The sequence below is a fragment of the Anomaloglossus baeobatrachus genome, chromosome 12, assembly GCF_048569485.1.
Source record: "Anomaloglossus baeobatrachus isolate aAnoBae1 chromosome 12, aAnoBae1.hap1, whole genome shotgun sequence".
Taxonomy (NCBI): domain Eukaryota; kingdom Metazoa; phylum Chordata; class Amphibia; order Anura; family Aromobatidae; genus Anomaloglossus; species Anomaloglossus baeobatrachus.
The window spans coordinates 126412747-126482465 of record NC_134364.1 but is presented as its reverse complement, the minus strand read 5'-3'; the positions used below and the strand labels follow the sequence as shown (position 1 = coordinate 126482465).

General features: G+C 50.0%; 5 protein-coding genes across 6 annotated transcripts in view; 4 read left to right on the top strand and 1 right to left on the bottom strand.

Moving 5' to 3' along the window:
- Positions 1 to 2844, top strand: part of NDUFS2 (NADH:ubiquinone oxidoreductase core subunit S2) — a 3057-nt gene extending 213 nt beyond the window's left edge. The window contains exons 2-14 of the mRNA XM_075330641.1: positions 59 to 162; positions 369 to 559; positions 635 to 755; positions 825 to 937; positions 1025 to 1099; positions 1177 to 1254; positions 1482 to 1567; positions 1752 to 1871; positions 1961 to 2090; positions 2166 to 2261; positions 2361 to 2444; positions 2542 to 2599; positions 2677 to 2844. Coding sequence (XP_075186756.1) covers positions 59 to 162; positions 369 to 559; positions 635 to 755; positions 825 to 937; positions 1025 to 1099; positions 1177 to 1254; positions 1482 to 1567; positions 1752 to 1871; positions 1961 to 2090; positions 2166 to 2261; positions 2361 to 2444; positions 2542 to 2599; positions 2677 to 2714 — 1294 coding nt within the window. The 3' untranslated portion in view covers positions 2715 to 2844. The remainder of the gene's footprint in view (positions 1 to 58; positions 163 to 368; positions 560 to 634; positions 756 to 824; positions 938 to 1024; positions 1100 to 1176; positions 1255 to 1481; positions 1568 to 1751; positions 1872 to 1960; positions 2091 to 2165; positions 2262 to 2360; positions 2445 to 2541; positions 2600 to 2676) is intronic.
- Positions 2845 to 3423: 579 nt separating this feature from the next.
- On the top strand, positions 3424 to 8393 carry FCER1G (Fc epsilon receptor Ig). The gene is made up of 6 exons (XM_075329602.1): positions 3424 to 3528; positions 3797 to 3923; positions 4035 to 4085; positions 4158 to 4220; positions 6846 to 6866; positions 7850 to 8393. Exons 2-6 carry the CDS (start codon positions 3837 to 3839, stop codon positions 7910 to 7912), a joined length of 285 nt encoding a protein of 94 aa, XP_075185717.1. The 5' UTR covers positions 3424 to 3528; positions 3797 to 3836; the 3' UTR covers positions 7913 to 8393.
- Positions 8394 to 19987: 11594 nt separating this feature from the next.
- On the top strand, positions 19988 to 24257 carry DEDD (death effector domain containing). Its single transcript, XM_075331012.1, has 5 exons — positions 19988 to 20120; positions 21541 to 21943; positions 22221 to 22328; positions 22407 to 22553; positions 22671 to 24257. Exons 2-5 carry the CDS (start codon positions 21619 to 21621, stop codon positions 23045 to 23047), a joined length of 957 nt encoding a protein of 318 aa, XP_075187127.1. The 5' UTR covers positions 19988 to 20120; positions 21541 to 21618; the 3' UTR covers positions 23048 to 24257.
- Positions 24258 to 34061: 9804 nt separating this feature from the next.
- Positions 34062 to 42799, bottom strand: NIT1 (nitrilase 1). Of its 2 annotated transcripts, none has more exons than XM_075331013.1 (6): positions 42697 to 42799; positions 35120 to 35371; positions 34930 to 35033; positions 34681 to 34814; positions 34489 to 34614; positions 34062 to 34415 (listed from the first exon to the last, which is right to left on the bottom strand). In XM_075331013.1, the coding sequence occupies exons 1-6, from the start codon at positions 42747 to 42749 to the stop codon at positions 34146 to 34148; spliced, it is 939 nt and encodes a 312-aa protein (XP_075187128.1). In that variant the 5' UTR covers positions 42750 to 42799; the 3' UTR covers positions 34062 to 34145. The 2 variants fall into 2 exon arrangements, with proteins under 2 accessions (XP_075187128.1, XP_075187129.1); XM_075331014.1 differs by lacking the exon at positions 42697 to 42799 and adding an exon at positions 42523 to 42619.
- PFDN2 (prefoldin subunit 2) lies at positions 42708 to 60005 on the top strand. Its single transcript, XM_075331015.1, has 4 exons — positions 42708 to 42888; positions 56433 to 56521; positions 59387 to 59510; positions 59602 to 60005. The coding sequence occupies exons 1-4, from the start codon at positions 42709 to 42711 to the stop codon at positions 59779 to 59781; spliced, it is 573 nt and encodes a 190-aa protein (XP_075187130.1). The 5' UTR covers position 42708; the 3' UTR covers positions 59782 to 60005.
- The last annotated feature ends 9714 nt before the right edge of the window (positions 60006 to 69719 follow it).

The window sequence follows — 69719 nt, the reverse complement described above, 5'->3', positions numbered from 1 at the left end:
GCGGCCCCCACAGTGCAGCGGATGGGAGTTGTAGTGCTGGTTGTGTTTTCTCTTGTAGGGAGAAGCAATGGCAGCCGGACATGGAGTATGTGGAGCAGTACAGCGGAGCCGTCATGTACCCCAGCGCTGTCACCGCCAAATGGGTGCCTGCCCCGTGGCACGGTGAGGACCGGAGGGCGACAGCGCCTCATTAACCCCTCATTACCCAGCGACGTCCCAGTGAGGCTCCTTAACCCCTCAGATGCCGCGGTCTGAGTCTCCTCCGCACATCCCCAGTGCAAAGGTCACCGTATCCATGGCCATCGCCATGACGAGCGCTGGGACCCCTCCGCCTGTCGCTCAGGTTCTCATTCTCGCCCCTTGTACAGATAAAGACCCCCCGGCGCAGAAGGAAGTCTCCAACCTCACCATTAACTTCGGGCCCCAGCACCCGGCCGCTCACGGCGTCCTCCGCCTGGTGATGGAGCTGAGCGGGGAGTCGGTGAAGAAGTGCGACCCCCACGTGGGCCTCCTGCACCGCGGAACGGAGAAGCTGATCGAGTACAAGACCTACCTGCAGGTAATGGGCAGCCCCCCGGGGGCGGAGGGTGCGGGGGGCCGCAGTCCTGGTAACCGGCGGCTCCCATCCCCACAGGCGCTGCCGTACTTCGACCGTCTGGACTACGTCTCCATGATGTGCAATGAGCAGTGCTACTCCCTGGCAGTGGAGAAGCTGCTGAACATCCGGCCCCCGCCCCGGGCCCAGTGGATCAGAGGTGAGGGCTCCTGTACTGACCACAAGCCTCCACCAGAGGACGCACTAACCTTTCCTTCCATGTTTCCAGTGCTGTTCGGGGAATTGACCCGCGTGATGAACCATGTGATGGCGGTGTGCTGCCACGCTCTGGACGTGGGCGCCATGACCCCCTTCTTCTGGATGTTTGAGGAACGAGAGAAGGTGAGTGGAGAAGGGGTTATGCGATCCCTCCAGCTCCTCGCACTTCTCCGCTCACGGACAATAACCATGAATCTGACTTTCTTGCAGATGTTCGAGTTTTACGAGCGGGTGTCGGGGGCTCGGATGCACGCAGCCTATGTCCGGCCAGGGGGGGTGCACCAGGTATCATTATCCGCCCCCTCTCCCCCCTCCTGTACATATGAGGGGTCTCCGCTGAATCTTTGCCCTGTGTCTCCTAGGACATGCCGCTCGGCCTGATGGATGACATCTACGAGTTCATAAAGAACTTCTCACTGCGGATTGATGAGCTGGAGGAGGTGAGGATGGAGACGTTACTGGGGAGGGACAGACCCCCACATATGGCAGGAGGGGGTCCCTGTAGGCACCGAATTGCCATTTTGAGTATTCCTGTCCTCTCTGGTTTGGGCCCTGACTACGTCCTTCATCCCAGTGTTCATCTTCTGTGTCACTCCCCTGCTCACCCCCAGGTGGCGCCGTATGGCAGAGCAGATTAAACCTCCCATAATCCTCTCTTGCCCTCCAGATGCTAACAAACAACCGGATCTGGAAGAACCGGACTGTGGACATCGGAGTGATCTCCGCCGAGGACGCCCTGAACTACGGGTTTAGGTAACGCTCAGTCCTGAAATCCAGTAGGAATGGTTTCTGAGATGTGCTGAATTATTGATATTCTGGATTATCGGACGGTTTAGTTGTGTCTGATAATCCAGAAATTCTATTATCCTCTGGAGTCTCAAGTAATCAGCACATCCACAGGTGACCGCTTGCTCTGATCCTTGTTGTGTCCCCGCAGTGGGGTGATGCTCCGAGGATCGGGGATCCAGTGGGACCTCCGGAAATCGCAGCCGTACGATGTGTATGACCAGGTGGAGTTTGACATCCCCATCGGATCTAAAGGAGACTGTTATGACAGGTGAGCAGGCGGAGCTGCTTAATATTACCCCCCCCCCCCCCCCCCCCCATCGCAGAGTCTGACCCCAGGGCCCTCCATCTGTCCCCCAGGTACCTGTGTCGTGTGGAGGAGATGCGCCAGTCCCTGCGGATTATCCTCGAGTGTCTCAATAAGATGCCAGAGGGTGAGATCAAGGTGGATGACGCCAAGATCTCTCCTCCCAAGAGGTCGGAGATGAAGGTAGGACAGGTGGGGACCGCACGCAGCGCCCCTCAGTGGCCGGCAATGGAGACTAACTTATGGCTTCTCCTCCAGCGCTCCATGGAGTCCCTGATCCATCACTTCAAGCTGTACACAGAGGGCTACCAAGTTCCCCCCGGAGCCACCTACACCGCCATCGAGGCCCCAAAGGTGCAGCGGTCGGGGGAGGGGAATCTGGGGCTGTTTTTGTGTGTGTTGTTTTTGTGCCAAATCCTGGTGACGTTTCTGATTCCATCTTCTTCTGTCCAGGGCGAGTTTGGCGTCTACCTGGTGTCTGACGGATCGAGCCGCCCGTATCGCTGTAAGATAAAGGCCCCCGGATTCGCCCACCTGGTAAGCCCCCTCTCCCCCCCCCCCCCCCCCTCCCCCCAATCTTCCGGAGCTTTGCGTCGGCCATAGTTAACTCCTGAACTCTCCTTCCCTGTTCCAGGCCGGCTTAGACAAGATGTCTCAGGGTCACATGCTCGCGGACGTGGTCGCCATCATCGGTGAGTGCCGCAGCCGGGGTTGGGGGGTGTGTAGTGGGTGTTCCTTCTGGATAATGACGCAGCTTCTCCTCTCGTAGGGACTCAGGATATCGTGTTTGGAGAAGTGGACCGATAATGGGCTCGGGTCTGATGGTGCGGAGGTCGCCCCTCACCCGCTCCGCCGCCTCTCCTCCATCCTGACCTTATTTAACATTGTGCTTGTAAAAGTCTGAAAATAATAAAGTCTCTGGTTTCTTAATGGATAACGTCTGCGTGGTCATGGCCGCCGCTGATGTGTGTCGGGGGGAGTTGTCTGAGCTGGAGGCTCATGTACGGGGGGGGGGGGGGGGTGGGCTGGTAATGTACGGGGGGGGGGGGCTGGTAATGTACGGGGGGGGGGCTGGTAATGTACGGGGGAGGCTGGTAATGTACGGGGGGGGCTGGTAATGTACGGGGGGGGGGCTGGTAATGTACGGGGGGGGGCTGGTAATGTACGGGGGGGGGCTGGTAATGTATGGGGGGGGGGGGCTGGTAATGTACGGGGGGGGGCTGGTAATGTATGGGGGGGTGGCTGGTAATGTACGGGGGGGGGGGGGTAACATTGGATGGATGTGGCTTCAGCCGGCGGCCCTTCCTCCGGGGTGCTATATGTTGGATCTGCAGTGAGACCCCCCCTGACGGGACGAGGCAGCTCACACCAGTGTCAGTCGGGGGCAGTAGAGCTGCCGCTTTCCTGTATTCAGAGCAAAATAAGGAACCTCCAATTTCCTTAAAATGTTCTTCTTACGAAACCTAAAATAGACCCCCCCCTCCCCCCCCTCTGTGTTTCTCTGCGGCGGCACTGGGCGGAGAGTCACTTCCTGCATTGGTCTGGACACGGAGCCTTCCGCCCTGCAGAGCTCGGACTGCGCACAAACCACGCTCTGCTGCCGGACTGCGAGTACAGGAAGGTAACGGCTCCGTCGCCCATCACTTATTTCTTAGGATTCTCCTCTTGGGTATTCTGTGGTGGTCCCCTCGTCCGGGGGATGAGGGTCTTACATTCCTGCTGCCTTCATGATGGCTCCACTTCCTATCGATATCGGACCACATTGAGATTTGATGTCGGAGACCCCCCCCCCCTCTATAGTTGGCGCAGTCCACACATCCTGCGCTCAGTGTCAGGCAGCTGCAGGTAAAGCTATCACAGTTTTTCGGACCTCTGGATTTTTCTCGCAGTATCTTCGGAGCGAGCGGCGTTACTCCATCACCTGCGGGAATGCAAGAGCCGGAGATCTGCTACATCCTGGACGGCATCCTCTTCCTCTACGGGATCGTCCTCACTGCTCTCTACTGCCACCTGAAGGTAAGGGCGGTTCTGCGTGTCCCTGACCATTTACGTGGCTGCCGATAGGAGTTGTATTATTCACAGCCCCCATTGCCTCGGTCTTTTTTTTTTTTTTTTTCTTTCCTACAGGTGAAGACGGCCAGAGCCAAGAAGGCGGAGCCAGGGGCAGGGCTTTACGAGGTGATTGATATGGCGTCCTGGGAGGACTGCACAGCGTCCGTGTCCTGACACTAACGACTCTTGTCCCCGCAGCATCTGCACCACCCTGAGAAGCAGATCTACAGCGAGATCGGGAAGGCCGAGATAGAGATGAAGGTAAGGAGGCTGCGCAGCCACCGAACCACGGAGCTGACGCTCTACCGCTGCCACCCTTCCCCCGCAGTCGTATTATGTAGAGCCACCTCATAGTGAAAGCAGAATCTGCTGTCCGCGGCTGCTGACCACTTCCCGTACCCCACGCTGTCTGCTGCAGACCCCTCCCCCGCTGCTTCCTGTACAAGGTAGAGTGCGAGCTCCTCTGACCAGAGAGGACAGAGCCGGGGAAAGCTGGGTGATGGTGGATATGGGGCAAAGCGGGGTGACGGCGGATATGGGGCAAAGCGGGGTGACGGCGGATATGGGGCAAAGCGGGGTGACGGCGGATATGGGGCAAAGCGGGGTGACGGCGGATATGGGGCAAAGCGGGGTGACGGCGGATATGGGGCAAAGCGAGGTGACGGCGGATATGGGGCAAAGCGGGGTGACGGCGGATGTGGGGAAATGGGGGAAAGGTGGGAGATGGCAGATATTGTTGCTAGACAGTGCTGTTATATAGAGATAGTAAGACTGATGGCTGTCAGTGAACGCTGCTTAGAGATATGTGGTTGCCAGCAGGAGCGAGACCCCGCCAAGAATCACACACTGCAAGGTCACATCCATAATACCAGTGTCGCACCTGTGTGACCGATTGCCACCTGCGTGTGGAACAATGTCACCACCCAACCCTGCAGCAGTGCCCGGCAGTGTGGACCTATCACCCCCCCATGTCCAGTCCCTCTCCAGTGCCCTCTGCTGCATCTTCTATATAGTCTCACAGTATTTTACTTTTGGGAAGTTCAGTAATGTCTATTACACGCAGTGTGTGCCCTACGAGGGATTGCTCCCCACATTGTATCTATTACACGCAGTGTGTGCCCTACGAGGGATCCGCTCCCCATATTGTGTCTATTACACGCAGTGTGTGCCCTACGAGGGATCGCTCCCCATATTGTGTCTATTACACGCAGTGTGTTCCCTACGAGGGATCGCTCCCCACATTGTGTCTATTACACGCAGTGTGTTCCCTACGAGGGATCGCTCCCCACATTGTGTTTATTAGACTCAGTGTGTGCCCTACAAGGGGGCACTCCCCACATTGTGTCTATTACACGCAGTGTGTGCCCTACAAGGGGGCGCTCCCCACATTGTCTATTGTATCGCCCCCGTGGAAGCAGCCGAGCAGCTCGTATCCGGGTTCGCTGTGACTCGAGGCTCTCTGGACCCGGGGTCGTGCAGCAACTCAAATGAAGGGGAAGTATGTACAGGGGAATTTAGATATAGTTCGTGATGCCACCCGTGGTGTATGGTAATTGGGAGTACCGCCGTTGCCATTGGGAGCACCCGGGGTGATGAAGTAGGGCAGCAAGGTGTCGTAGCCCTCCACGGGTAGGGGGAATGCCCCGGGACTGGGTGTGGGATGCAGAGGTCGCTCTCTTACTCAGGCCATAAGCAGACGCTGACAACCGGGCAAACAAAGTCCCTGGGTGTCGCTGCCGCTGAGGAGAGCTCTTCCGGGTCCCGTCCCCTATGGTGCTGTCTGGTGATCCGGGACCTGCCTCCTGGCACTAAGTTTCACTTCAACTTGATGGCCCAGTAGTCTGAAACTTGCCGGGCCCCGCTCCCCACTGTGTCTAAGTGTGGGAGCTTGCTCTCAGGAGCTCACGCTTGGGATTTTCTGGACCGTTTTGGGTTGGAAAGTCCTAACCCCTATTGCGCTAATGCCCCGATTCCACGTACCCCGCTGTGCCTTCGGTCCCGGACCGGTGACAGTGCTAAGCTGCTGGTTGTCCTCCTCAACAGGTCCTGACACCTAGCCGCAATCCCCTGCGATCAGGGGTCCGACTCCTCTAGGCCCAGACCACCGTCTGCAACCTAGACAGCATCTCTTGGTAGCCATTGCTCCTGACCTCCTCTCACCATCCTGACTACTCACACTCAGACTGCCTACACTACACCCCCCCCCCCCCCCCCAGGTGGGCGACTCTATTCCACTCAAGCCGTCCACTGGTGTGTCAGGTGTGTCTGGTGCAGGGTGCATCTAGGATTTGATTTGCTGTTGGAGGCAGCACCATTAGGTTAGGGACCCAGAACCATGAGGGAGGTGGATACTGCACGGAAGGATAGGTTGTGCCAATACCCTGTGACAACCTGATAGTCCAGCGGCGTCACACTATTACACGCAGTGTGTGCCCTACAAGGGATCGCTCCCCACATTGTGTGCCCTACAAGGGGGCGCTCCCCACATTGTGTCTGTTACACGCAGTGTGTGCCCTACAAGGGGGTGCTCCCCACATTGTCTGTTACACGCAGTGTGTGCCCTACAAGGGATCGCTCCCCACATTGTGTCTATTACACGCAGTGTGTGCCCTACAAGGGGGCGCTCCCCACATTGTGTCTATTACATGCAGTGTGTGCCCTACAAGGGGGCACTCCCCACATTGTGTCTATTACACGCAGTGTGTGCCCTACGAGGGATCGGTCCCCACATTGTGTCTATTACACGCAGTGTGTTCCCTACGAGGGATCGGTCCCCACATTGTGTCTATTACACGCAGTGTGTTCCCTACGAGGGGGCGCTCCCCACATTGTGTCTGTTACACGCAGTGTGTGTACTAATCTGTGTATATCTGTGTTTTATTACAGGGGGCTGAAGGAGTCTACACTGTAAGTATCACATATTCCTCGGCAGTCTGTACCGCAGGGCGGGGGATTAGGTACATTGTTGGGCAGATTGTAATCCTCCTTTGTGCAGTACTTACACTGATTGGAAGACTGTGTACCGCATGGTGAAGGATTAGATTCCCTGGCAGACTCTACTTCACAGAGGAGGATTGGATGCACTGTTAGGCAGACGGTACAGCACGGTGAGGATTAGATACTGTTAGACAGATGGTACCGCACCAGGGAGGATTGGATGCACTGTTAAGCAGACTGTACCTCACGGTGTAGGATTAGATGCAGTGTTAGGCGGGGAGGATTAGATACACAGGCAGACAGTACCACACCGGGGAGGATTAGATGCACTGTTAGGCAGACTACTGCAGGAGTGAGGATTAGATGCATTGTTAGGCAGACCGTACCGCACTAGGGAGGAATAGATACACAGGCAGACAGTACCACCCCGGGGAGGATTAGATGCATTGTTAAGTAGACTGTACACGCATCAGGGAGGATTAGATGCACTGTTGGGGAGATGGTACTGCACTAGGGGAAGATTGGATACTGTTAGGCAGATGGTACCACACCAGGGAGGGTTAGATACACTGCACCTCATGGGGTAGGATTAGAGACTGTACCGCACGGGTAAGATTGGATGCATTGTTAGGCAGACGGTATAGCACGGTGAGGATTAGATACTGTTAGGCAGATGGTACTGCACCAGGGAGGATTGGATGCACTGTTAAGCAGACTGTACCTCATGGGGTAGGATTAGATGCACGAGTGAGGATTAGATATACCTTTTAGGCAGACTGTACCAAACCAGGGAGGATTAGATACACTGTTAGCCAGACTGTACCGCATGGGGGGAGGGAGGGAGCGGGGGGGGGAGATAGCTAATGCTGGGCATTATCATGTGCTGTTCCTGCTGGGAGTTGTAGTCCTTGATATATTTGGGAGGGTCCTATAATTACTTTTTGTGTTTTCAGGGTCTTGGACCAACAGACAAGGCCACATACGAGACTCTGAACCGTGGCCAGAAAGTGAACTGAGGACGTCAGACCTGTCTGCTCTGTATATTTATGTCCTGGTCCCCCCTCCTCATGTGTCTGTATTCTCCGCACCTCACTCCCCCCACCATCCTAAAACATTCTTGCGCCTGATCTCTGATTGTCCATGTTTTTATAAATAAAGTTTATTGAATAAGTAATGTTTTCCATAGCAACCAATCAGAAGTTAGCTTTCATGTTGAGCTGAGCAGTGATTGGTTGCTATAAGTGGCCCGGTGCCCAGGCTTCTGTGTCCCGCAGGCCCCGGCTCTGCTCTCCTGCCATTATGGGTGTAGTGACATGGCTCAGGCCGTTCTCAGATGGTTTCAATAGACTTTATTTATTGAGATCAGTACTGGGGAAGATGGTGGCCGCGCTGTGTGTGGGGGTCCGCCGCCGCGCTGTGTGTGGGGGTCCGCCGCCGCGCTGTGTGTGGGGGTCCGCCGCCGCGCTGTGTGTGGGGGTCCGCCGCCGCGCTGTGTGTGGGGGTGTGTGTGGGGGGGGGGGGGGGGGCGCGCGCTTGCTTCGGCCGGGCGGACAGTTTGTACTTTTTGTTCTGTTCTATTAAATGCCTTTGGTGAATGGTGTGCAGTGTGCAGTTACTGACGAGCGGGGGCTGGAGAACTACCACTCCCAGAAATACAGATGTTGTGTGCTGGTTGTTGTAGTCCCTCTTCACAGAGACACTTCTACATGCTTCTGCTGTCGCCTCCAGGAAGCGCTCCTTCCTTCCGGCCTGAGGTTCTGTATCTGCGGCCGCGGGGAGAGGACGGCGCTCTCTTAAAGCGACAGTCCTGCTGGTGTTACCCCAGCGTGTGCGCAGAGCTGGCGCTGATGGAGCCGCAGCCACCCGCACGGGTCTCTTCCCCTTTCTGTTCCCCCTCGCGGGGATTTTCCAAGTGGGTGATTCGGAAAAGAAAAGAGGAACCTGGCAGAGCAGTACTGCAGGCTGCCACCAGAGGGCAATAGCGTAACACCAGTCTGAAGCCAAGCGCTGACTGCAGAGCATCGCTCCTACCGCCTGATAGTAATATACTGAAGAGCATCGCTCCTACTTCCTCATAGTAATATACTGCAGAATATTACACTGCTGACCCCTCTGAAAAGCATTGCTCCTACCAACATTTAGTAATATACTGCAGAGCATCACTCCTACCGCCTGATAGTAATATACTGTAGAATATTACACCTCTGACCCTTTTGCAGAGCATCGCTCCTATTAACTGATAGTAGCATACTGCAGAGCATTACACCACTGACCCCTCTGCAGAGTATTGCTCCAACCTCATAGTAATACCGGTATATTGCAGAGCATCACTCCTACCTTCTGATAGTAATATACTGCAGAGTATTACACCACTGACCCCTGTGCAGAGCATTGCACCTCCACCTCACACAGGGATATATCCTGAAGATTATTACACCATCGACCTCTCCGCAGAACATCGCTCCTCCACCTCTTATACACGGTGATATACCCTGCAGATTATAACACCACTGACCTTTCTGCAGAGCATCACTTCTACACTTCCTAAGTTTATAATGTGACAGAAGATGAGGGGACAGTATATAATGTGACACAGGAGATGAGGGGACAGTATATAATGTGACACAGGAGATGAGGGGATGGTATATAATGTGGCACAGGGTAGATGAGGGGACAGAATATAATGTGACACAGGAGATGAGGGGACAGTATATAATGTGACACAGGAGATGAGGGGACAATATATAATGTGACACAGGGTAGATGAGGGGACAGCATATAATGTGACACAGGGTAGATGAGGGGACAGTATATAATGTGACACCCAGGAGGTGAGGGGACAGTATATAATGCGACACAGGGTAGAGGAGGGGACAGTATATAATGTGACACAGGGTAGATGAGAGGAGGACGGTATATAATGTGACACAGGAGATGAGGGGACGGTATATAATGTGACACAGGAGATGAGGGGACAGTATATATTGTGACACCCAGGAGAGGAGGGGACAGTATATAATGTGACACACAGGAGATGAGGGGACAGTATATAATGTGACACCCAGGAGATGAGGGGACTATATAACAGGAGATGAGGGGACAGTATATAATGTGACACCCAGGAGATGAGGGGACAGTATATAATGTGACACAGGAGATGAGGGGACAGTATATAATGTGACACCCAGGAGGTGAGGGGACAGTATATAATGTGACACAGGAGATGAGGGGACAGTATATAATATGACACCCAAGAGATGAGAGGACAGTATATAATGTGACACAGGGTAGATGAGAGGACAGTATATAATGTGACACCCAGGAGATGAGGGGACAGTATATAATGTGACACCCAGGAGGTGAGGGGACAGTATATAATGTGACACAGGAGATGAGGGGACAGTATATAATATGACACCCAAGAGATGAGAGGACAGTATATAATGTGACACAGGGTAGATGAGAGGACAGTATATAATGTGACAGGAGATGAGGGGACAGTATATAATGTGACACAGGAGATGAGGGGACAGTATATAAATGTGACAGGAGGTGAGGGGACAGTATATAATGTGGCACCCAGGAGATGAGGGGACAGTATATAATGTGACACCTGTGGAGACACGGGGCGCAGTGGGTGCTCTTGTCCACTGAACCAGCCGCCTTTAGAAAGACAGCGTGGCTCAGGGCTCATCCCAACTGAACGCCGGCCTCCTTAACCGTGGGCGTAACACTACTCAGACAACACAGGGTGAGGGAACCACAATAATTACACTTTATTGGATCCCCAAACAATTACCGGCACATAACACATAACCAGCAACACACAAATGTAACAGGCAACAGAGTCTCACCCTTCCGCTGCTCACCAGGGATTTAGAATGTCCATGCCTCAGAGGTTCCAGGGCTATTTACTCCAATCAAGCAGCACCCCGCTTTTGGCGGGCACCCACCGAGAAAGGAATAATGCCAGATTTAGGAAGCTGGCTGAGGTCCGCAAAGTCTGTAGCCAGGTGACTGAACTGTCCCAACCTGAGTGTCCTCCTTAGGTAGTCCTGGTATGATGTTACAATCCTGGCAGCCGGAGTCGAAATCCCTAGGCTGTGGATATGGTCTCCAACCGGAACCGGAGTCCCTAGATTGAAGCCACAAGGTATTCTGATCCTCTAGTCAGCTCCTAAGAGCTTAGACTGGATCATACACATCAATCAACAACCACCTGGTGGCTTAAATAAATCCCTTTTATAGCCACAGCCTTCCACTTGGATACACTGCGTCCTCATCGATTGGTTGGACAAGATCGCCTCTCCCATTGGATGAATCTCAAGCTGCATGGACAATGTTCATCCAAATGATGTCTACAGAAAGACTGAGGGTATACATGTAGTCTGGAATGCACAGACTAGACAATGGCTACTAAGGTAATTACATCAGCAATACACAACTACAATACAATGATTACTGGAAGGGTCTGGAGAAACAATAGCTAAGCAAACATGAGTTAGCACAGATAAGAACAATACGTCTGGCTGAATGTTAAGAAACTTTAACCCATTAGACGCATTGGGTGTCCATATTATCACAACACCCAGGAGTTGAAGGGACAGTATATAATGTGACACCCAGGAGATGAGGGGACAGTATATAATGTGACACCCAGGAGGTGAGGGGACAGTATATAATGTGACACCCAGGAGGTGAGGGGACAGTATATAATGTGACACCCAGGAGGTGAGGGGACGGTATATAATGTGACACCCAGGAGGTGAGGGGACAGTATATATAATGTGACACAGGGTAGAGGAGGAGACAGTATATAATGTGACACAGGGTAGATGAGGGGACAGTATATAATGTGACAGGAGATGAGGGGACAGTATATAATGTGACACAGGAGAGGAGGGGACAGTACATAATGTGACACAGGAGATGAGGGGACAGTATATAATGTGACACAGGAGATGAGGGAACAGTATATAATGTGACACCCAGGAGATGACAGGACGGTATATAATGTGACACAGGGTAGATGAGAGGACAGTATATAATGTGACAGGAGATGAGGGGACAGTATTGTGATGACATGGACACCCAATGCCTCTCATGGGTTAAAGTTTCTTAACATTCAGCCAGACGTATTGTTCTATTGTGTATTACCTCATGTTTGCTTAGCTATTGTTTCTCCAGACCCTTCCAGTAACCATTGTAATGTAGTTGTGTATTGCTAATGTGATTACCTTAGTAGCCATTGTCGAGTATGTGACTTGCAGACTTCATGTAGCTACCCTCAGTCTTTCTATGCACACCATTTAAATGAAATTATCCATGCAGCTTGAAATTTATCCAATGGGAGAAGCAATCTTGTCCAACCAATCCGATAAGGACGCAGTGTATCCAAGTGGAAGGCTGTGGCTATAAAAAGGACTTCTTTAAGCCACCAGGTGGTTGATGGATGCTGATGGATCCAGTCTAAGCTCTTAGGAGCTGACTAGAGGATCAGGATACCTTATGGCTTCAATCTAGGGACTCCGGTTCCGGTTGGAGACCATATCCACAGTCTAGGGATTTTCACTCCGGCTGCCAGGATTGTATCATCAAACCAAGGACTACTTAAGGAAGAAACCCAGGTTGGGACAATTTGGTCACCTGGCTACAGACTTTGCAGACCTCAGCCAGCTTCCTAAATCTGGCGTTATTCCTTTCTCGGTGGGTGCCCGCCGAAAGCGGGGTGCTGCTGGATTGGAGTAAGTGGCCCTGGAAGCTCTGAGGCAAGGACATTCTAAATCCCTGGTGAGCAGCGGAAGGGTGAGACTCTGTTGCCTGTTACATTTGTGTGTTTTGCTGGTTATGTGTTATGTGCCATTAATTGTTTGGGGATCCAATAAAGTCTAATTATTGTGGTTCCCTCACCCTGTGTTGTCTGAGTAGTGTTACACCCACGGTTAAGGATGTCAGGCCTTCAGTTGGGATGAGCCCTGAGCCACGCTGTTTTTCTAAAGGCGGCGGGTTTTATTGGACGAGAGCACCCACTGAGCCCCGTGTCTCCACAATTGGTGGCAGCGGTGGGATACTACTCAGGGGAGCTGCAGAGGACTGGTGTTCGTGGACACCGTCCAGGGCTCAACAACCAGAGAGGCACATAAGCATACCCAGCAGGCCATAGGGGAGGCATTCAGGTTTTGGACGCTGCCATGTCCAACCCCACCAGCTCAGCCATGGGACAAGGACCAGAGAGGAGTTACGACCGCAGCAGTAAATGGATGCTACATGATCTGTGCCAGAGGCGAAAGATTGTCTACTGGAACACTGAGACTCGGTCAGACTTGATCCAGAAATTAGTCCGTTGGGATGCCCAGAATGATGCAGAGGACGATGAGGATCCCGCCGATATTGACCCAGAGGATTTAAACTATGTGCCACATCATGGATCTAGTGACAATCGGGAATCAACTTGGTCCAAAATGGCCCAAGCCACAGCGTTGTTGGATGCATTGGGGCCTAGATCCTCAAGAGAAGAGAGGGCTTGGGTTCTGGAATATGTTTATGGGATTCCAGCTGCCGTACCGCTAGCACCAGCCGCTCGAGAAGGATGGTCCCGCTACCCAGCAGAAGCTGCGCCAAAACAAAGGACTACAAACAGGGCCTGTGACTCGCCCAATCTATGGCGCTGTTATACATGTGGGCGCCATGGACATATAGATAAAGATTGTCTCCAAAACAGAGGCCGCATGCTTGGAGCCCATCTGCCAGCTCAGCCGGTCAAGAGCCAGGGACTACGAGACACTGGTTCCTCCATTACCCTGGTAAGCCCAGTTATTGTTTCCCCAGAAGACCCTGTACCAGATTCCCAATTATCCATCTCCCTGGCTGAGGGCCAGCGCTCAGATGTCCCTCTGGCATGTGTGCAGTTGGACCTAAGGACAGACCAGGGAGAGGTCGAGGTGGAGCTTGTGGATAGCCTCCCCACACCTAGTATTTTGGGGACCAACCAGGAAGTGATCGATGTGGGGATTGTGAACAACCTCCCCATACCTGACATTGTGGACACTGACCAGAGCAAGGCTGATGTGGAGCTTATGGACACCGTCCCCACACCAGTTACTTTGGGGTCTGACCAGGAAGAGGTCCATATGGAGTTTATGGACAGCCTCCCCACACCTGTTGTTTCGGGGACTAGCCAGGAGGAAGTTGAAGTGGGGTTCATAGATGGCCCCAACAAGCCTGTTGTTTCGGATACCACTCAGAGGGAAGTGAAAGAGGGGCTTGCGGATTACCTGCTCACACCAGTCATTTTGGAGAATGACCTAGGACAAGGACTATCCAGTCAGTTTGAAGCAGCCATCACCCACTGCCAAGCCAAACACCATCCTTGTGCAGATGTTTCTACCAACCCATCCGAGGGGAACCCTCCTCCTCAATCTTCAGCCTCCTCCTCAGATGCAACGAATGTGAGTAAGCCTAACCACACTGTGGCTATTGACTGTGGAAAGATTGATAGTGAGAGGTGTGTGCGGGCCCAACTCGTGGACCCCACCTTAGTGCTTGCCGGCAATATGGCTGCTCAACTTGGGGGAGGTAATCAGGGGGAAGTATATAGATGCGAGCCACTGTTGCTGACCTCACCATTAAAAAGGACAGTGCCGTCAAGAGGAGAAGGATGATCGGAAGCCTATCATGTCTGGCTAATATTAAGAAGGGGGAGGAATGTGACGACATGGACACCCAATGCCTCTCATGGGTTAAAGTTTCTTAACATTCAGCCAGACGTATTGTTCTATTGTGTATTACCTCATTTTTGCTTAGCTATTGTTTCTCCAGACTCTTCCAGTAACCATTGTATTGTAGTTGTGTATTGCTAATGTGATTACCTTAGTAGCCATTGTCAAGTCTGTGACTTGCAGACTTCATGTAGATACCCTCAGTCTTTCTATGCACACCATTTAAATGAAATTATCCATGCAGCTTGAAATTCATCCAATGGGAGAGGCTATCTTGTCCAACCAATCCAATGAGGACGCAGTGTATCCAAGTGGAAGGCTGTGGCTATAAAAGGACTTCTTTAAGCCACCAGGTTGTTGATGGATGCTGATGGATCCAGTCTAAGCTCTTAGGAGCTGACTAGAGAATCAGGATACCTTATGGCTTCAATCTAGGGACTCCGGTTCCGGTTGGAGACCATATCCACAGCCTAGGGATTTCGACTCCGGCTGCCAGGATTGTATCATCAAACCAAGGACTACTTAAGGAAGAAACCCAGGTTGGGACAATTTGGTCACCTGGCTACAGGCTTTGCAGACCTCAGCCAGCTTCCTAAATCTGGCATTATTCCTTTCTCGGTGGGTGCCTGCCGAAAGCGGGGTGCTGCTGGATTGGAGTAAGTGGCCCTGGAAGCTCTGAGGCATGGACATTCTAAATCCCTGGTGAGCCAGCGGAAGGGGGAGACTCTGTTGCCTGTTATATTTGTGTTTTGCTGGTTATGTGTTATGTGCTGTTAATTGTTTGGGGATCCAATAAAGTCTAATTATTGTGATTCCCTCACCCTGTGTTGTCTGAGTAGTGTTACGCCCACAGTTGAGGAGGCCGGCGTTCAGTTGGGATGAGCCCTGAGCCACGCTGTCTTTCTAAAGGCAGCGGGTTTTAGTGGACAAGAGCACCCACTGTGCCCCGTGTCTCCACAAGTATATAATGTGACACAGGAGATGAGGGGACAGTATATGTGACACCCAGGAGGTGAGGGGACAGTATATAATGTGACACAGGGTAGAGGAGGGGACAGTATATAATGTGACACAGGGTAGATGGGAGGACGGTATATAATGTGACACCCAGGAGATGAGAGGACGGTATATAATGTGACACAGGGTAGATGAGAGGACAGTATATAATGTGACACCCAGGAGGTGATGGGACAGTATATAATGTGACACAGGGTAGAGGAGGGGACAGTATATAATGTGACACAGGGTAGATGAGAGGATGGTATATAATGGGACACAGGAGATGAAGGGACAGTATATAATGTAACACCCAGATGAGGGGATAGTATTATAATGTAACACCCAGATGAGGGGATAGTATATAATGTGACACCCAGGAGACCAATATTCAAAAAAGGGTGTAAAAGGGAACCTGGAAACTATAGGCCGGTAAGCTTAACATCTGTTGTGGGTAAAATGTTTGAAGGGTTTTTAAGGGATACTATTATGGAATGTCTCAATGTTAATAATTGTTTAACTCCATATCAACATGGATTTATGAAGGGTCGCTCCTGTCACACTAACCTGATCAGCTTCTATGAGGATGTAAGCTCTCACATGGACCGAGGAGAATCATTGGATGTCATTTATCTCCACTTCGGTAAAGCATTTGACACTGTCCCACATAAAAGACTGCTAAGTAAAATGAGAAAGCTTGGGCTCGGGGAAAATGTGTGTAGATGGGTAGGTAGCTGGCTTAGTGGTAGAAAACAAAGAGTGGTTATTAATGGCGCATACTCAGATTGGGCCAGGGTTACTAGTGGGGTGCCACAGGGGTCTGTATTGGGCCCCTACTATTTAATATATTTATTAATGATCTGGTGGATGGTTTACAGAGTAAAATATCAGTATTTGCAGATGATACAAAACTATGTAAGGTAGTTAACACAAAGGAGGACAGTTTGCAACTACAGATGGATTTGAGTAAATTGGAGAATTGGGCTGAAAAATGGCAGCTGAGGTGTAACACAGATAAGTGTAAGGTTATGCACATGGGAAGGAGAAACAGATGCTACGATTACTTACTAAATGGGAAACCACTGGGGAAATCAGACATGGAAAATGACTTAGGCATCTTAGTCAATAAGAAGCTAAATTGGAGTGCCCAGTGTCAGGCAGCAGCCACCAAAGCAAATAGGGTGATGGGATGCATTAGAAGAGGTCTGGGGGCACGAGATGAAGACATCATTCTCCCTCTGTACAAATCACTCGTCAGACCACACTTGGAGTATTGTGTGCAATTTTGGGCGCCTGTGCTCAATAAAGACATTACTGAACTTGAAAGGGTTCAGAGGCGGGCTACTAAAATAATAAATGGAGTGGGTGCATTACAATACACGGAAAGGTTATCAAAATTAGGTCTATTTACTCTAGAAAAGAGAAGACTTAGGGTACCTTCACACTTAGCGATGCAGCAGCGATCCGACCAGCGATCTGACCTGGTCAGGATCGCTGCTGCATCGCTACATGGTCGCTGGTGAGCTGTCAAACAGGCAGATCTCACCAGCGACCAGTGAACAGCCCCCAGCCAGCAGCGACGTGCAAGCGACGCTGCGCTTGCACGGAGCCGCCGTCTGGAAGCTGCGGAGACTGGTAACTAAGGTAAACATCGGGTATGGTTACCCGATGTTTACATTAGTTACCAGCGCACACCGCTTAGCTGTGTGTGCAGGGAGCAGGGAGCCGCGCACACTGAGCGCTGGCTCCTTGCTCTCTTAGCTACAGTACACATCGGGTTAATTAACCCGATGTGTAATGCAGCTACATGTGCAGAGAGCAGGGAGCCGCGCACACTGCTTAGCGCTGGCTCCTTGCTCTCCTAGCTGCTGTAGACATCGGGTTAATTAACCCGATCTGTACTGCAGCTGCATGTGCAGAGAGCCGGAGCCGGCAGCACAGGAAGCGTCAGAGCTGCAGAGGCTGGTAACTAAGGTAAATATCGGGTAACCACCTTGGTTACCCAATGTTTATCTTGGTTACAAGCTTACCTCAGCTGTCAGACGCCGGCTCCTGCTCCCTGCTCGCTTCATTTGTCGCTCTCTCGCTGTCACACACAGCGATCTGTGTGTCACAGTGGGAGAGCGCCTTTGAAGAAAACGAACCAGGGCTGTGTGTAACGAGCAGCGATCTCGCAGCAGGGGCCAGATCGCTGCTCAGTGTCGCACACAGCGAGATCGCTAATGAGGTCACTGCTGCGTCACAAAAAGCGTGACTCAGCAGCGATCTCGGCAGTGAGCTCACTGTGTGTGAAGCACCCCTTAGGGGAGACCTAATAAATATGTACAAGTATATCAAAGGGCCATATAGAGATCTCTCCCATGATCTGTTTGTACCAAGGACTATGACAAGAACAAGGGGGCATTCTCTTCGATTGGAGGAAAGAAAATGTCTACATCAGCATAGAAGAGGGTTCTTCACGGTAAGAGCAGTGAGGCTCTGGAACTCTCTTCCTGAGGAAGTGGTGATGGCCACTCACTGAATGAATTTAAGAGAGGAATGGAGGCTTTTCTTGATAGCAAAAGTGGTTATAAATAGCATAATCTTACAGGTAGATAGAAGAGCGACCAAGATTATTAGAGGAATGGGTGGGCTGCAACACCAAGACAGGAAAAACGAAGGCTTAGGGGGGATCTAATCACAAAGTATAAACATATGAGGGGACAGTACAGAGACCTTTCCAAAGATCTCTTTACACCTAGGCCTGCGACTGGAACACGGGGGCATCCGCTACGTCTTGAGGAAAGAAGGTTTAATCATAACCACAGACGAGGATTCTTTACTGTACGAGCAGTGAGACTATGGAACTCTCTGCCGCATGGTGTTGTAATGAGTGATTCACTACTAACATTTAAGCAGAGCCTGGACGCCTTTCTTGAAAAATATAATATTACCAGTTATGTATATTAGATTTTATGACAGGGTGTTGATCCAGGGAACTAGTCTGATTGCCGGATGTGGACGAAGGAAGGAATTTTTTTCCCCATTTGAGCTTATTTGACACATTGGGTTTTTTTTGCCTTCCTCTGGATCAACATGTTAGGCTACGGGTTGAACTAGATGGACTTAGAGTCTCCCTTCAACCTTAAAAACTATGAAACCATGAAACTATGAGGGGACAGTATATAATGTGACACCCAGGAGGTGAGGGGACAGTATATAATGTGACACAGGGTAGAGGAGGGGACAGTATATAATGTGACACAGGAGATGAGGGGACAGTATATAATGTAACACAGGAGATGAGGGGACAGTATATAATGGGACACCCAGGAGATAAGTGGACAGTATATAATGTGACACAAGAGATGAGGGGACAGTATATAATGTGACACCCAGGAGGTGAGGGGACAGTATATAATGTGACACAGGGTAGAGGAGGGGACAGTATATAATGTGACACAGGAGATGAGGGGACAGTATATAATGTAACACAGGAGATGAGGGGACAGTATATAATGGGACACAGGAGATGAGGGGACAGTATATAATGTAACACAGGAGATGAGGGGACAGTATATAATGGGACACCCAGGAGATAAGTGGACAGTATATAATGTGACACAAGAGATGAGGGGACAGTATATAATGTGACACAGGAGATGAGAGGACGGTATATAATGTGACACAGGAGATGAGGGGATGGTATATAATGTGACACCCAGGAGATGAGGGGACAGTATATAATGTGACACCCAGGAGATGAGGGGACAGTATATAATGTGACACAGGAGATGAGGGGACAGTATATAATGTGACACAGGAGATGAGGGGACAGTATATAATGTGACACAAGAGATGAGGGGACAGTATATAATGTGACACAGGAGATGAGAGGACGGTATATAATGTGACACAAGAGATGAGGGGACAGTATATAATGTGACACAGGAGATGAGAGGACGGTATATAATGTGACACAGGAGATGAGGGGATGGTATATAATGTGACACAGGAGATGAAGGGACAGTATATAATGTGACACCCAGGAGGTGAGGGGACAGTATATAATGTGACACCCAGGAGGGGAGGGGACAGTATATAATGTGGCACCCTGCAGTGGGGTTTGCTGGTTGCTAGGGGTGACAGCGCTGCCCCTAGTCAGTACGGGTGCCGGGTGAGGACATACAGCTCCTCAGACTTGCATTTCTCCCTCTGCCCACTTCCGTCATGGCCGCCTCGCCCTGCAGACCAGCGGCAGTGAAGCCGCACGCTGCCTCCCCGGACGTGCCTTGACGTCGCCCTCAGTTAAAATGTCCTCCCGGTTATCATTGTTCCCTATAGGACTGAAGCCGAGCTACGGATCGCAGAGAAGACCAATCCGCGGCCGAGCTCCGCCTCTTCCAACGGCAGCGGTGCCCGGATGTTCCCGTCCCTGAGCTGCTGCTGGTAGAGAAGCTGACGGCCCCGTCATGGCTGCTCCGTCCTGAGGCCGCGGAGAGCAGGTGTCGGTGTGAGGCAAAGCCGGCAGGTGAGACTCCGGGCCTGAGGCCTCCATGCCTGTGCCCTGCACCCCAGCATGCACTGCTGTCACCCCAACCCCTGCAGCCTGTGCCCAGCCCCCACCCGCACATACAGGGGCCTCCATTGCTTTGCCTAGTAACCCCTTATTTCCAAGATCTCTGCTTGCTGTCAGTGAGCGGGAGCCTTCCCGAGCTCTGCCCTGTGGTGACTTCCATGGGGAGGATATCACCGGGGACGTCACAGCTGAGGGTTCGTCACTATGTTTCTGCAGCGCTGGAGATATATTGTATTGATACATTGTAGCGAACCCTCAGCTGTGATAAGTGGCAGATACACGCGTTATCGACTATCAGCAAGAATGTTCCTATCCGCTGACAACCCGCGGAGGGTCTACAGAGCGGGGGCGAAGCCATAAGAAGCCCCCCGGAGGCGGGAGGACGGCCCTCGCTCAGCCCACCCCGCTATCACCCCCTGTGATGGATGGGGGGTCTGCAGAGTGGGTGAGCCCCCTGGAGGCGGGAGGTCAGCCCTCGCTCAGCCCACCCCGCTATCACCCCCTGTGATGGATGGGGGGTCTGCAGAGTGGGTGAGCCCCCTGGAGGCGGGAGGTCAGCCCTCGCTCAGCCCACCCCGCTATCACCCCCTGTGATGGATGGGGGGTCTGCAGAGTGGGTGAGCCCCCTGGAGGCGGGAGGTCAGCCCTCGCTCAGCCCACCCCGCTATCACCCCCTGTGATGGATGGGGGGTCTGCAGAGTGGGTGAGCCCCCTGGAGGCGGGAGGTCAGCCCTCGCTCAGCCCACCCTGCTATCACCCCCGTGATGGATGGGGGTCTGTAGAGTGGGTAAAGCCATAAAAAGCTTCTTGGAGGTGGGAGGTCGGCCCTGGCTCAGTCTGCCCCACTATCACCACCCCCCTTCCCGTGATTGGGCTCTGCAGAGTGGCCAAAGCCATAAAGAGCCTCCTGGACGCGGAAGGTCGGCCCCCGCTGAGGCCACTTGCTACCCCTCCTCCTGTAGTGGATGGGATGGGGGTTTGTAGATTGGGTTTAGCCGTAAGGCGCCCCCTCTGTGGGCCCTGTGGAGCGCTTGTGTGGTCTGCTGCCCGCGTCCGGTGTGGCACATGCTGTGGCTTCTTTTGGTCAGCGTCACTCCTGAGCTGATGCCTCTGCTTGACATCTGATCTTAAAGAAAGGACACGTCATGTCTTTAATCTACAGCATCAGGTTTGTGGCTGAGCCCCTGGAGTCTGCGGCCCTCTTCTTCAGACCCTGGGCGGCCCTCTTCTTCAGACCCTAGGCAGTCATCAGGCCCGGTACTGCAGGAAGCCTCCGCTATAACTGAATTCCCCCAGAGGTGGCCCTGTACATGCTGTTATACTGGGCCGCCATACAGCGATATCTGCTGACTCTCTTCTTCTCCCCCTGTAGGAGGACATTGGCATTCCCTTGTGTCGGCGGCAGTGGAGCGGAGGAGGAGGGGAGTGGCCGACCTAGGACGTTCCAGCCATGGCCCAACAGAAGAGGCGCAGTGAGGAGGCCTGGATGGAGGAGGAGTGTGAGCGGGAGCACGGACTGTACAGCCTGCACCGGATGTTTGACATTGTGGGCACTCACCTGACGCACCGCGACGTGCGGGTCCTCTCCTTCCTCTTTGTGGACGTTATTGATGACTATGAGAGGGGAATGATCCGCAGCGGCCGGGACTTTCTGCTCGCTCTGGAGAGGCAGGGCCGCTGCGACGAGACCAACTTCCGCCAGGTGCTGCAGCTATTGAGGATCATTACGAGGCACGACCTGCTCCCCTACGTAACACTGAAGAGGAGGAAGGCCGGTGAGTCCCCCTCTACATTACAATGGTGCAGTCCGTTCACTTCTGAGTACCAGAAAATTGGCCTGATCCACTTATGCAGTGGGAGTCAGGTCACGCTTCACCTCCTCCACTTTGGGTTTAACTCCTCATCCTCTGGATGTCTCTACAGGTTTTTCCTTTATTTCAGCATAAACTATTAGTTCTCAAAGAACTACTCTGCTGCTTTCTGTTGTCAGCCATATCGGAGGGTGGGTTTTCGTTGAGGCGCTGGCTTGTAACTTCTTCACATCTCTTGCAGTTTGCCCAGATCTTGTAGATAAATACCTCGAGGAGACCTCCATTCACTACGTTACGCCACGGACGCCAAGCAGCGCAGAGCCGGGCACAGAGCCGCCGCACACACCCGGTAAGATGGCAGTAGACTCTCCCGAGGTGGTCGGGTGCGGCGCTTTATACCAGTTTTGTGACTCTCCGTCTCCTGCAGGAACGCCGCACCATCCCATGGTCTGCTCCTCCCCCTCCGGACCCCAGATCTGCACAAAGAGGCCTGGCCGGGGGCGACCATCCCTCAGCAGTCAGCGGAAGAGAAGGAAATCCATCACGCCAGACCCCAAGGAGAAACAGACGTGTGGTAAGTGGAATAGTCGTCTGCTCCAGAGCTGCATTCGTAATTCTGCTGAACTTCTGGAACGAGTGCACGTTGTGATTGGTTGACTTGTGCTGACTCCGCCCCCTTCTCCCTCCTCAGACATCCGGCTGCGGGTACGGGCTGAATACTGCCAGCACGAGACGGCCCTGCAAGGAAACGTCTTCTCCAACAAGCAGGACCCTTTAGAGCGACAGTTCGAACGTTTTAACCAAGCAAACACCATCCTAAAATCCCGGGACCTGGGCTCCATCATCTGCGACATAAAGTTCTCCGAGCTCACCTACCTGGATGCCTTCTGGCGCGACTACATCAACGGCTCGCTGCTGGAAGCGCTGAAAGGCGTCTTCATCACGGACTCGCTGAAGCAGGCGGTTGGCCACGAGGCCATCAAACTACTGGTCAACGTGGACGAGGAAGACTATGAAATCGGCCGCCAGAAACTGCTACGAAATTTAATAGTGCAAACGTCCCTGTGACGAGGGAGGACAGAGGGGAAATGACAGCCCTTTCGGGTCGCAAACATGGCCGCCGCTTCTGGTGGACCCCCTCCCCCGACCTATTATGATTTTTTTTTTTATTTTCTTTTTTTGATATAAAATTTAAAAATTTATGGAAAAAAAAAAAACCCTGGAGCTGTATAACTGTATGAAGTAAGCACTGTGGCGGTGAGGCCCGAGCGTCCCGCGCCTATATCATAGCAGTATATGCTGTATATTTCTGTACATATATAGATATATATGAGAAGCGGACTGTACACGTGTGCCGGCATCGAATGCGCAATCACCACCCCCGCAGTCAGACCGCCTCCTCGTGTTTTTGGAATTTTGTCTTTTAGCAAAATTTTTTTTTTTTTTTTTTTTTTAATTTTATGCGGGGACAAAAAAAAAAAATAACCCCCTCGCCCCCCCCCCCCCCCTTTCTCCCCAAGAGGTCTTGTGTGGCTGCTGGATATACACCCCCATTTTTTTTTTTTTTACTATTTTTCCAAGTCTGTTTTTTGTAGCAATATCGCGGCCTTAATCCCCCCCCCCGTAACCATAATCACCTCGTATATAATTGTCCCCTCCCCCGCACTCTTAGCACTCCACCATCTGATGTTTGGGATTCGATGCAAAATTGTTTTTTTTTGTTTTGTTTTTTTTAATGAGGAAAAGTTTACATTTTTTGGTGTCTAGTTCTTGTGACTATAAATGTTCTTTCATCTGTTTACCTGACTCCCAAGGATGAAGAAGACGGCTGCCATCTTTTTTTTTTTTTTCCTCTACCCCTTCCCCACCCTCCACCTTTTGAAACTTTGGGCACTTGTGATTGGCAGCGTATGAAATTACGGGATTGAACCCCCAAAATCGAGGACGTCCTCGAGGAAGATCTGATTGTACCATGTGAGCGCACAATAAACTTTCCGTAGAAATGGCGCCATCCTCCCTGTATGTGCTGTTCGGTCGTGTCAGTGTTACTGTCTCTTCTCTGTCGCCCTCTCAGCTGCTTCTGGAAAAAGAAATAAGAAATTGTTCTTATATTTGCAAAAAAAGTTTTGTTTTTTTTTCCCCATCCTATAAAAAAAACTAATACCAGAACATTCATCAAAAAATTCAACTAAATTATTATTTTTCTCTGCAAAAATCTGATTATTGCTCTGAGCACCCACAAATAAACCATCACAAGAGGTGATTCCTGATCCCCGAAACCTGAACTGCTGTGTCTTCGTTTTCTCCTGTTAATAGATCTATTCTTCATAGCAATATTATAGTAGTTATATTCTTTACATAGGGGGCAGTATTATAGCAGTTTTCTTTTCTTGTACATAGGAGCAGTATTATAGTAGTTATATTCTTGTACATAAGTGGGCAGTATTATAGCAGTTATATTCTTGTACATAGGGAGCAGTATTATAGCAGTTATATTCTTGTACATAGGAGCAGTATTATAGCAGTTTTATATTCTTGTACATAGGAGCAGTATTATAGTAGTTATATTCTTGTACATAGGAGCAGTATTATAGTAGTTATATTCTTGTACATAAGTGGGCAGTATTATAGCAGTTATATTCTTGTACATAGGGAGCAGTATTATAGTAGTTATATTCTTGTACATAGGGGCAGTATTATAGCAGTTATATTCTTGTACATAGTGGTTATTCTTCTACATAGGGGAAGTATTATAGTAGTTATATTCTTGTACATAGGGGCAGTATTATAATAGGGAGCAGTATTATAGTAGTTATATTCTTGTACATAGGGGGCAGTATTATAGTAGTTATATTCTTGTACATAGGGGGCAGTATTATAGTAGTTATATTCTTGTACATAGGGGGCAGTATTATAGCAGTTTTATATTCTTGTACATAGCAACAGTATTATAGTAGTTATATTCTTGTATATAGGGGGCAGTATTATAGTAGTTATATTCTTGTACATAGGGGCAGTATTATAGTAGTTATATTCTTGTACATAGGAGCAGTATTAGGCTATGTGTGCACGTTGCGTACTAGCCCTGCAGAAATTTCTGCAGCGATCTGAAGAGCACACGTGCGCTTCAAATCGCTGCAAAAAATGTCCGTAGAAAAAAAAACAAAAAACTATTCCATGCGCTCTGCCTCCAGCTCCTGCCATAGACAGAGCAGGAGCTGCCGGCAAAGCTCACGGAAGAAGTGACATGTCACTTGAATGCAGCGCTTCGGGCAGCAGCCGAAGCGCTGCGCTCTAAGACGCCACGTGCGCACGGCCCCTGCACAATCTCCATAGATTATGCAGGGGACGCAGGACGCATGCAGTTACGCTGCGCTACAAAGCGCAGCGTAACTGCATGAATTACGCACACGTGCGCACATAGCCTTATAGTAGTTATATTCTTGTACATAGGGGCAGTATTATAGCAGTTATATTCTTGTACATAGGGGGCAGTATTATAGCAGTTATATTCTTGTACATAGGAGGCAGTATTATAGTATTTATATTCTTGTATATAGGGGGCAGTATTATAGTATTTATATTCTTGTATATAGGGGGCAGTATTATAGTATTTACAGTTAGGTCCAGAAATATTTGGACAGTGACACAAGTTTTGTTATTTTAGCTGTTTACAAAAACATGTTCAGAAATACAATTCTATATATAATATGGGCTGAAAGTGCACACTCCCAGCTGCAATATGAGAGTTTTCACATCCAAATCGGAGAAAGGGTTTAGGAATCATAGCTCTGTAATGCATAACCTCCTCTTTTTCAAGGGACCAAAAGTAATTGGACAAGGGACTCTAAGGGCTGCAATTAACTCTGAAGGCGTCTCCCTCGTTAACCTGTAATCAATGAAGTAGTTAAAAGGTCTGGGGTTGATTACAGGTGTGGGGTTTTGCATTTGGAAGCTGTTGCTGTGACCAAACAACAAAAAAGGAATTGACTGGTGAGCTTGGGAACTCAAAAAGGCCTGGGCGTCCACGGATGACAACAGTGGTGGATGATCGCCGCATACTTTCTTTGGTGAAGAAGAACCCGTTCACAACATCAACTGAAGTCCAGAACACTCTCAGTGAAGTAGGTGTATCTGTCTCTAAGTCAACAGTAAAGAGAAGACTCCATGAAAGTAAATACAAAGGGTTCACATCTAGATGCAAACCATTCATCAATTCCAAAAATAGACAGGCCAGAGTTAAATTTGCTGAAAAACACCTCATGAAGCCAGCTCAGTTCTGGAAAAGTATTCTATGGACAGATGAGACAAAGATCAACCTGTACCAGAATGATGGGAAGAAAAAAGTTTGGAGAAGAAAGGGAACGGCACATGATCCAAGGCACACCACATCCTCTGTAAAACATGGTGGAGGCAACGTGATGGCATGGGCATGCATGGCTTTCAATGGCACTGGGTCACTTGTGGTTATTGATGACATAACAGCAGACAAGAGTAGCCGGATGAATTCTGAAGTGTACCGGGATATACTTTCAGCCCAGATTCAGCCAAATGCCGCAAAGTTGATCGGACGGCGCTTCATAGTACAGATGGACAATGACCCCAAGCATACAGCCAAAGCTACCCAGGAGTTCATGAGTGCAAAAAAGTGGAACATTCTGCAATGGCCAAGTCAATCACCAGATCTTAACCCAATTGAGCATGCATTTCACTTGCTCAAATCCAGACTGAAGACGGAAAGACCCACAAACAAGCAAGACCTGAAGGCTGCGGCTGTAAAGGCCTGGCAAAGCATTAAGAAGGAGGAAACCCAGCGTTTGGTGATGTCCATGGGTTCCAGACTTAAGGCAGTGATTGCCTCCAAAGGATTCGCAACAAAATATTGAAAATAAAAATATTTTGTTTGGGTTTGGTTTATTTGTCCAATTACTTTTGACCTCCTAAAATGTGGAGTGTTTGTAAAGAAATGTGACAATTCCTACAATTTCTATCAGATATTTTTGTTCAAACCTTCAAATTAAACATTACAATCTGCACTTGAATTCTGTTGTAGAGGTTTCATTTCAAATCCAATGTGGTGGCATGCAGAGCCCAACTCGCCAAAATTGTGTCACTGTCCAAATATTTCTGGACCTAACTGTATATTCTTGTACATAGGGGGCAGTATTATAGTAGTTATATTCTTGTACATAGGGGCAGTATTATAGTAGTTATATTCTTGTACATAGGGGCAGTATTATAGTAGTTATATTCTTGTACATAGGGGCAGTATTATAGTAGTTATATTCTTGTACATAGGGGCAGTATTATAGTAGTTATATTCTTGTACATAGGGGCAGTATTATAGTAGTTATATTCTTGTACATAGGGGCAGTATTATAGTAGTTATATTCTTGTACATAGGGAGCAGTATTATAGTAGTTATATTCTTGTACATAGGGGCAGTATTATAGTAGTTATATTCTTGTACATAGGGGCAGAAGTATAGTAGTTATATTCTTGTACATAGGAGCAGTATTATAGTAGTTATATTCTTGTACATAGGGGGCAGTATTATAGTAGTTATATTCTTGTACATAGGGGCAGTATTATAGTAGTTATATTCTTGTACATAGGGGGCAGAAGTATAGTAGTTATATTCTTGTACATAGGAGCAGTATTATAGTAGTTATATTCTTGTACATAGGAGCAGTATTATAGTAGTTATATTCTTGTACATAGGAGCAGTATTATAGTAGTTATATTCTTGTACATAGGGGGCAGTATTATAGTAGTTATATTCTTGTACATAGGGGCAGTATTATAGTAGTTATATTCTTGTACATAGGGAGCAGTATTATAGTAGTTATATTTTTGTACATAGGGAGCAGTATTATAGTAGTTATATTCTTGTACATAGGAGCAGTATTATAGTAGTTATATTCTTGTACATAGGGGCAGTATTATAGTAGTTATATTCTTGTACATAGGGGCAGTATTATAGTAGTTATATTCTTGTACATAGGGGGCAGTATTATAGTGGTTATATTCTTGTACATAGGGGCAGTATTATAGTAGTTATATTCTTGTACATAGGAGCAGTATTATAGTAGTTATATTCTTGTACATAGGGGCAGTATTATAGTAGTTATATTCTTGTACACAGGGGCAGTATTATAGTAGTTATATTCTTGTACATAGGGGCAGTATTATAGTAGTTATATTCTTGTACACAGGGGCAGTATTATAGTAGTTATATTCTTGTACACAGGGGCAGTATTATAGTAGTTATATTCTTGTACATAGGGGCAGTATTATAGTAGTTATATTCCTGTACATAGGGGGCAGTATTATAGTAGTTATATTCTTGTACATAGGGGGCAGTATTATAGTGGTTATATTCCTGTACATAGGGGCAGTATTATAGTAGTTATATTCTTGTATATAGGGGCAGTATTATAGTAGTTATATTCCTGTACATAGGGGGCAGTATTATAGTAGTTATATTCTTGTACATAGGGGGCAGTATTATAGTGGTTATATTCTTGTACATAGGGGCAGTATTATAGTAGTTATATTCCTGTACATAGGGGGCAGTATTATAGTAGTTATATTCTTGTACATAGGGGGCAGTATTATAGTGGTTATATTCTTGTACATAGGGGCAGTACTAGGCTATGTGCACACTTTGCGTTTCTTTTTTTGCGTTTTGGTTGCGTTATAAACTGCACTGTGTCATTGACAAAATCCATGTGTTTTGCTTGATCAGCAAAGTCTATAAATCAGATTTTTCCATCCGCACGGTGCTTTTTATTTGGCAGTGTTTTGTTGGACAAATATGTCAATCGTTGCCTGAGAAAAAAAAAAAGAGCAGCATGTCACTTCTGTTGTGTGTTTTGTGAACGTTTTCCACCCATTGAAATGAATGAGGTGCGTCAAAACGCAACCAAAATTTTTAGCTGTGCGTTTTTGTTGCATTTGGATCTGTTCTTGTCACCACGTTTCTTCATTCTCTCCCCCTCTCAGTCACCGATCACCGGCGCGGCTGTCACTCTGCCCCCGCAACCTCTTCTTCTTCTGAAAGTACTGGCCGCTCATATTCCCCGCTTCCCCCGCCCACCGGCGCGTATGATTGGTTGCAGTCAGACACGCCCGCACGCTGGGTGACGGCTGTCCCACTGTAACCAATCACACTTGCCGATGGGCGGGCCTATATCGTACAGTAAAACAATTTTACACAGTCTCCCCCAATTTTGATACCAGTCAAGATAAAGCCTCACAGCTGGGGGCTGGTATTCTCAGACTTGAGAGATCCATGTTATTGGGAGCCCCCCAGGCTAAAAATATCAGCCAGCAGCTGCCCAGAATTGCCACATCCATTAGATGCGACAGTCCCGGGACTTTACCCAGCTCATCCTAATTGCCTTGGTGTCGTGACAATTGGGGTAATAAGGAATCCATGGCAGCCCACAGCAGCCACTAAATCCTAGATTAGTCATGGCAGGCGTCTATGAGACACCCCTCATCATTAATGTGTAAGTGAAAAAAAACATGGACACCCAAAAATCCTTTACAAAACACACTTTCACCACTTTATTAACCCCTAAACACCCCTCCAGGTCCGATGTAAGCCAAACGAGGTCCCACAACGCTTCCAGCTCTGCTACATCTGACACTGACTGGCCATAGAGCATGACTGCTCGCTGTAAACTCCATGCAGCAACTGAAGTGTCGCACTATCAGCAGTGACGTTACTCAGGTTATCCAGGGCCACAGCTGGAGTCCTCCACCTGTGACCGCAAATCAAACACAGATAGAGCCGCGCGATGAGAATGAACTCAGGTAAACGCCTGGTGTCACAGCTGCGGTCCCCGCACTACTGCCTGTGTCGCGGCACTGATGTCAGAGGTTCACTCCAGTTCATTCTGATGGCGCAGCTCTGTCTTTGTCTGCTGTCAGCGGCCAGTCATGCTCTATGGTGCTGCTGTGACAGGACAGGGATGTAGCAGAGCTGAATCGCCGTGGGACCGCTCAGTTAAAAAAGGCATCCAAAACACATACGTTTTGGATGGTTTTTTTTTGCCAACCGCAGTATTTACAGTTGTCCAAGTCTGCCAGAGGGGGCATTGTACTGTCAAATCAAGAACGCAGCGTGCAGATATACCCTTATAGTAGTTATATTCTTGTACATAGGGGGCAGTATTATAGTAGTTATATTCTTGTATATAGGGGGCAGTATTATAGTAGTGTTATTCTTGTACATAGGGGGCAGTATTATAGTAGTTATATTCTTGTACATAGGAGCAGCATTATAGTAGTTATATTCTTGTACATAGGGGCAGTATTATAGTAGTTATATTCTTGTACATAGGGGCAGTATTATAGTAGTTATATTCTTGTACATAGGGGCAGTATTATAGTAGTTATATTCTTGTATATAGGGGGCAGTATTATAGTAGGTATATTCTTGTACATAGGGGCAGTATTATAGTAGTTATATTCTTGTACATAGGGGCAGTATTATAGTAGTTATATTCTTGTACATAGGGGCAGTATTATAGTAGTTATATTCTTGTACATAGGGAGCAGTATTATAGTAGTTATATTCTTGTATATAGGGGGCAGTATTATAGTAGTTATATTCTTGTACATAGGGGCAGTATTATAGTAGTTATATTCTTGTATATAGGGGCAGTATTATAGTAGTTACATTCTTGTACATAGGGGGCAGTATTATAGTAGTTATATTCTTGTATATAGGGGCAGTATTATAGTAGTTATATTCTTGTACATAGGGGCAGTATTATAGTAGTTATATTCTTGTATATAGGAGCAGTATTATAGTAGTTATATTCTTGTACATAGGGGCAGTATTATAGTAGTTATATTCTTGTATATAGGGGGCAGTATTATAGTAGTTTCATAGTTTTTAAGGTTGAAGGGAGACTCTAAGTCTATCTAGTTCAACCTGTAGCCTAACATGTTGATCCAGAGGAAGGCAAAAAAACCCCAATGTGTCAAATAAGCTCCAATGGGGAAAAAAATTCCTTCCTGACTCCACATACGGCAATCAGACTAGTTCCCTGGATCAACACCCTGTCATAAAATCTAATATACATAACTGGTAATATTAAATTTTTCAAGAAAGGCATCCAGGCTCTGCTTAAATGTTAGTAGTGAATCACTCATTACAACATCATGCGGCAGAGAGCTCCATAGTCTCACTGCTCGTACAGTAAAGAATCCTCATCTGTGATTATGATTAAACATTCTTTCCTCAAGACGTAGCGGATGCCCCCTGTTCCAGTCGCAGGCCTAGGTGTAAAGAGATCTTTGGAAAGGTCTCTGTACTGTCCCCTCATATATTTATACATTGTGATTAGATCCCCCTAAGCCTTTGTTTTTCCTAACTAACTAACCCCAAGTTTAATAACCTGTCTTGGTATTGCAGCCCCCCCCATTCCTCTAATAATCTTGGTCGCTCTTCTATCTACCTGTAAGATTATGCTATTTATAACCTTCTATACTTTTGCTAACAAGAAATGCATCCATTCCTCTCTTAAATTCATTCAGTGAGTTGGCCATCACTACTTCCTCAGGAAGAGAGTTCCAGAGCCTCACTGCTCTTACCGTGAAGAACCCTCTTCTATGCTGATGTAGGAATTTTCTTTCCTCCAATCGAAAAGAATGCCCCCTTGTTCTTGTCATAGTCCTTGGTACAAACAGATCATGGGAGAGATCTCTATATGGCCCTCTGATATATTTGTACATATTTATTAGGTCTCCCCTAAGTCTTCTCTTTTCTAGAGTAAATAGACCTAATTTTGATAACCTTTCCGTGTATTGTAATGCACCCATTCCATTTATTATTTTAGTAGCCCGCCTCTGAACCCTTTCAAGTTCAGTAATGTCTTTCTTCAGCACCGGCGCCCAAAATTGCACACAATACTCCAAGTGTGGTCTGACTAGTGATTTGTACAGAGGGAGAATGATGTTTTCATCTCGTGCCCCCAGACCTCTTCTAATGCATCCCATCACCCTATTTGCTTTGGTGGCTGCTGCCTGACACTGGGCACTCCAATTTAGATTCTTATTCACTAAGATGCCTAAGACTTTTTCCATGTCTGATTTCCCCAGCAGTTTCCCATTTAGTAAGTAATCGTAGCATCTGTTTCTCCTTCCCATGTGCATAACCTTACCCTTATCTGTGTTAAACCTCATTTGCCATTTTTCAGCCCAATTCTCCAATTTACTCAAATCCATCTGTAGTTGCAAACTGTCCTCCTTTGTGTTAACTACCTTACATAGTTTTGTATCATCTGCAAATACTGATATTTTACTCTGTAAACCATCCACCAGATCATTAATAAATATATTAAATAGTAGGGGGCCCAATACAGACCCCTGTGGCACCCCACTAGTAACCCTGGCCCAATCTGAGTATGCACCATTAATAACCACTCTTTGTTTTCTACCACTAAGCCAGCTACCTACCCATCTACACACATTTTCCCCGAGCCCAAGCTTTCTCATTTTACTTAGCAGTCTTTTATGTGGGACAGTGTCAAGTTATATTCTTGTATATAGAGGGCAGTATTATAGTAGTTATATTCTTGTACATAGGAGCAGTATTATAGTAGTTATATTCTTGTACATAGGGGCAGTATTATAGTAGTTACATTCTTGTACATAGGGGCAGTATTATAGTACTTATATTCTTGTACATAGAGGCAGTATTATAGTAGTTATATTCTTGTACATAGGGGGCAGTATTATAGTAGTTATATTCTTGTATATAGGGGCAGTATTATAGTAGTTATATTCTTGTACATAGGAGCAGTATTATAGTAGTTATATTCTCATACATAGGGGCAGTATTATAGTAGTTATATTCTTGTACATAGGGGCAGTATTATAGTAGTTATATTCTTGTATATAGGAGCAGTATTATAGTAGTTATATTCTTATACATAGGAGCAGTATTATAGTAGTTATATTCTTGTACATAGGGGCAGTATTATAGTAGTTATAGTCTTGTACATAGGAGCAGTATTATAGTAGTTATATTCTTGTACATAGGGGCAGTATTATAGTAGTTATATTCTTGTACATAGGGGCAGTATTATAGTAGTTATATTCTTGTACATAGGGGCAGTATTATAGTATTTATATTCTTGTACATAGGGAGCAGTATTATAGTAGTTATATTCTTGTATATAGGGGGCAGTATTATAGTAGTTATATTCTTGTACATAGGGGCAGTATTATAGTAGTTATATTCTTGTATATAGGGGGCAGTATTATAGTAGTTATTTTCTTGTACATAGGGGGCAGTATTATAGTAGTTATATTCTTGTACATAGGGGGCAGTATTATAGTAGTTATATTCTTGTACATAGGGGCAGTATTATAGTAGTTATATTCTTGTACATAGGGGGCAGTATTATAGTAGTTATATTCTTGTACATAGGGGCAGTATTATAGTATTTATATTCTTGTACATAGGGAGCAGTATTATAGTAGTTATATTCTTGTATATAGGGGGCAGTATTATAGCAGTTATATTCTTGTACATAGGGGCAGTATTATAGTAGTTATATTCTTGTATATAGGGGGCAGTATTATAGTAGTTATTTTCTTGTACATAGGGGGCAGTATTATAGTAGTTATATTCTTGTACATAGGGGGCAGTATTATAGTAGTTATATTCTTGTACATAGGGGCAGTATTATAGTAGTTATATTCTTGTACATAGGGGGCAGTATTATAGTAGTTATATTCTTGTACATAGGGGGCAGTATTATAGTAGTTATATTCTTGTACATAGGGGGCAGTATTATAGTAGTTATATTCTTGTACATAGGGGCAGTATTACAGTACATACTGGTCATTGTTTTATAGTGGGCTTCCTCCTGTGAGTGCAGTGGGTCGGCCCCTTTGCTGCGTCCTCGCTCCTCTGTGTCCCTGCTCCTATGTGAATCTTCACGTGTGACTGTGATGGACTCGGTAGAGCGAGTTCAGGAGAAGTGATCACTTGTGTTTCTTGTGATTACGATCCGGAATCTTGCTCTCCTACTTGTTATGATGGACGAGCAGACGACCATTTATAATCACAGCCTCCATTTATTTCTGTCCTGTGCAGATTACACTGTGTATATGATTTTTGTGTCCTCCATCGTCTTGTATCTCAGCCCGGTGTCTTGCTGGTGATGGTGCGGTACAGGTCGGGGCGGCGGTGATCCTGCACCGGCATCTCCCTCCGCACCCGCTGGAGATATGGCAGGTCGATCTCTGCATAGCACAGGCCGGTGCCGTCCGTGCACTGCGCTACCACTACCCCCCACGGATCTACAACCATGGCGTGGCCATACGACGTCCTGCGTGCATTGTGCGCCCCGGTCTGTGCCGCTGCCACCACGTAGCACTGGTTCTCTATGGCGCGAGCTCTCAGTAAGACCTGCAGGACAGAGGATGGGATGAGTATCAGACTGTATCTAATCAGCTGTATCTCAGCACTCGTGGAGACGTACCTCCCAGTGAGCCAGCCCGGTGGTGACAGTGAAGGCTGAGGGGTAGGTGAGAATCTCAGCTCCTTCCCTGGACAACGCCAAAGACATTTCTGGGAACCGCAAGTCGTAGCAAACCGCCAGCCCAACCTAGGAGAGGGAGCAGCCGTCAGACACAGCTGGGACGGCGTGGCTTTGTGTCAGCGCTTTCCTTACCTTCCCCCCCGGGGTGCTGACAGGTGGTACGATCTCCGCCCCTGGGACGGTGAATCCGCTCTCCCGCAGGGTGATGCCGCTCTGCAGCTCCACATCAAACAGGTGCGCTTTACGGTAGACGGATACGATCTGTCCTATCCGCAACGTAGAGAGGCTGGGATGGGACTCTACTCCACACACCCCCAGAGCTGTAGCTGTCGGCAGAACTGTGTGTGCAGCTCTGGGTGTGGCTGGAGGACACGCTCTTACCTGCAGCATCTAGGATCACGTGGGAGTTTGAAATCCTCCGGTCCTTGTCCCAGTCACTTCCCTTCTCGTGAAATCCTCCGAGAGACAACCAGACCCTGCAATCCCTTAGAGAAGCGGTAACACGGGGGTCAGATGGGAGGCGGCACAGAGCTGCCCGAGCCCCGGCTGCCCCCGCCGGAGCGCCACTTACCTGGCCAGGCCGCTGTAGCGCTGTATGAGGTCACCTTGGAGGGTCTCAGCCAGATGGAGCGTCTCCTCAGTGCTGCCACCAATGTAATCACAGGCCTCCGGGAGGAACACCATGCAGGCGCGGCGGGCGGAGGCCTCCTGGACCAGCCGCCAACACGTGGAGAAATTCTCCTCCTTGTCTGATGTGGACGTCATCTGGCAGACGGCGATCAGCGGCTTCTGGGCGGCCACCGAGGACGACATCCTCCTGCCCCTGCACAGAACACACCGCCATCACCACCAATGGCCTCCGAGCCAGGCCGCAGGACAAGAGCCCGTCACCCCGCCCCTACGAGCCTCAGCCAATCACAGCGCCAGAAAGCATCAAACCGGAACGCTTTATAAATGTTTATGGGAGGTTGTCAGTTATTTATAGGATGTCAGATTCTTTGGAGGTTGTCAGTCACTTGTAGGAGGTTGTCAGACACTTATAGGAGGTTGTCAGTCACTTATAGGAGGTTGTCAGACACTTATAGGAGGTTGTCAGTCACTTATAGGAGGTTGTCAGTCACTTATAGGAGGTTGTCAGTCATTTATAGGAGGTTGTCAGTCACTTATAGGAGATTGTCAGTCATTTATAGGAGGTTGTCAGACACTTATAGGAGGTTGTCAGTCATTTATAGGAGGTTGTCAGTCATTTATAGGAGGTTGTCAGACACTTATAGGAGGTTGTCAGTCACTTATAGGAGGTTGTCAGTCACTTATAGGAGGTTGTCAGTCACTTATAGGAGGTTGTCAGTCACTTATAGGAGGTTGTCAGTCACTTATAGGAGGTTGTCAGATTTTTTGGAGATTGTCAGACACTTATAGGAGGTTGTCAGTCATTTATAGGAGGTTGTCAGACACTTATAGGAGGTTGTCAGTCATTTATAGGAGGTTGTCAGTCATTTATAGGAGGTTGTCAGTCACTTATAGGAGGTTGTCAGTCACTTATAGGAGGTTGTCAGTCACTTATAGGAGGTTGTCAGTCACTTATAGGAGGTTGTCAGATTTTTTGGAGATTGTCAGACACTTATAGGAGGTTGTCAGTCATTTATAGGAGGTTGTCAGACACTTATAGGAGGTTGTCAGTCATTTATAGGAGGTTGTCAGTCACTTATAGGAGGTTGTCAGTCACTTATAGGAGGTTGTCAGTCACTTATAGGAGATTGTCAGTCATTTATAGGAGGTTGTCAGACACTTATAGGAGGTTGTCAGTCACTTATAGGAGGTTGTCAGTCACTTATAGGAGGTTGTCAGTCACTTATAGGAGATTGTCAGTCATTTATAGGAGGTTGTCAGTCATTTATAGGAGGTTGTCAGACACTTATAGGAGGTTGTCAGACACTTATAGGAGGTTGTCAGTCAATTATAGGAGCTTGGCAGACACTTATTGGAAGTTGTCAGGCACTTATATTAGGTTGTAAGGTACTAATATTAGGTTGTCAGGCACTTATATTAGGTTGTCAGGCACTTATATTAGGTTGTCAGGCACTTATAATAGGTTGTCAGGCACTTATATTAGGTTGTCAGGCACTTATAATAGGTTGTCGGGCACTTAGATTAGGTTGTCGGGCACTTAGATTAGGTTGTCAGGCACTTAGATTAGGTTGTCAGGCACTTATAATAGGTTGTCGGGTACTTAGATTAGGTTGTCGGGCACTTAGATTAGGTTGTCGGGCACTTAGATTAGGTTGTCGGGCACTTAGATTAGGTTGTCGGGCACTTAGATTAGGTTGTCGGGCACTTAGATTAGGTTGTCAGGCACTTATATTAGGTTGTCAGGCACTTATAATAGGTTGTCAGGCACTTATATTAGGTTGTCAGGCACTTATATTAGGTTGTCAGGCACTTATATTAGGTTGTCAGGCACTTATATTAGGTTGTCAGGCACTTATAATAGGTTGTCAGGCACTTATAATAGGTTGTCAGGCACTTATATTAGGTTGTCAGGCACTTATATTAGGTTGTCAGTCACTTATAGGAGGTTGTCAGTCACTTATAGGAGATTGTCAGTCATTTATAGGAGGTTGTCAGTCACTTATAGGAGGTTGTCAGTCACTTATAGGAGATTGTCAGTCATTTATAGGAGGTTGTCAGACACTTATAGGAGGTTGTCAGACACTTATAGGAGGTTGTCAGGCACTTATATTAGGTTGTCAGGCACTTATATTAGGTTGTCAGGCACTTATATTAGGTTGTCAGGCACTTATATTAGGTTGTCAGGAACTTATATTAGGTTGTCAGGCACTTATATTAGGTTGTCAGGCACTTATATTAGGTTGTCAGGCACTTATAATAGGTTGTCAGGCACTTATAATAGGTTGTCAGGCACTTATAATAGGTTGTCAGGCACTTATATTAGGTTGTCAGGCACTTATATTAGGTTGTCAGGCACTTATATTAGGTTGTCAGGCACTTATAATAGGTTGTCAGGTACTTATATTAGGTTGTCAGGCACTTATAATAGGTTGTCAGGTACTTATATTAGGTTGTCAGGTACTTATATTAGGTTGTCAGGTACTTATATTAGGTTGTCAGGCACTTATATTAGGTTGTCAGGTACCTATATTAGGTTGTCAGGCACTTATATTAGGTTGTCAGGCACTTATATTAGGTTGTCAGGCACTTATATTAGGTTGTCGGGCACTTATAATAGGTTGTCGGGCACTTAGATTAGGTTGTCGGGCACTTAGATTAGGTTGTCGGGCACTTAGATTAGGTTGTCGGGCACTTAGATTAGGTTGTCGGGCACTTAGATTAGGTTGTCGGGCACTTAGATTAGGTTGTCGGGCACTTAGATTAGGTTGTCGGGCACTTAGATTAGGTTGTCGGGCACTTAGATTAGGTTGTCGGGCACTTAGATTAGGTTGTCGGGCACTTATATTAGGTTGTCGGGCACTTATATTAGGTTGTCAGGCACTTATATTAGGTTGTCAGGCACTTATAATAGGTTGTCAGGCACTTATATTAGGTTGTCAGGCACTTATATTAGGTTGTCAGGCACTTATAATAGGTTGTCAGGCACTTATATTAGGTTGTCAGGCACTTATATTAGGTTGTCAGGCACTTATAATAGGTTGTCAGGCACTTATATTAGGTTGTCAGGCACTTATATTAGGTTGTCAGGCACTTATATTAGCTTGTCAGGCACTTATATTAGGTTGTCAGGCACTTATATTAGGTTGTCAGGCACTTATATTAGGTTGTCAGGTACTTATATTAGGTTGTCAGTCACTTATAGGAGGTTGTCAGTCACTTATAGGAGATTGTCAGTCATTTATAGGAGGTTGTCAGACACTTATAGGAGGTTGTCAGACACTTATAGGAGGTTGTCAGGCACTTATATTAGGTTGTCAGGCACTTATATTAGGTTGTCAGGCACTTATATTAGGTTGTCAGGAACTTATATTAGGTTGTCAGGCACTTATATTAGGTTGTCAGGCACTTATATTAGGTTGTCAGGCACTTATAATAGGTTGTCAGGCACTTATAATAGGTTGTCAGGCACTTATATTAGGTTGTCAGGCACTTATATTAGGTTGTCAGGTACTTATATTAGGTTGTCAGGCACTTATAATAGGTTGTCAGGTACTTATATTAGGTTGTCAGGTACTTATATTAGGTTGTCAGGTACTTATATTAGGTTGTCAGGTACTTATATTAGGTTGTCAGGCACTTATATTAGGTTGTCAGGTACCTATATTAGGTTGTCAGGCACTTATATTAGGTTGTCAGGCACTTATATTAGGTTGTCAGGCACTTATATTAGGTTGTCAGGAACTTTTATTAGGTTGTCAGGCACTTATATTAGGTTGTCAGGCACTTATATTAGGTTGTCAGGCACTTATATTAGGTTGTCAGGCACTTATATTAGGTTGTCAGGCACTTATAATAGGTTGTCAGGCACTTATATTAGGTTGTCAGGCACTTATAATAGGTTGTCAGGCACTTATAATAGGTTGTCGGGCACTTATATTAGGTTGTCGGGCACTTATATTAGGTTGTCGGGCACTTATAATAGGTTGTCGGGCACTTAGATTAGGTTGTCGGGCACTTAGATTAGGTTGTCGGGCACTTAGATTAGGTTGTCGGGCACTTAGATTAGGTTGTCGGGCACTTAGATTAGGTTGTCGGGCACTTAGATTAGGTTGTCGGGCTCTTAGATTAGGTTGTCGGGCACTTAGATTAGGTTGTCGGGCACTTAGATTAGGTTGTCGGGCACTTAGATTAGGTTGTCGGGCACTTATAATAGGTTGTCAGGCACTTATAATAGGTTGTCGGGCACTTATATTAGGTTGTCGGGCACTTATATTAGGTTGTCGGGCACTTATAATAGGTTGTCGGGCACTTAGATTAGGTTGTCGGGCACTTAGATTAGGTTGTCGGGCACTTAGATTAGGTTGTCGGGCACTTAGATTAGGTTGTCGGGCACTTAGATTAGGTTGTCGGGCACTTAGATTAGGTTGTCGGGCACTTAGATTAGGTTGTCGGGCACTTAGATTAGGTTGTCGGGCACTTAGATTAGGTTGTCGGGCACTTAGATTAGGTTGTCGGGCACTTAGATTAGGTTGTCGGGCACTTAGATTAGGTTGTCGGGCACTTATATTAGGTTGTCGGGCACTTATATTAGGTTGTCAGGCACTTATATTAGGTTGTCAGGCACTTATAATAGGTTGTCAGGCACTTATATTAGGTTGTCAGGCACTTATATTAGGTTGTCAGGCACTTATAATAGGTTGTCAGGCACTTATATTAGGTTGTCAGGCACTTATATTAGGTTGTCAGGCACTTATAATAGGTTGTCAGGCACTTATATTAGGTTGTCAGGCACTTATATTAGGTTGTCAGGCACTTATATTAGGTTGTCAGGCACTTATATTAGGTTGTCAGTCACTTATATTAGGTTGTCAGGCACTTATATTAGGTTGTCAGGCACTTATATTAGGTTGTCAGGCACTTATATTAGGTTGTCAGGCACTTATATTAGGTTGTCAGGTACTTATATTAGGTTGTCAGGCACTTATATTAGGTTGTCAGGCACTTATATTAGGTTGTCAGGCACTTATATTAGGTTGTCAGACACTTATATTAGGTTGTCAGGCACTTATATTAGGTTGTCAGACACTTATATTAGGTTGTCAGGCACTTATATTAGGTTGTCAGGCACTTATATTAGGTTGTCAGGTACTTATATTAGGTTGTCAGGCACTTAGATTAGGTTGTCAGGCACTTATATTAGGTTGTCAGGCACTTATATTAGGTTGTCAGGCACTTATAATCAGGGCTGTGGAGTCGGTAAGCCAAACCTTCGACTCCGACTCCGACTCCGACTCCTCAAATTCTCTTGCACCGACTCCGACTCCGGCTCCGACTCCGACTCCGGCTCCGACTCCGACTCCTACATATATTGCTTATAGTTAGGTGAAAAATTTATTGTAGTACATGAATATGTGTATGTGAACATTAGACATTTAATAATTTTTATGATACAATAATCAAGATATTTGGATAGAACATAAAATATATTTATTGGATACAACTTTAGAACACAAAAAACTGTAATAAATTGTAAATATGTAATACACTATGTAATATACAGTAGATTACATATATATCTTGTGTGTGTATATACACTGTGTATATATATATAATATTACATATTTACAATTTATTAGTTTTTTGTGTTCTAAAGTTGTATCCAATAAATATTTTATGTTCTATCCAAATATCTTGATTATTGTATCATAAAAACAATTAAATGTCTGATGTTCACATTGTACTACAATAAATTTTTCACTTAAATATAAGCATTATACTAAATGTTATTATTTAGTAAAATATTCAGCACATTCTGCATTGCACTCCTGTCCCCAATTTATTATATATTTTAGGAGTCGGAGTCGGTGCATTTTATACCGACTCCAACTCCGACTCCGACTCCACCAAAATGAGCTCCGACTCCGACTCCGACTCCACGACTCCGACTCCACAGCCCTGCTTATAATAGGTTGTCAGGCACTTATATTAGGTTGTCAGGCACTTATATTAGGTTGTCAGTCACTTATATTAGGTTGTCAGGCACTTATATTAGGTTGTCAGGCACTTATATTAGGTTGTCAGTCACTTATATTAGGTTGTCAGGCACTTATATTAGGTTGTCAGGCACTTATATTAGGTTGTCGGGCACTTATATTAGGTTGTCAGGCACTTATATTAGGTTGTCAGGTACTTATATTAGGTTGTCAGGTACTTATATTAGGTTGTCAGGCACTTATAATAGGTTGTCAGGTACTTATATTAGGTTGTCAGGCACTTATATTAGGTTGTCAGGCACTTATATTAGGTTGTCAGGCACTTATATTAGGTTGTCAGGCACTTATAATAGGTTGTCAGGCACTTAGATTAGGTTGTCAGGCACTTAGATTAGGTTGTCAGGCACTTATATTAGGTTGTCAGGCACTTATATTAGGTTGTCAGGCACTTATAATAGGTTGTCAGGCACTTAGATTAGGTTGTCAGGCACTTAGATTAGGTTGTCAGGCACTTATATTAGGTTGTCAGGCACTTATATTAGGTTGTCAGGCACTTATATTAGGTTGTCAGGCACTTAGATTAGGTTGTCAGGCACTTAGATTAGGTTGTTAGGCACTTAGATTAGGTTGTCAGGCACTTATAATAGGTTGTCAGGCACTTATATTAGGTTGTCAGGCACTTAGATTAGGTTGTCAGGCACTTATATTAGGTTGTCAGGCACTTATATTAGGTTGTCAGGCACTTATATTAGGTTGTCAGGCACTTATATTAGGTTGTCAGGCACTTATATTAGGTTGTCAGGCACTTATATTAGGTTGTCAGGCACTTATATTAGGTTGTCAGGCACTTATATTAGGTTGTCAGGCACTTATATTAGGTTGTCGGGCACTTATATTAGGTTGTCGGGCACTTATATTAGGTTGTCAGGCACTTATATTAGGTTGTCAGGCACTTATATTAGGTTGTCAGGCACTTATATTAGGTTGTCAGGCACTTAGATTAGGTTGTCAGGCACTTATATTAGGTTGTCAGGCACTTATATTAGGTTGTCGGGCACTTAGATTAGGTTGTCAGGCACTTATATTAGGTTGTCAGGCACTTATATTAGGTTGTCAGGCACTTATATTAGGTTGTCAGGCACTTATATTAGGTTGTCAGGCACTTATATTAGGTTGTCAGGCACTTATATTAGGTTGTCAGGCGCTTATATTAGGTTGTCAGGCGCTTATATTAGGTTGTCAGGCACTTAGATTAGGTTGTCAGGCACATAAGGGAAGTTGTTAGTAAGTTTTAAGACTTTGTCAGACACTTATGGCAGGTTGATGTCATCCACGTAGGAGTTGTCAGCACCTGTAAGCGTCACCTCCCGCACTGTAGTCAATTACGTGACAAATATGATTCTAGTTTCTGCTGCACTACAAGGACCAGCAGTCCCAGCCCACACACGGCTATTCACTACACTACACATCGCACAAGCTCCTCCTATCTTAGGGCCACAAACCCGAATGACGTGACGTCACTCACCAGAACCCGGCAATGACGCGACCAGAGCGCAACAGCCGCCCGCAGCCCGACATCCGGCGCTCAATATGGCGACCACCCGCAGCCGGAAGTCAGGTGACCGGACACTTCCGGGCTGTGCAGCAACGATCCCAACGTGAGAAGAGAGAAGAAAATATGGCATCAGCGGCGGCCAAACAGATAGCGGCGGAGCAGGTACGGCGTATACAGCGGCAGTGCTGACGTCACTGCTGGATATATCATTGCACGTGAGGAGCGGGGATGTCACCTCTGCAATCTAATATATAAAGCTGTGTATGTGTGTGTGTGTGTATATATATATATATATATATATATATATATATATATACATATATATATATATATACATATATATATATATATTACGTGTGTGTGTCTGTATATTCTGTATATGTGTGTGTAAATATATATATATATGTGTGTGCATTTCTGTATGTACTGTATGTGAGTATCCGCTAAAGGAATCCGCGCGGTCACATGTCCAATCATGACATTTTGCACAGACCCCTCATGTGACTCGGGTAACGCCATAGACTATTTTTAGGGAGAAATGTAACCCCGCGTTTTAGGCCACATTCACACGACCGTCCTGTTCTTGTGGTTTGCAAAAAATGGTTTTGTTTTTTTCCACAGATACATTTATGTGACTTCCATATCTGTTCCGTATACGATCCGTGTGCCTTCCGTTTTTTTGGGGTTTTTTTGCGGACCACAAAAAAAATGGAAGCAGCTAGAAAGATGGATGGAGAGATAGATAACAGACATATATAATGTCCCACTCCCCAGTATTTTTTAATCTTGCACCCTTTGGTGACTTTTATGTGGCAGTAAAGGGTGCTTTGCCTTGTATTTAGCAAAAAAATAAATAAAAAACCGACGTGAGGTCCCCCTATCTTCACCTTGGCTGGTAATCCAAGACAGAGGGCACCCCACGCTGTTATTTTATATTAAATAAATAATTTAAAATAAAAATGTGGCGTCCCCCCAAATTGGACCACTAGCTAAGGTACAGCAGACAGCTGTGGTCTGGTATTCTCAGACTAGGGAGGTCCATGGTTATCGGACCCTCCCCAGCCTAAAAATAGCAGGCCGCAGCCGCCCCAGAAGTGGCACATCCATTAGATGTGCCAATCCTGGTGCTTCGAGTCAGCTATTCCTGGTGCGGTGGCAAACTGGGTAATATTTGGGGTTGATACCAGCTGTGTAATGTCACCTGGCATCAAGCCCTGGGGTTATGATGTCACAGCGTCTATCAGATACCCGACATCACTAAGTCCGTAATATAAAAAGACAAATTTTTATTTGAAAAAAAAACTCCCCAACACATTCCCTCCTTCACCAATTTATTGAAAAGAAAAATCATATCAGAGTCTGTCGTAATCCAATAAGGGGGTCCCACGACGATCCATACCATACTCGCTGTCCCAGTCAATGAGGAACAGAATATTCCCCATTGGCTGGGAGAGTAGTGCAGTGACCTGAGCTAACATCATGAGGTGAGGCCAGGTCACTGCAGGGGATGACGAGCGCCGATGTCAGTAGGTTAGCGAGGTACATTACCTGCAGTGATGGAAACCGCTGCACTCCTGACGTTAGTGCTCATCAATGACTTCCAAGCCTGCCGCATTATCATGCAACATATCGCAAGCTGCATGTCACAATACCGCTAGTCACAGTCTCGGGCTGCTCGCGAGAGGTGATGTGAGAATGCAGCGGGCATAGAAGTGAGTGATGAGCGCTGACGTCAGGAGGGCAGGAGATCATCATAGCAGGTAATAATCTGAGGCAACCTGATGTTAGCGCTCATCATCCCTGCAGCTGGTCGCCGCGCTGCTGTGCGGGCAGATGCTGACACGTTGCAGTGCGGGCAGCTGTGGGGATGAGGGGGAGCGGGACACAGACTGCAGGGGCACCTGATGGAGGTCACGTTGAAGGGCTTCTGGGGATTTTGCGGGCCCAATGACTTGTATTGAGTCATGGTCCGTTATTACAGAACAGAAGACGACATATACCATAATAACGGAACAGACATACGGCATCCGATGTGTTACAGTATATGTAGGAACTGATGGAAGCGCTTGTGTGTGCATCTGATCCTACACAAAAGACAAGATGGTCCTGTCCATGGGTCCGCAAAAAAACAGGAACTGACCAGGACAGACGGAATGGGCATCTGAATGAGCCCTCACAAGTTAATCTCTAGAAACCTGCTTACATTAAAGTCAATGGAGCTGGGAGCTACAGGTCATTAATAGGAGCTTTGATTGGTTGCTATAGGCAACGAAGGACATTAATAGTATAAGACGCTTGTGTGTGAGGTAATACGATATTGGTGGACACACACAGTTATTATCCCAGGCAACGCCAGGTTCAACAGCTGGTATCCTCATTATATGTGAGGAGTGGGGATGTCACTGCTGTAAAATACAGTCATATGAAAAAGTTTTGGCCCCCCTATTAATGTTAACCTTTTTTCTTTATAACAATTTGGGGGTTTGCTATTTCAGTGTCATATATCTAATAACTGATGGACTGAGTAATATTTCTGGATTGAAATGAGGTTTATTGTACTAACAGAAAATGTGCAATCCGCATTTAAACAAAATTTGACCTGTACAAAAATATGGGCACCCTTATCAATTTCTTGATTTGAACACTCCTAACTACTTGTTACTGACTTACTAAAGCACTAAATTGGTTTTGTAACCTCATTGCGCTTTGCACTTCATAGGCAGGTGTCACAAACCACCGGGGGGGTCACTCAGAAATCCCCCGCGCTGGCTACCAGTACGTCACAATCGGGGGGTAACAAGTGGGGGTCACCCCTCCTTTATACCTCCCGACCGACAGACAGAGCACGTGACGCGCTCTCTAGCGCCCCTCTTATAGTCAGGCCAATTATGGAATTGCCCGACCATAAGCAAGGAGGCCGCTATACTACTTATGCCGATTATTGAAGGGTCCCCGGTGAGAGTAAGGTATATATTCCCCCGACCTCCGCGGGCGGAATATATAAAATCTCCCCGAATCTCACTGGCCTCCCCACAATAATCCTTGGCACAATTCGCTGCCACCAACCGATTTACGGTAACTATTAGCCGAACACACAGACGTGGGATTCAAGATCGAGATAACAGAACAGCCCAAGATTAATTATATAATTTAATCAGCCTAAAGCACACTAGAAACTACAATATATACAATAGGGAATCTACAGAATATACATATGTCAGAGTACAGTTACAATCAAAGCATGGGTTACAAACAGGCATACACAGTTCCAGCAGTTACCTTGTTGCGTCTGGCCACAGGGGGGCGCTGTAGACCAGGTTTCTAGGATCCTTCCCACAGATGTTTCCTACACGTGCCCCCAGCGAAAAGAACACTGGAAAATGGCCGAAGTAGGGTTATCAACCTGGGCAGATCCAGGTCCCCTCCTACCTTAGTGACCTCACAGGGAAGCACTGCTCCACCCCTGGCTTGAGTTATGGACAATCCACAACATGGAATATGGGCCATAACTTTGCCTGGGAGCGTCGTAGGCGGACGCCAATGCTCTCATTGTGACAGTTATGAATTTAGCTACAGAACGAGGGGACTCATGACCTGTCTGCCAGTTCCCCATTGGCTGATATCACGCCTGGGGCATTTCCCAATGTCCTGCTCCCATAAAAAGGGTGTGCCGGCATCGTCCGCATGCGGAGACACCATTTTTATGGTTGCCATATTTATCGGAAATATGGCTTGCGAGATATGAACCATTTTTTACTGGAGTCGTTCTGTCTGGCTATTTCCATAGCCTTGCTAACTAGCTAGCAGCTCCTACTACAGGGTGACGGCAGGGAGTCATCCTGTGTCCATTGTTCCCACACCACCTCATCTCCATATCACAGGACATGGCCATGGAGGTGTAAGTGGAACACTGAGGACAAGAAGGGAGGGGGCACTGCCAGGGAGTGATGAGGGATTATGACTGGAGTCATAATTCATCTTCATATCCCGGGATTTGCCTCACACCTCCCCCCTTTTGAGGGCGCTAGGGGGCAGCACACTCCGGTGTTCCCCCGTGCGCCCGTCCGCGACCTCTCCTTGTCGGGACAGCCCGTCTGCGTTACCGTGGTCACGGCCCCTTTTGTGGCGAATGGTGAAGTTGTATTGCTGGAGCGCAAGGCTCCATCGCAACAATCGCCCATTCGTCCCAGAGACGGTGTGCAACCAGCTGAGGGGATTGTGGTCCGTCTCCACGATGAAGTGGCGCCCGTATAGATAGGGTTGCAGACGCTGCAGGGCCCACACTATGGCCAGGCACTCCTTCTCCATCGTGGAATAGGCAACTTCCCTTGGTAACAGCTTCCTGCTCAGGTACAAGACTGGGTGCTCTTGGCTCGCAGAGTCCACCTGGCTGAGCACCGCACCGAGGCCGAAGTCACTGGCGTCGGTCTGTACTACAAACGGCCGCGTGAAGTCGGCTGCCTGTAGCACGGGCGGGCTGGACAGGGCGTCCTTTAGGGCCCGGAAGGCTGTCTCGCAGTCCATTGTCCAATCGACTGCAGAGGGCAGCTTCTTCTTGGTGAGGTCCGTCAAGGGCTTTGCCAGGCTACTATAGCATGGAACAAACCTCCTATAGTACCCAGCGGTCCCCAAGAAGGACATCACCTGCTTCTTGGTCCTGGGGGTGGGCCAGGATGCGATGGCTTCCACTTTCTCAGGCTCGGGCTTCAGTGTTCTCCCACCTACCCGGTGACCGAGGTACTGGACCTCGCTCATGGCCAGCTGACACTTTCCCGGCTTGATGGTCAAACCTGCCCGGTGGATCCGCCTGAGCACCTGTGCTAGATGCTCTAGGTGGTCCTCCCAGGTGGGACTGAAGACGGCAATGTCATCCAGGTACGCGGCCGCGTACCCTTCAAGTCCCTTGAGCAGGGTGTTGACCATCCGCTGGAAAGTGGCAGGGGCATTCCTCATCCCGAATGGCATCACCGTGGACTCGTACAGTCCAAATGGGGTAATAAAGGCAGAGCGTTCCCTGGCCTTGCGAGTCAGGGGGATCTGCCAATATCCCCGGCTCAGATCCATGATGGTCAGGTACTGAGCCCCGGCCAACTGATCGAGCAGGTCATCGATGCGTGGCATTGGGTACGCATCGGCGACCGTGACCGCATTGAGCCCCCTGTAGTCCACGCAGAACCGAGTGGTTCGGTCCTTCTTAGGGACGAGGACTACAGGCGAGGCCCAAGCGCTGTTGGATGCCTGGATCACCCCCAGCTTCAGCATCTCGTCAATCTCCTGGCGCATGTGTTGCTGCACCTCCAGGGAGACCCGATATGCTGAACGCCGGATCGGGGGATGATCCCCAGTGTCCACGTGATGGACAGCCAAGTCAGTCCTTCCGGGCTGGTTGGTAAACAACCCCCGGAAGGGGAGGAGGGTGGCCCACAGCTGGGACCGTTGGTCTTCCAAGAGCTGGTGGCCAACCTCCACATCCTCAATGGATCCGCCTGCCCTAACCTGGGCTAGCATATCCAAGAGGGTTTCCGCTTCTCCCTCCTCGGGCAGGTTGCACACGGGGAGCGCACATGCCTCCCGCTCATGATGGGCCTTCATCATGTTCACATGGAAGGGCTTCCGCCTTCCACGGGCAGGGTCCAGGGTGACCAGGTACGTCACAGGGTTGAGCTGCTGGTACACGAGGTATGGGCCTTCCCAGGCTGCCTGAAGCTTGTCCTGTGGTACGGGGACCAGTACCCACACCTTTTGACCCACTTGGTAGGTCCTCTCACAAGCGTTCTGGTCGTACCAACGCTTCTGATCGGCCTGGGCTTGAGCCATATTGTCGTGTACCAGTTGCGTCAAGGCCTGCATTTTGTCCCGGAAGCGCATGACATACTCGATAACCGACACTCCAGGGGTGGCCAAATCCCCTTCCCAAGCCTCTTTCACCAGAGCCAGGGGGCCCCGCACACGTCGCCCGTACAGGAGCTCAAACGGTGAGAATCCTGTTGAGGCCTGTGGAACCTCCCGGTAAGCAAATAACAGGTGTGGGAGATACCGCTCCCAGTCACGCCCATGGGAGTCGACCAACATCTTAAGCATCTGCTTTAAGGTGCCATTGAACCGCTCGCACAGGCCATTAGTCTGTGGATCGTACGGGCTGGCCACCAGATGTCGCACCTGGACTTGCTTACAGAGGGCCTCCATCAGCTGGGACATGAATTGGGTCCCCCGGTCAGTGAGCATTTCCTGGGGAAAACCCACTCGGGAGAAAATCTCCAGCAATGCGGTGGCCACCTTGTCAGCCCGAATGGACGACAAGGCCACTGCTTCTGGGTACCGGGTGGCATAGTCCACTACCGTCAGTAGGAAGCGTTTCCCGGAGCTGCTGGGGATGGCCAGCGGGCCGACCAGATCCACAGCCACCCTCCTGAAAGGCTCATCGATGATTGGCAGAGATACTAGTGGGGCTTTGGGGCGTGGCCCCGCCTTCCCCACTCTCTGACAGGTTTCACACGAACGGCAGTAGGCAGCCACATCGGCCCCCATTTTTGGCCAGTAGAAATGCTGGTTTAACCTGGCCTTGGTCTTAGCGATCCCTAGGTGTCCGGCCATCGGAATCTCATGTGCGATCCGCAACAACTCCGTCCGGAACGGATAGGGTACCACCAACTGTCGGTCCCTGGGCCACGCCTCCGGTGAACCCTGCTGGACCGTGGCCCGGTACAGCCGTCCTTGGTCCCAGACCACTCGCTCCGGGTCCGAGTCCGAGGGAGGCTGTGCCGCCTGCTCCTTAAGAGCTTTCAGGCTGTCGTCAGCTTCTAACGCTGCCTGAAACCCCTGACTAGATGTGGCCAGAATCGACGAGACTGTCACATCTTCAGTCAGTACCCCGGGACCTGTGTCCTGGCCTCCACCTGACTCGGCTGCCACTTGGTCAGAAGGGGAAGAGCTATCGGACCTCCGGGAGGCCCCTTGGCTTCCAGCACTCCCACTGCGGGTGACAGCGGCCACAGCCGCTGCGACCGTGGGTCGTGCCTGCTCCTCCTCCGTTCCTGACCAAGTCGCCGGTTCAGGCAGACCTACCTGGCTTCCTGACACCCCGGTTGTGGGGGAACCATGCACCGAGATCTTACCTGGGAGCACTTCCGCTCCTGGACCGGCCCCAATCTCACCTGCCTGTTCCCCTCCTGCAGCAACAGAACCCCGCTGTGAAATCTCTGGGGACCCCACATTTGCTGTGGTAGCCCCCACCCCACACACTGGTCCTCCCCCTGCAGCACCCTGCTCTCTGCTTATCCCTGCAGAGGGCAACAGATCCCAGCTCACAGGCTGGTTACTTGTAGAGGCATTGTCACACCTTTCTCTGACCCCCTCCCCTGTCACAGCTGCAGCTGTGTGTGTGTCTATGGTGTCTATGCAAGCAGAAATATCAGAGTTCACTCCCTCCTCCCTTACATCATTCATAGATAACACATTAACATTGTTAGGAGTCATGTCAGTACGGGCTGAAGGTTCAGCCCTTGGGGGGGGCCCAAACTGGGAGGTTATCTGCCCCAAATCTGTCCCAAGTAGCACGTTTGCAGGGATCCGATCAGTTACCCCCACCTCCCTCACCCCCCGCCCTGCGCCCCAGTCCACATAAATGTCAGCAACAGGCAGCGCCGGGTCAGTGCCTCCAATCCCGGAGACAGCGAGGGTTTTTCCAGGGATCAAGTCTTGGGGGGACACCATCTCAGGCCGCACCAGAGTCACCTCCGAGGCGCTGTCTCGCAGTCCTATGGTCACAGACCGGCCGACGGTGACAGGTTGGAAGCTGTCCAGGGACCTACCACCACCCCCACCCACACAATACACCTTGGGCGGCCCTTGGGACGGGGACGGAGCCGGGGCCTTGGGACGCTGAGGGCACATGGCCTTGAAGTGTCCAGGTAGGTTGCACTGGTGGCACCGTCTTGGTTCCGCCACGGGCCTGGAGAGGGGAGTTGAGGGGGACACCCCCTGCAGTCTAGGGGCAGGTGGGGCAGTCGCCGAATTCATCTTACCCCCTCTCCAGGTGCTGCTGGTGGCCGCTCTCCTGGCCTCAGGGGCCCGGTTGTTGGTGTAGTCATCGGCAAGGGCAGCTGTAGCCGTGGACCCCTTTGGCTTCTGGTCTCGGATGAACTGGCGGAGATCCTCAGGGCAGTTCCACAAGAGTTGCTCCGTGATGAACAAGTCCAGGATCTCCGGTCCGGTGGAAAGCTGCAGGCCTTGGGTCCAGTGGTCGGCAGCTCGGGCAAGTGCCCGCCGGTGGTCAGCCCAGGAGTCCTTTGGTCCCTTCTGTAGGCTCCGGAACTTCTTGCGGTAGGACTCTGGAGTGAGGTTGTACTGTTGGATCAGGGCCCGCTTGATGGTGTCGTAGCCCTGATCTGCCTCAGCAGGCAAGTCCCCAAGGATATCCAGGGCCTTACCCCTTAAACGGGGGGTCAGGTATTTGGCCCACTGGTCCTTGTCCAGATGGTGCTGCAAGCAAGTCCGTTCAAAAGCAGTCAAGAAAGAGTCCAAGTCTCCATCCTTCTCCAGCACTGGGAAGTCCTCAACACGGACCTTTGGAAGTTTGGTGTCTCGAAGGTCACATGTGGCTGATGAGGGCCGGAGCTGAGCTAGCTGCAGCTGGTAGTCACGGTCTGCCTGTCGCTCTCGCTCTTCACGCGCTGCCTGCCGCTCTCGCTCCGCAGCCTCACGCTCTGCGTGCCGCTCCGCAGCCTCAGCGTCACGCGCTGCCTGCCGCTCTGCCCTGCGCTCTGCCAGGAGTTCCTTGTAGCCCTTCTGGTCTCCAGCCTGGAGAAGGGCCATAGCCATTTGAAGAAGGCTATCCGAGCCTCCCAGGCTCGGTGGAATGGCACGTGGTGATCTGCGGCACGCTGCAGAGCTAGGCGATTCACTGTCCCTTTCAGAGCGGAGGGCTGGCATCTGGCTCGTTGAGGAACCTTGGGTGAGCTCCTCCTCATCTTGTCCAGCAGTGCCAGGTTGCGCAATGTCCTCGGCAGAACGGTTTTCTGGCGTCGAGCTCCTGGAGGACTCGTGGGCAACCTCCTCATTGCTGTCCACAGCACCGTCCTCCCTCTCTTCGGCTCCTGCCTTAGCATTGGCCAGTTGCATAGCTCTGCTCCTGGTGCCATCAGCCATTCTTGCAGACTTTTGGTCACTGACACAGAACTGACACCTGATGCCTCCACACACCTTACAGTATCTGCACTCTGACACTCTAGTGTTGAGCTAGTCTGAAGACCCCAGCAGCCACAGCTGCTGCAGGCAGTCTTTAGTGTCTGGGAGTATGGGTCTCACACTCACACACACTATTATCTCGATCCCACCGCTATGCCACCAATATGTCACAAACCACCGGGGGGGTCACTCAGAAATCCCCCGCGCTGGCTACCAGTACGTCACAATCGGGGGGTAACAAGTGGGGGTCACCCCTCCTTTATACCTCCCGACCGACAGACAGAGCACGTGACGCGCTCTCTAGCGCCCCTCTTATAGTCAGGCCAATTATGGAATTGCCCGACCATAAGCAAGGAGGCCGCTATACTACTTATGCCGATTATTGAAGGGTCCCCGGTGAGAGTAAGGTATATATTCCCCCGACCTCCGCGGGCGGAATATATAAAATCTCCCCGAATCTCACTGGCCTCCCCACAATAATCCTTGGCACAATTCGCTGCCACCAACCGATTTACGGTAACTATTAGCCGAACACACAGACGTGGGATTCAAGATCGAGATAACAGAACAGCCCAAGATTAATTATATAATTTAATCAGCCTAAAGCACACTAGAAACTACAATATATACAATAGGGAATCTACAGAATATACATATGTCAGAGTACAGTTACAATCAAAGCATGGGTTACAAACAGGCATACACAGTTCCAGCAGTTACCTTGTTGCGTCTGGCCACAGGGGGGCGCTGTAGGCCAGGTTTCTAGGATCCTTCCCACAGATGTTTCCTACACGTGCCCCCAGCGAAAAGAACACTGGAAAATGGCCGAAGTAGGGTTATCAACCTGGGCAGATCCAGGTCCCCTCCTACCTTAGTGACCTCACAGGGAAGCACTGCTCCACCCCTGGCTTGAGTTATGGACAATCCACAACATGGAATATGGGCCATAACTTTGCCTGGGAGCGTCGTAGGCGGACGCCAATGCTCTCATTGTGACAGTTATGAATTTAGCTACAGAACGAGGGGACTCATGACCTGTCTGCCAGTTCCCCATTGGCTGATATCACGCCTGGGGCATTTCCCAATGTCCTGCTCCCATAAAAAGGGTGTGCCGGCATCGTCCGCATGCGGAGACACCATTTTTATGGTTGCCATATTTATCGGAAATATGGCTTGCGAGATATGAACCATTTTTTACTGGAGTCGTTCTGTCTGGCTATTTCCATAGCCTTGCTAACTAGCTAGCAGCTCCTACTACAGGGTGACGGCAGGGAGTCATCCTGTGTCCATTGTTCCCACACCACCTCATCTCCATATCACAGGACATGGCCATGGAGGTGTAAGTGGAACACTGAGGACAAGAAGGGAGGGGGCACTGCCAGGGAGTGATGAGGGATTATGACTGGAGTCATAATTCATCTTCATATCCCGGGATTTGCCTCACAGCAGGTGTATCCAATCATGAGAAAAGGTATTTAAGGTGGCCACTTGCAAGTTGTTCTCCTATTTGAATCTCCTAAGAAGAGTGGCATCATGGGCTCCTCAAAACAACTCTCAAATGATCTGAAAACAAAGATTATTCAACATAGTTGTTCAGGGGAAGGTACAAAAAGTTGTCTCAGAGATTTACACTGTCAGTTTCCACTGTGAGGAACATAGTAAGGAAATGGAAGAACACAGGTACAGTTCTTGTTAAGCCCAGAAGTGTCAGGCCAAGAAAAATATCAGGCAGAGAAGACGAATGGTGAGAACAGTCAAGGACAATCCACAGACCACCTCCAAAGACCTGCAGCATCATCTTGCTGCAGATGGTGTCAATGTGCATCGGTCAACAATACAGCGCACGTTGCACAAGGAGAATCTGTATGGGAGAGTGATGTGAAAGAAGCCATTTCTGCAAGCACGCCACAAACAGAGTCGCCTGAGGTATGCAAAAGCACATTTGGACAAGCCAGTTACATTTTGGAAGAAGATCCTGTGGACTGATGAAACAAAGATTGAGTTGTTTGGTCATACAAAAAGGCGTTATGCATGGAGACAAAAAAACACAGCATTCCAAGAAAAGCACTTGCTACCCACAGTAAAATTTGGTGGAGGTTCCATCATGCTTTGGGGCTGTGTGGCCAATGCCGGCACCGGGAATCTTGTTAAAGTTGAGGGTCGCATGGATTCAACTCAGTATCAGCAGATTCTTGACAATAATGTGCAAGAATCAGTGACGAAGTTGAAGTTACGCAGGGGATGGATATTTCAGCAAGACAATGATCCAAAACACCGCTCCTAATCTACTCAGGCATTCATGCAGAGGAACAATTACAATGTTCTGGAATGGCCATCCCAGTCCCCAGACCTGAATATCATTGAAAATCTGTGGGATGATGTGAAGCGGCTGTCCATGCTCGGCGACCATCAAACGTAACTGAACTGGAATTGTTTTGTAACCAGGAATGGTCAAATAAACCTTCATCCAGGATCCAGGAACTCATTAACAGCTACAGGAAGCGACTAGAGGCTGTGATTTCTGCAAAAGGAGGATCTACAAAATATAAATGTCACTTTTATGTTGAGGTGCCCATACTTATGCACCTGTCAAAGTTTGTTTAAATGCGGATTGCACATTTTCTGTTAATACAATAAACCTCATTTCAATCCAGAAATATTACTCAGTCCATCAGTTATTAGATATATGAGACTGAAATAGCAAAAACCCAAATTGTTATAAAGAAAAAAGGTTACATTAATAGGGGCGCCCAAACTTGTATCATTATATGTGAGGAGCGGTGATGTCACCTCTGTAATATACAGTACCTTGCTAAAGTATTCGTCCCCCTTGAATTTTTCAACCTTTTCCCACATTTCAGGCTTCAAACATATAAAGATAAAATGTTAATGTTCTGGTGAAGAATCAACAACAAGTGGACACAATTGTGAAGATGAACGAAATTTATTGCTTATTTTAAAATTTTGTGAAAAATATATAACTGAAACTTGGGGTGTGCAATATTATTCGTCCCCTTTAAGTTAATACTTTGTAGCGCCCCCTTTTGCTGTGATTACAGCACAGTCTCTTGGGGGATGTGTCTATCAGTTTTGCACATGGAGATGCTGAAATTCTCGCCCATTCTTCCTTTGTAAACAGCTGGAGCTGAGTGAGGTTGGATGGAGGCGTTTGTGAACAGCAGTTTTCAGCTCTTTCCACAGGTTCTCGATTGTGTTCAGGTCTGGACTGTGACTTGGCCATTCTAACACCTGGATACGTTTATTTGTGAACCATTCCACTGTAGATTTTGCTTTATGTTTTGGATCATTGTCTTGTTGGAAGACAAATCTCCGTCCCAGTCTCAGGTCTTTTGCAGACTCCAACAGGTTTTCTTCAAGAATGGTCCTGTATTTGGCTCCATCCATCTTCCCATCAATTTTAACCATCTTCCCTGTCCCTGCTGAAGAAAAGCAGGCCCAAACCATGATGCTGCCACCACCATGTTTGACAGTGGGGATGGTGTGTTCAGGGTGATGAGCTGTGTTGCTGTTACATATCGTTTGGCATTGTGCCCAAAAAGTTTGATTATTGGTTTCATCTGACCAGAGCACCTTCTTCCACATGTTTGGTGTCTCCAGGTGGCTTGTGGCAAACTTTAAACAACACTTTTTATGGATATCTTAGAGAAATGGTTTTCTTCTTGCCACTCTTCCATAAAGGCCAGATTTGTGCAGTGTAGACTGATTGTTGTGCTATGGACAGACTCTCCCCCCTCAGCTGTAGATCTCTGCAGATCATCCAGAGGGATCATGGGCCTCTTGGCTGCATCTCTGATCAGTCTTCTCCTTGTGTGAGATGACAGTGTGGATGGACGGCCGGGTCTTGGTAGATTTGCAGTGGTATGATCCTCCTTCCATTTCAATATGATCGCTTGCACAGTGCTCCTTGGGATGTTTAAAGTTTTGGAAATCTTTTTGTTACCAAATCCGGCTTTAAACTTCTCCACAACAGTATCCTGGACCTGCCTGTTGTGTTGCTTGGTCTTCATGATGCTCTCTGTGCTTTATACAGAACACTGAGGCTATCACAGAGCAGGGGCATTATACGGAGACTTGATTACACACAGGGGCTTATATTTATCATCATCAGTCATTTAGGACAACATTGGATCATTCAGAGATCCTCAATCACCTTCTGGAGTGAGTTTGCTGCACTGAAAGTAAAGGGGATGAATAATATTGCACGCCCCAATATTCAGTTTATTCTTTTTTTTACAAAAGTTTTAAAATAAGAAATAAATATCCTTCATCTTCACAATTGTGTCACTTGTTGTTGATTCTTCACCAGAACATTAACGTTTCTATCTTTATGTTTGAAGCTTGAAATGTGGGAAAAGGCTGAAAAATTCAAGGAGGCTGAATACTTTCGCAAGGCACTGTATGTTATATGTGCGGGCCGGTAATGTCACCGCTGTAATATATCATATGAGGGGCTGTAATATTTACTGTGTTGGTAAATTCTTTTGTTTCTGCCCCTTCAGGTGGTGGCCGGATTTAATCGACTGAGACAGGAACAGAGAGGATTAGCCTCCAAAGCAGCGGAGCTGGAGATGGAGTTAAATGAACACACGTGAGTAGAATTGTTCAATATCTTCTGAAAAGAAGTGATCAGCAACTTTTGGAACAAAACTAGGTGGGGAGTTGTATATAACAACTTATAAGACGCTGATCTCTGGTGATGGATAGGCGGTGTTCTCAGTGATGTCACCGCTGATCTCTGGTGATGGATAGGAAGTGTTCTCAGTGATGTCACCGCTGATCTCTGGTGATGGATAGGAGGTGTTCTCAGTGATGTCACTGCTGATCTCTGGTGATGGATAGGCGGTGTTCTCAGTGATGTCACCGCTGATCTCTGGTGATGGATAGGAGGTGTTCTCAGTGATGTCACCGCTGATCTCTGGTGATGGATAGGAGGTGTTCTCAGTGATGTCACTGCTGATCTCTGGTGATGGATAGGCGGTGTTCTCAGTGATGTCACCGCTGATCTCTGGTGATGGATAGGCGGTGTTCTCAGTGATGTCACCTCTGATCTCTGGTGATGGATAGGAGGTGTTCTCAGTGATGTCACCGCTGATCTCTGGTGATGGATAGGAGGTGTTCTCAGTGATGTCACCTCTGATCTCTGGTGATGGATAGGAGGTGTTCTCAGTGATGTCACTGCTGATCTCTGGTGATGGATAGGAGGTGTACTCAGTGATGTCACCGCTGATCTCTGGTGATGGATAGGAGGTGTACTCAGTGATGTCACTGCTGATCTCTGGTGATGGATAGGAGGTGTTCTCAGTGATGTCACCTCTGATCTCTGGTGATGGATAGGAGGTGTTCTCAGTGATGTCACTGCTGATCTCTGGTGATGGATAGGCGGTGTTCTCAGTGATGTCACTGCTGATCTCTGGTGATGGATAGGAGGTGTTCTCAGTGATGTCACTGCTGATCTCTGGTGATGGATAGGAGGTGTTCTCAGTGATGTCACTGCTGATCTCTGGTGATGGATAGGAGGTGTTCTCAGTGATGTCACCGCTGATCTCTGGTGATGGATAGGCGGTGTTCTCAGTGATGTCACCGCTGATCTCTGGTGATGGATAGGAGGTGTTCTCAGTGATGTCACCTCTGATCTCTGGTGATGGATAGGAGGTGTTCTCAGTGATGTCACCGCTGATCTCTGGTGATGGATAGGAGGTGTTCTCAGTGATGTCCCCTCTGATCTCTGGTGATGGATAGGAGGTGTTCTCAGTGATGTCACTGCTGATCTCTGGTGATGGATAGGCGGTGTTCTCAGTGATGTCACCGCTGATCTCTGGTGATGGATAGGCGGTGTTCTCAGTGATGTCACCTCTGATCTCTGGTGATGGATAGGAGGTGTTCTCAGTGATGTCACCGCTGATCTCTGGTGATGGATAGGAGGTGTTCTCAGTGATGTCACCTCTGATCTCTGGTGATGGATAGGAGGTGTTCTCAGTGATGTCACTGCTGATCTCTGGTGATGGATAGGAGGTGTACTCAGTGATGTCACCGCTGATCTCTGGTGATGGATAGGAGGTGTTCTCAGTGATGTCACTGCTGATCTCTGGTGATGGATAGTTGGTGTTCTCATTGATGTCACCGCTGATCTCTGGTGATGGATAGGAGGTGTTCTCAGTGATGTCACTGCTGATCTCTGGTGATGGATAGGAGGTGTTCTCAGTGATGTCACCGCTGATCTCTGGTGATGGATAGGAGGTGTTCTCAGTGATGTCACTGCTGATCTCTGGTGATGGAGAGGAGGTGTTCTCAGTGATGTCACCGCTGATCTCTGGTGATGGATAGGAGGTGTTCTCAGTGATGTCACCGCTGATCTCTGGTGATGGATAGGAGGTGTTCTCAGTGATGTCACCGCTGATCTCTGGTGATGGATAGGAGGTGTTCTCAGTGATGTCACCGCTGATCTCTGGTGATGGATAGGAGGTGTTCTCAGTGATGTCACCGCTGATCTCTGGTGATGGATAGGAGGTGTTCTCAGTGATGTCACCGCTGATCTCTGGTGATGGATAGGTGGTGTTCTCAGTGATGTCACTGCTGATGGATAGGAGGTGTTCTCAGTGATGTCACCGCTGATTTCTGGTGATGGATAGGTGGTGTTCTCAGTGTTGTCACCGCTGATCTCTGGTGATGGATAGGCGGTGTTCTCAGTGATGTCACCGCTGATCTCTGGTGATGGATAGGCGGTGTTCTCAGTGATGTCACCGCTGATCTCTGGTGATGGATAGGCGGTGTTCTCAGTGATGTCACCGCTGATCTCTAGTGATGGATAGGAGGTGTTCTCAGTGATGTCACCGCTGATCTCTAGTGATGGATAGGAGGTGTTCTCAGTGATGTCACCGCTGATCTCTGGTGATGGATAGGAGGTGTTCTCAGTGATGTCACTGCTGATCTCTGGTGATAGATAGGAGGTGTTCTCAGTGATGTCACCGCTGATCTCTGGTGATGGATAGGCGGTGTTCTCAGTGATGTCACTGCTGATCTCTGGTGATGGATAGGAGGTGTTCTCAGGGATGTCACTGCTGATCTCTGGTGATGGATAGGAGGTGTTCTCAGGGATGTCACCGCTGATCTCTGGTGATGGATAGGAGGTGTTTTCAGTGATGTCACTGCTGATCTCTGGTGATAGATAGGAGGTGTTCTCAGTGATGTCACCGCTGATCTCTGGTGATGGATAGGCGGTGTTCTCAGTGATGTCACCGCTGATCTCTGGTGATGGATAGGAGGTGTTCTCAGTGATGTCACCGCTGATCTCTGGTGATGGATAGGAGGTGTTCTCAGTGATGTCACTGCTGATCTCTGGTGATGGATAGGAGGTGTTCTCAGTGATGTCACCGCTGATCTCTGGTGATGGATAGGCGGCGTTCTCAGTGATCTACTAAGCTGATGGTTAACCCCTTCTTTTACTTGTCTATAGATTGGTGATTGACACTCTGAAGGACGTGGATCAGGACAGGAAATGTTATCGGATGGTCGGGGGGGTGTTGGTGGAGCGGACAGTTAAAGAAGTTCTCCCCGCTCTGCAGAATAATAAGGATCAGGTGAGGATCGTGTTAGGGAGTTTCCTGCAGCATCTTTTGGTGCTTCCCCTGCAGATCTGTACATCAGTCATTGTAACTCATCTCGTTGCAGATTAATAAGATTATCGAGACCCTGAGTGCGCAGCTGCAGACTAAGGGGCGCGAGCTCAATGATTATCGGGAGAAGCATAACATCCGCCTCATGGGCGAGGACAACCAGAAGCAGCAGCCCAAAGAGCACGGAGACGGCCCTGGCAGCAAACCAAGCTCTGCGGGCGTCCTGGTGTCCTGATCTTCCCGATGGAGTTGCCTTTTTTTACCACTTTTATTTAATGGAGTATGAATCCGAGGCCCCTTCCGTTGTTGCAGGTCACCCCATCTCTGATCTGTACTTTTCAAAAGTTGGGTTAGTCCTGAACATGACTTCAGCCAGAATCCAGAGCGCTCTCCTGGGCTTATGGTGGGCACAACCGCTCTTGTTTTTTGTTAATAAAATTTTTGTTCTTGCAGTTATAAGGCGTCTAGAGTATATTCTTCCTGCTACTTCTGCTGCAGACGACAGCGACACCAAGTTTATGGATGGCACTTCTGGCAGTGGGCAGCGGTGGGTCAGCGACAAAGACTAGAACGTCTGGCAGAGGGCGGCAGAGGGTCAGCGACAAAGACTAGAACGTCTGGCAGAGGGCGGCAGAGGGTCAGCGACAATGACTAGAACGTCTGGCAGAGGACAGCGGTGGGTCAACGACAATGACTAGAACATCTGGCAGAGGGCATCGGTGGGTCAACGACAATGACTAGAACGTCTGGCAGAGGGCAGCAGAGGCACAGCGACAATGACTAGAACGTCTGGCAGAGGGCAGCGGTGGGTCAGCGACAATGACTAGAACGTCTGGCAGAGGGCAGCGGTGGCACAGCGACAATGACTAGAACGTCTGGCAGAGGGCAGCGGTGGCACAGCGACAATGACTAGAACGTCTGGCAGAGGGCAGCGGTGGCACAGCGACAATGACTAGAACGTCTGGCAGAGGGCAGCGGTGGCACAGCGACAATGACTAGAACGTCTGGCAGAGGGCAGCGGTGGGTCAGCGACAATGACTAGAACGTCTGGCAGAGGGCAGCGGTGGGTCAACGACAATGACTAGAACGTCTGGCAGAGGGCAGCGGTGGGTCAACGACAATGACTAGAACTTCTGGCAGAGGGCAGCGGTGGGTCAGCGACAATGACTAGAACTTCTGGCAGAGGGCAGCGGTGGGTCAGCGACAATGACTAGAACGTATGGCAGAGGGCAGCGGTGGGTCAGCGACAATGACTAGAACGTATGGCAGAGGGCAGCGGTGGGTCAGCGACAATGACTAGAACGTCTGGCACAGGGCAGCGGAGGCATAGCGACAATGACTAGAACCTCTGGCAGAGGGCGGCGGCTTGTGGTGGTGGATAGAACCTTTGGCAGAGGGTGGCGGTCTGTGGTGATGGATAGAACCTCTGGCAGAGGGTGACTGTCTGTGGTGATGGATAGATCCTCCGGCAGAGGGCGGCGGTCTGTGGTGATGGAGGGCGGCGGTCTGTGGTGATGGATAGATCCTCTGGCAGAGGGCGGAGGCTTGTGGTGGTGGATAGAACCTCTGGCAGAGGGCGGCGGTCTGTGGTGATGGATAGAGCCTCCGGCAGAGGGTGGCGGTCTGTGGTGATGGATAGAACCTCCGGCAGAGGGCGGCGGTCTGTGGTGATGGATAGAACCACTGGCAGAGGGCGGCGGTCTGTGGTGATGGATAGAACCTCCGGCAGAGGGCGGCGGTCTGTGGTGATGGATAGAACCTCCGGCAGAGGGCGGCGGTCTGTGGTGATGGATAGAACCACTGGCAGAGGGCGGCGGTCTGTGGTGATGTATAGAACCTCTGGCAGAGGGCGGTGGTCTGTGGTGATGGATAGAACCTCTGGCAGAGGATGGCGATCTGTGGTGATGGATAGAACCTCCGGCAGAGGGCGGCGGTCTGTGGTGTTGGATAGAACCTCCGGCAGAGGGCGGCGGTCTGTGGTGATGGATAGAACCTCCGGCAGAGGGCGGCGGTCTGTGGTGATGGATAGAACCTCCGGCAGAGGGCGGCGGGCTGTGGTGATGGATAGAACCTCTGGCAGAGGGCGGCGGTCTGTGGTGATGGATAGAACCTCTGGCAGAGGGCGGCGGTCTGTGGTGATGGATAGAACCTCTGGCAGAGGGCGGCGGTCAGAACCTCTGGCAGAGGGCGGCGGTCAGAACCTCTGTCAGAGGGTGGCGGTCTGTGGGGGTGGATAGATCCTCTGGCAGAGGGTGACGGTCTGTGGGGGTGGATAGATCCTCTGGCAGAGGGTGGCGGTCTGTGGGGGTGGATAGATCCTCTGGCAGAGGGCGGCGGTCTGTGGGGGTGGATAGATCCTCTGGCAGAGGGCGGCGGTCTGTGGGGGTGGATAGATCCTCTGGCAGAGGGCGGCGGTCTGTGGGGGTGGATAGATCCTCTGGCAGAGGGTGACGGTCTGTGGGGGTGGATAGATCCTCTGGCAGAGGGCGGCGGTCTGTGGGGGTGGATAGATCCTCTGGCAGAGGTTGGCGGTCTGTGGGGGTGGATAGATCCTCTGGCAGAGGGTGACTGTCTGTGGGGGTTGATAGATCCTCTGGCAGAGGGCGGCGGTCTGTGGTGATGGATAGATCCTCTGGCAGAGGGCGGCGGTCTGTGGTGATGGATAGAACCTCTGACAGAGGGCGGCGGCATGTGGTGATGGATAGATCCTCTGGCAGAGGGCGGCGGCATGTGGTGATGGATAGATCCTCTGGCAGAGGGCGGCGGTCTGTGGTGATGGATAGAACCTCTGACAGAGGGCGGCGGCATGTGGTGATGGATAGATCCTCTGGCAGAGGGCGGCGGTCTGTGGTGATGGACAGATCCTCTGGCAGAGGGTGGCGGTCTGTGGGGGTGGATAGATCCTCTGGCAGAGGGCGGCGGCTTGTGGTGGTGGATAGAACCTCTGGCAGAGGACGGCGATCTGTGGTGATGGATAGATCCTCTGGCAGAGGGCGGCGGTCTGGTGATGGATAGAACCTCTGCCAGAGGGTGGCGGTCTGTGGGGGTGGATAGATCCTCTGGCAGAGGGCGGCGGCTTGTGGTGGTGGATAGAACCTCTGGCAGAGGACGGCGATCTGTGGTGATGGATAGAACCTCTGGCAGAGGGCGGCGGTCTGTGGTGATGGATAGAACCTCTGGCAGAGGGTGGCGGTCTGTGGTGATGGATAGAACCTCTGGCAGAGGGTGGCGGTCTGTGGTGATGGATAGAACCTCTGGCAGAGGATGGCGGTCTGTGGTGATGGATAGATCCTCTGGCAGAGGGTGGCGGTCTGTGGTGATGGATAGATCCTCTGGCAGAGGGTGGCGGTCTGTGGTGATGGATAGATCCTCTGGCAGAGGATGGCGGTCTGTGGGGGTGGATAGAACCTCTGGCAGAGGGCGGCGGTCTGTGGTGATGGATAGATCCTCTGGCAGAGGGTGGCGGTCTGTGGGGGTGGATAGAACCTCTGGCAGAGGGTGGCGGTCTGTGGTGATGGATAGATCCTCTGGCAGAGGGTGGCGGTCTGTGGGGGTGGATAGATCCCCTGGCAGAGGGCGGCGGTCTGTGGGGGTGGATAGATCCTCTGGCAGAGGGCGGCGGTCTGTGGGGGTGGATAGATCCTCTGGCAGAGGGTGGCGGTCTGTGGGGGTGGATAGAACCTCTGGCAGAGGGCGGCGGTATGTGGTGATGGATAGATCCTCTGGCAGAGGGCGGTGGTCTGTGGTGATGGATAGAACCTCTGGCAGAGGACGGCGGTCTGTGGTGATGGATAGAACCTCTGGCAGAGGGCGGAGGCTTGTGGTGGTGGATAGAACCTCTGGCAGAGGGCGGCAATAATGTATAGATCCTCCGGCAGAGGGCGGCGGTCTGTGGTGATGGATAGATCCTCTGGCTGAGGGCGGCGGTCTGTGGTGGTGGATAGATCCTCCGGCAGAGGGCGGCGGTCTGTGGTGGTGGATAGATCCTCCGGCAGAGGGCGGCGGTCAGAACCTCTGGCAGAGGGTGGAGGCATGTGGTGATGGATAGAACCTCTGGCAGAGGGCGGCGGCTTGTGGTGGTGGATAGAACCTCTGGCAGAGGGCGGCGGTCTGTGGTGATGAATAGAACCTCTGGCAGAGGGCGGCGGTCTGTGGTGATGGATAGAACCTCTGGCAGAGGGCGGCAGTCTGTGGTGATGGATAGAACCTCTGGCAGAGGGCGGCGGTCTGTGGTGATGGATAGAACCTCTGGCAGAGGATGGCGGTCTGTGGTGATGGATAGAACCTCTGGCAGAGGGCGGCGGTCTGTGGTGATGGATAGAACCTCTGGCAGAGGATGGCGGTCTGTGGTGATGGATAGAACCTCTGGCAGAGGGCGGCGGTCTGTGGTGATGGATAGAACCTCTGTCAGAGGGTGGCGGTCTGTGGGGGTGGATAGATCCTCTGGCAGAGGGTGGCGGTCTGTGGGGGTGGATAGATCCTCTGGCAGAGGTTGGCGGTCTGTGGGGGTGGATAGATCCTCTGGCAGAGGACGGCGGTCTGTGGTGATGGATAGATCCTCTGGCAGAGGACGGCAGTCTGTGGTGATGGATAGATCCTCTGGCAGAGGACAGCAGTCTGTGGTGATGGATAGATCCTCTGGCAGAGGACGGCAGTCTGTGGTGATGGATAGATCCTCTGGCAGAGGGCGGCGGTCTGTGGTGATGGATAGATCCTCTGGCAGAGGACGGCAGTCTGTGGTGATGGATAGATCCTCCGGCAGAGGGCGGCGGTCAGAACCTCTGGCAGAGGGTGGAGGCATGTGGTGATGGATAGAACCTCTGGCAGAGGGAGGCGGCTTGTGGTGGTGGATAGATCCTCTGGCAGAGGGCGGTGGTCTGTGATGATGGATAGAACCTCTGGCAGAGGGCGGCGGTCTGTGGTGATGGATAGAACGTCCGGCAGAGGGTGGCGGTCTGTGGTGATGGATAGATCCTCTGGCAGAGGGTGGCGGTCTGTGGGCGTGGATAGAACCTCTGGCAGAGGGCGGCGGTCTGTGGTGATGGATAGATCCTCTGGCAGAGGGTGGCGGTCTGTGTTGGTGGATAGAACCTCTGGCAGAGGGCGGCGGTCTGTGGTGATGGATAGAACCTCTGGCAGAGGGCGGCGGTCTGTGGGGGTGGATAGAACCTCTGGCAGAGGGCGGTGGTCTGTGTTGGTGGATAGAACCTCTGGCAGAGGATGGCAGTCTGTGGTGATGGATAGAACCTCCGGCAGAGGGCGGCGGTCTGTGGTGATGGATAGAACCTCTGGCAGAGGGTGGCGGTCTGTGGGGGTGGATAGAACCTCTGGCAGAGGGTGGCGGTCTGTGGGGGTGGATAGAACCTCTGGCAGAGGGTGGCGGTCTGTGGGGGTGGATAGAACCTCTGGCAGAGGGTGGTGGTCTGTGGTGATGGATAGAACCTCTGGCAGAGGGTTGCGGTCTGTGGTGATGGATAGAACCTCTCAGAGGTTGGCGGTCTGTGGGGGTGGATAGATCCTCTGGCAGAGGGTGGCGGTCTGTGGGGGTGGATAGATCCTCTGGCAGAGGGCGGCGGTCTGTGGGGGTGGATAGATCCTCTGGCAGAGGGCGGCGGTCTGTGGGGGTGGATAGATCCTCTGGCAGATGGTGGCCGTCTGTGGGGGTGGATAGATCCTCTGGCAGAGGTTGGCGGTCTGTGGGGGTGGATAGATCCTCTGGCAGAGGGCGGCGGTCTGTGGGGGTGGATAGATCCTCTGGCAGAGGACGGCAGTCTGTGGTGATGGATAGATCCTCTGGCAGAGGTTGGCGGTCTGTGGGGGTGGATAGATCCTCTGGCAGAGGGTGGCCGTCTGTGGGGGTGGATAGATCCTCTGGCAGAGGGCGGCGGTCTGTGGGGGTGGATAGATCCTCTGGCAGAGGGTGGCGGTCTGTGTGGGTGGATAGATCCTCTGGCAGAGGGCAGCGGTTTGTGGGGGTGGATAGATCCTCTGGCAGAGGGCGGCGGTCTGTGGGGGTGGATAGATCCTCTGGCAGAGGGCGGCGGTCTGTGGGGGTGGATAGATCCTCTGGCAGAGGGCGGCGGTCTGTGGTGGTGGATAGATCCTCTGGCAGAGGGCGGCGGTCTGTGGTGGTGGATAGATCCTCTGGCAGAGGGCGGCGGTCTGTGGGGGTGGATAGATCCTCTGGCAGAGGGCGGCGGTCTATGGGGGTGGATAGATCCTCTGGCAGAGGTTGGCCGTCTGTGGGGGTGGATAGATCCTCTGGCAGAGGGTGGCCGTCTGTGGGGGTGGATAGATCCTCTGGCAGAGGGTGGCGGTCTGTGGGGGTGGATAGATCGTCTGGCAGAGGGTGGCGGTCTGTGGTGATGGACAGATCCTCTGGCAGAGGGTGGCGGTCTGTGGTGATGGATAGATCCTCTGGCAGAGGGTGGCGGTCTGTGGGGGTGGATAGAACCTCTGGCAGAGGGCGGCGGTCTGTGGTGATGGATAGATCCTCTGGCAGAGGGTGGCGGTCTGTGGGGGTGGATAGAACCTCTGGCAGAGGGTGGCGGTCTGTGGTGATGGATAGATCCTCTGGCAGAGGGTGGCGGTCTGTGGGGGTGGATAGATCCCCTGGCAGAGGGCGGCGGTCTGTGGGGGTGGATAGATCCTCTGGCAGAGGGCGGCGATCTGTGGGGGTGGATAGATCCTCTGGCAGAGGGCGGCGGTCTGTGGGGGTGGATAGATCCTCTGGCAGAGGGTGGCGGTCTGTGGGGGTAGATAGAACCTCTGGCAGAGGGCGGCGGTATGTGGTGATGGATAGATCCTCTGGCAGAGGGCGGTGGTCTGTGGTGATGGATAGAACCTCTGGCAGAGGACGGTGGTCTGTGGTGATGGATAGAACCTCTGGCAGAGGGCGGAGGCTTGTGGTGGTGGATAGAACCTCTGGCAGAGGGCGGCAATAATGTATAGATCCTCCGGCAGAGGGCGGCGGTCTGTGGTGATGGATAGATCCTCTGGCTGAGGGCGGCGGTCTGTGGTGGTGGATAGATCCTCCGGCAGAGGGCGGCGGTCTGTGGTGGTGGATAGATCCTCCGGCAGAGGGCGGCGGTCTGTGGTGGTGGATAGATCCTCCGGCAGAGGGCGGCGGTCTGTGGTGGTGGATAGATCCTCCGGCAGAGGGCGGCGGTCAGAACCTCTGGCAGAGGGTGGAGGCATGTGGTGATGGATAGAACCTCTGGCAGAGGGCGGCGGCTTGTGGTGGTGGATAGAACCTCTGGCAGAGGGCGGCGGTCTGTGGTGATGGATAGAACCTCTGGCAGAGGGCGGCGGTCTGTGGTGATGGATAGAACCTCTGGCAGAGGGCGGCAGTCTGTGGTGATGGATAGAACCTCTGGCAGAGGGCGGCGGTCTGTGGTGATGGATAGAACCTCTGGCAGAGGATGGCGGTCTGTGGTGATGGATAGAACCTCTGGCAGAGGGCGGCGGTCTGTGGTGATGGATAGAACCTCTGGCAGAGGATGGCGGTCTGTGGTGATGGATAGAACCTCTGGCAGAGGGCGGCGGTCTGTGGTGATGGATAGAACCTCTGGCAGAGGGTGGCGGTCTGTGGGGGTGGATAGATCCTCTGGCAGAGGGTGGCGGTCTGTGGGGGTGGATAGATCCTCTGGCAGAGGGTGGCGGTCTGTGGTGATGGATAGATCCTCTGGCAGAGGGTGGCGGTCTGTGGTGATGGATAGATCCTCTGGCAGAGGGTGGCGGTCTGTGGGGGTGGATAGATCCCCTGGCAGAGGGCGGCGGTCTGTGGGGGTGGATAGATCCTCTGGCAGAGGGTGGCGGTCTGTGGGGGTGGATAGATCCTCTGGCAGAGGGCGGCCGTCTGTGGGGGTGGATAGATCCTCTGGCAGAGGGCGGCGGTCTGTGGGGGTGGATAGATCCTCTGGCAGAGGGTGACGGTCTGTGGGGGTGGATAGATCCTCTGGCAGAGGGCGGCGGTCTGTGGGGGTGGATAGATCCTCTGGCAGAGGTTGGCGGTCTGTGGGGGTGGATAGATCCTCTGGCAGAGGGTGACGGTCTGTGGGGGTTGATAGATCCTCTGGCAGAGGGCGGCGGTCTGTGGTGATGGATAGATCCTCTGGCAGAGGGCGGCGGTCTGTGGTGATGGATAGAACCTCTGACAGAGGGCGGCGGCATGTGGTGATGGATAGATCCTCTGGCAGAGGGCGGCGGCATGTGGTGATGGATAGATCCTCTGGCAGAGGGCGGCGGTCTGTGGTGATGGATAGAACCTCTGACAGAGGGCGGCGGCATGTGGTGATGGATAGATCCTCTGGCAGAGGGCGGCGGTCTGTGGTGATGGATAGATCCTCTGGCAGAGGGTGGCGGTCTGTGGGGGTGGATAGATCCTCTGGCAGAGGGCGGCGGCTTGTGGTGGTGGATAGAACCTCTGGCAGAGGACGGCGATCTGTGGTGATGGATAGATCCTCTGGCAGAGGGCGGCGGTCTGGTGATGGATAGAACCTCTGCCAGAGGGTGGCGGTCTGTGGGGGTGGATAGATCCTCTGGCAGAGGGCGGCGGCTTGTGGTGGTGGATAGAACCTCTGGCAGAGGACGGCGATCTGTGGTGATGGATAGAACCTCTGGCAGAGGGCGGCGGTCTGTGGGGGTGGATAGAACCTCTGGCAGAGGGTGGCGGTCTGTGGTGATGGATAGAACCTCTGGCAGAGGGTGGCGGTCTGTGGTGATGGATAGAACCTCTGGCAGAGGGTGGCGGTCTGTGGTGATGGATAGATCCTCTGGCAGAGGGTGGCGGTCTGTGGTGATGGATAGATCCTCTGGCAGAGGGTGGCGGTCTGTGGTGATGGATAGATCCTCTGGCAGAGGATGGCGGTCTGTGGGGGTGGATAGAACCTCTGGCAGAGGGCGGCGGTCTGTGGTGATGGATAGATCCTCTGGCAGAGGGTGGCGGTCTGTGGGGGTGGATAGAACCTCTGGCAGAGGGTGGCGGTCTGTGGTGATGGATAGATCCTCTGGCAGAGGGTGGCGGTCTGTGGGGGTGGATAGATCCCCTGGCAGAGGGCGGCGGTCTGTGGGGGTGGATAGATCCTCTGGCAGAGGGCGGCGGTCTGTGGGGGTGGATAGATCCTCTGGCAGAGGGTGGCGGTCTGTGGGGGTGGATAGAACCTCTGGCAGAGGGCGGCGGTATGTGGTGATGGATAGATCCTCTGGCAGAGGGCGGTGGTCTGTGGTGATGGATAGAACCTCTGGCAGAGGACGGCGGTCTGTGGTGATGGATAGAACCTCTGGCAGAGGGCGGAGGCTTGTGGTGGTGGATAGAACCTCTGGCAGAGGGCGGCAATAATGTATAGATCCTCCGGCAGAGGGCGGCGGTCTGTGGTGATGGATAGATCCTCTGGCTGAGGGCGGCGGTCTGTGGTGGTGGATAGATCCTCCGGCAGAGGGCGGCGGTCTGTGGTGGTGGATAGATCCTCCGGCAGAGGGCGGCGGTCAGAACCTCTGGCAGAGGGTGGAGGCATGTGGTGATGGATAGAACCTCTGGCAGAGGGCGGCGGCTTGTGGTGGTGGATAGAACCTCTGGCAGAGGGCGGCGGTCTGTGGTGATGAATAGAACCTCTGGCAGAGGGCGGCGGTCTGTGGTGATGAATAGAACCTCTGGCAGAGGGCGGCGGTCTGTGGTGATGGATAGAACCTCTGGCAGAGGGCGGCGGTCTGTGGTGATGGATAGAACCTCTGGCAGAGGATGGCGGTCTGTGGTGATGGATAGAACCTCTGGCAGAGGGCGGCGGTCTGTGGTGATGGATAGAACCTCTGGCAGAGGATGGCGGTCTGTGGTGATGGATAGAACCTCTGGCAGAGGGCGGCGGTCTGTGGTGATGGATAGAACCTCTTTCAGAGGGTGGCGGTCTGTGGGGGTGGATAGATCCTCTGGCAGAGGGTGGCGGTCTGTGGGGGTGGATAGATCCTCTGGCAGAGGTTGGCGGTCTGTGGGGGTGGATAGATCCTCTGGCAGAGGACGGCGGTCTGTGGTGATGGATAGATCCTCTGGCAGAGGACGGCAGTCTGTGGTGATGGATAGATCCTCTGGCAGAGGACGGCAGTCTGTGGTGATGGATAGATCCTCTGGCAGAGGACGGCGGTCTGTGGTGATGGATAGATCCTCTGGCAGAGGGCGGC

Bases quoted from the DNA above. Each gene is read 5' to 3' on its own strand.
- DEDD (XM_075331012.1), top strand. From the start codon at position 21,619: ATGGCCCAACAGAAGAGGCGCAGTGAGGAGGCCTGGATGGAGGAGGAG. The intron at 22,329-22,406 runs GTAAGATGGCAG...CGTCTCCTGCAG, and splicing joins AGAGCCGCCGCACACACCCG to GAACGCCGCACCATCCCATG. The intron at 22,554-22,670 runs GTAAGTGGAATA...CTCCCTCCTCAG, and splicing joins CAAGGAGAAACAGACGTGTG to ACATCCGGCTGCGGGTACGG.
- NIT1 (XM_075331013.1), bottom strand. From the start codon at position 42,749: ATGTCGGGCTGCGGGCGGCTGTTGCGCTCTGGTCGCGTCATTGCCGGG. The intron at 35,372-42,696 runs GTGAGTGACGTC...TGTTCTGTGCAG, and splicing joins CGCGTCATTGCCGGGTTCTG to GGGCAGGAGGATGTCGTCCT. The intron at 34,815-34,929 runs GTAAGAGCGTGT...CGTTGCGGATAG, and splicing joins CGTGATCCTAGATGCTGCAG to GACAGATCGTATCCGTCTAC.
- PFDN2 (XM_075331015.1), top strand. From the start codon at position 42,709: ATGACGCGACCAGAGCGCAACAGCCGCCCGCAGCCCGACATCCGGCGC. The intron at 42,889-56,432 runs GTACGGCGTATA...CTGCCCCTTCAG, and splicing joins AACAGATAGCGGCGGAGCAG to GTGGTGGCCGGATTTAATCG. The intron at 56,522-59,386 runs GTGAGTAGAATT...ACTTGTCTATAG, and splicing joins ATGGAGTTAAATGAACACAC to ATTGGTGATTGACACTCTGA.
- FCER1G (XM_075329602.1), top strand. From the start codon at position 3,837: ATGCAAGAGCCGGAGATCTGCTACATCCTGGACGGCATCCTCTTCCTC. The intron at 3,924-4,034 runs GTAAGGGCGGTT...TCTTTCCTACAG, and splicing joins CTCTCTACTGCCACCTGAAG to GTGAAGACGGCCAGAGCCAA. The intron at 4,221-6,845 runs GTAAGGAGGCTG...GTTTTATTACAG, and splicing joins AGGCCGAGATAGAGATGAAG to GGGGCTGAAGGAGTCTACAC.